Below are 72089 nucleotides of genomic sequence, written 5' to 3' on the forward strand. Positions count from 1 at the left end.
AGAATTCAATGGATTTAGTGATTTGGGGTAAAACTGATGCTTTGGTAAACTTGTTAGCATGTTCTTTATGCTATAGTTATCGGAATAACTGTTAATATGTTACGTTAACATACCAGACACTTACCACAGTTCTGTCTGTGCCTCATGTAGCTGAAGGTGTTAGCGTTAGCATACGTACACCTATTCACCATGTGCTCTAATCTGTTATTATTTTAAATTGCATTTCAAGATGAAATGTCTGTTCTTGGTCTTGGATTTTATCAAATATATTTCCCCAAAAATGTTTTTTCTTCTCTGTTATGCATTTTTTGGCCTGAGCGACTCATAGTCCAGAAAATACGGTAATTTAATTTTAAAACAACCTTTTCAATCGTTAAAATGTTTTCTTTGATCCTTTTTTGCTTTTACCCTCTATCGTTAGCCCTTTTCTTTGCACAATTGTCCCGCGGAGGCACGAACGACCAAAACGAGATCAGAACGAGATCAGAACGAGATCAGATTACTCGCGTCAGACCTAGCGGTTTACGTGACATTTCGATAATCAGATAACCCGTCGTACCTGGTGGTTGGCCGGCTTGTATTTGAGTCCCGGCTTGTTGAGAATGGTTTCAATTTGGTCTTTGTTGAAGTTTGAGATTCCTATAGCTTTGGCCAATCCAGCGTCCACAAGCTCCTCCATTTTCTGTAGAAAGAGTGCCGTAAATGTCATTATTGCTGCTGATGATGATGTTGCTGTCGCGTTGATAAAAATAAAATAACCACCGCTCCGTAATTACCTCCCAAGTGTCGAGGAAACTGCTGTCATCAGCGTGAACTTGTCCCGTCTCATCCACTGGAAAGAGTTCATCCCCGGGCTGTCGATGCAAAAGCACAATCTAATATTTGCACCGCTGCGAATGCTCAAACACTCAGAAAACCCCTAAGAAAGACTCATTAAAGTGCACATGACAGGTTCTCACGTTTTTTTCGAATTATGACCTTTTTTCGGTGGGATAATGGTAAATAAGTATCATGGTTTTGCATCGGTCAAGTGGCAGTTTGTGAAAGAAAATTTAAAAATAAAAGTGGCCATCAATAATCGACGTTCCAATTTCCATAATATAATAATTGATTTTCTTTTGGGACAATTTAAGCCATAATTTCACAAAACAAATGTGCTTTCAAGCGTTATTACTCGTCAAATCATAACTGTTATGCAATCTATAATATAGATTGCATAACAGTTATGGACTTTTGCCCTTGTTTACAGAACGGTTGCTAGGTAACAGTTGGAGATTACCTCTACAGACACATGTAGCTCGTCTGCAGCTCATGTCCAAACAGGAAGTAACATTATAAAGTCACCAAAACTGTTGAATTGAGGAAAAATATGCCAAAAAATAACAATCCTAAAATCTTATAATATAATAATATAATCATGTTCACTACGTTTTAGTGAAAAGTGTAGTCCAACCAGCCATTTGCACTTCAAGTACAATTTTATAGCACGTAATAATAACAACATGTACCCGACCCCAGGAACACCAGGAGCAATACTAGAGTATACACTGTCAAATATCAGTGGGACTAACTTTTAAAAACATTAACAGCCAAAGTTGCACCACCTTTTATGATTATATAGAGTAAAGTTCCCCAGTTTATGTCACCTTTATGCCGACTGGGAAGTGCATGAGGTAGAGGTCCACATAGTCCAGTTTTAAGTCACTGAGCGTCTTCTCGCAACCTTTTCTCACCAGTGACGGAAGATGGAAGGTGTTCCACAACTGTGAACAAGACACAAACACGTCGTTGAACGTTATCCCATCGTGATCAAAGAGTTAAAAAATATTTTAAAAATAGGTTTATTCATAGAGACAACATAGAGATACACACGCTGCGGCTCTGAAGTTACCTTACTGACAACAAACAGCTCCTCTCTCTTGACCAGTCCTTGCTGGATCATGGCGTGGATGCCTGCTCCTACTTCCTGCTCATTCTGGTACACGTAGGCCCCGTCGATGTGCCTGTAGCCGGCACCGATGGCCACTTGGACGGCCTCCTTCAGCTCCCCTGCTTCAGACTGGTCATGTACAATATAAGTGATTAGGATACATTATTGCATCCTTTTAAAGAAATAATCTCACAGTACAGTACATACACACGGATCACTGTAAATGTATTTGATGAAAGAATCATCTCCGACGTCACCAAATATGATCAAATATTGTCATACTGTGTCATTAGCCCCGAGCCTAGGATGCAAGCAGTGACATTGCTACCATATTATCCGGACTATAAGTTGCACCAGCCAAAAAATGCATAACAGAGAAGAAGAAAACATATAAGTCGCACTGGAGTATGAAATGTGGTTGCAAGTGTGAAAATAACAAATAATCACATATAAGTCGCTCCGTAGTATAAGTATATAAGTATAAATATAAGTATAAGTTGCACCACGGCCAAAACTATGAAAAAAGGTGCGACTTGTAGTCCGGAAAATACGGTACTTGGTCCTTCAAATTACAATTCACTGGAAGTTGGGTGTAACCGTATTGGGGGAAGGTTGAAAGGTGAAGGTAAAAGGTGGTTAACAACTGTTAATGACTGAGGTTCAGGAGCTGGACCACGCCTCCTCCTCCTCCTCCTCCTCCTCCTCCTCCTGCCTGACCACCTGTAACTACCCAGAAGCCCTTGTCATGCAGGCTTATCCCAGCATCTCTAGTTGTCTCTACTCTCTGAGACAACCAGAACCTCCCGCCACAAGAACAGTTTCTTTCCCTCTGGTGTTGAACTCATGAACACTTCTTAAACACTGTCACTTTAACTATCATTTAAATAGTTTTTCTTTGATACGTGCCTTTTTTGATATATTTTGCTGTATTATTGTTCATTGTTGTATGTTGCCCAGAATCACCAAAGCAAGTTCCTAGCCTGTGTATTTTGTTCACTGATAATGCTAATAAACCTTTTCTGATTCTAATTCTTAAGTAAGAGATGGAGCCTCCATCCTGAGTCTCTACCCAGCCAACTCTAATCCATCTATCATCATTATCACCAGTGGTCCCCAAACTACGGCCCGCGGCCCACATCCGGCCCGTTGGGCCTTTCAATCCGGCCCGGGTTAGTTTTCCGGGTCAAGCCCAAGCTTGTCCAAGTTATATATATATATATATATATATATATATTTTTTTTTTAAATTTATTTATTTTTTGCCGTGAGCTTTATTAGACAGTAGATGGAATGAGAAAGAAAGGAAGGGGAATGATGAGAGAGAAAGGAGGACATGCAGCAAATGTCGGAGTCGGGATTCAAACTCAAGATACTGTGGCTGGCCGTTCATTTTACCTTTCGCCTTTAATGTCCACATTTCCCCAAGAGATGGCACTGTTCCCTCTAAACTGTGCGTCTGCGCAGCTGCGCACTGCTCGCACTTAGTGCACTGCTCTCACTTAGTGCACTGCTCGCACATAGTGCACTGCCCGCACTTAGTGCACTGCTCGCACATAGTGCACTGCTCGCACATAGCGCACTGCTCGCACATAGTGCACTGCTCGCACATAGCGCACTGCTCGCACTTAGCGCACTGCTCGCACATAGCGCACTGCTCGCACTTAGTGCGCGCACACGAAAATCTATGGCGCACAGAAAATAAAATTCACCCACAAACGGCCTCTGGGGCCAATCAAGCAGGAAGCGCAAGTGTTTGACACACTGAAGAAGACTCTTGTGGACAGTAGAAGACAGAAGATAATTAATCATTATTTAATGCATTTGGAAAACAATTTGTACATTGAGCCTTGCATTTGTTGCTTTGTTACAAGTTACAGGTCAAATCTTGCGTGTAATTTATAGTAATTCATTAGTTCACACAAACACACTATATTTTCCTGGCCCGGCCCCTCGGCCAAATTTTGGAACCAATGTGGCCCTCGAGTCAAAAAGTTTGTGGACCACTGATTATCATCATCGTCATCACTGTCACTATCATCAATAAATATTCCCTCGTATTCCATTGCTGTGGTGTGGTCCAAGATTTGAAAGTCAGACGTTTTAAAAGCCCTGAAAAGGCTCTGAGCAAAAGATAATGTGCCATAAAAGGCTTAAACATCAGCCGCCTGCAATCAAACTCATGTCTTCACGTCTTTATTTATTCATAATACATATACAGTAGTTTCTGTTCAGCGTGCAGCTCAAAAACAATATGAAACCCTTGTTACTGTGGAGCACAGCTAAAGGGTTAATGGATTACACAGACTTTCTTTTATCCCAGAGAGTAGCAGATTTGTGAATAGAACTTTTTTGCTCAAAGTATTTTAAGTGAATGATTAGAATACCACATTTGGTGAGCTTGTAAGTCAAAGGCAATAGTCATTATCTGTTAAAAGCTCTGGTTTTGCTAATTATCCACGACTAAAACACCGTGACACCTGCATTAGATGATTGCTATTCTATGTTTGTTGTATCTGTCTCTGTCAAAGTGTCTCTCTGTGCGTTTGGTCAAAGGTAAAGCAAACGTCCTGACTTACCCTCCACGTGCCCAAGCCCACCAGAGGCATGTCTGCTCCATTATTGAGTTTTACTGCTGGGATCATCCTGGTAATGCCTTCTCCTCTTCTGGTTGAACGGGGAATAAGGAATCTTCTTGCTGCTCGTGCTCTTATTCAGTCAGACTGAGGGGCTGGAGCAAGTGCAGGGGGCGGTGTGTGTGCTGCGCCGTTACATAAGCCACGATTCCTCTCTGTTAATTATAAAACCAGACTGTGGAGCTCACGGTCACAGATACATATTGTTCAAATAAAAGTGTTTAGTGCAGGGGTGGGCAAACTATGGCCCGCGGGCCACTTGTGGCCCGTTTGTCTTTATAATCCGGCCCACCAAACATGCCAAGTAATATTTAAAAACAATAAAATTAATAATAATAATGATGCTTTTTCTTTTTTGCCCTCATGCATTTGTCTGCACTTGTATCCTTAATAAATATGACGTGAAATGAATAAAATAATAGATTCATTAGCCTATATTTGACAGAAAAGAGATATTTTATTTTTATTGATTTTTTTTTCTCACACCAATGATTGCAGGCCGGCCCTCCGCTACTTGCCTGGATTTGAATATGACCCTCAGAGGAAAATAATTGCCCTCCCATGGTTTAGTGAGTTCTCCTCCTGGTCACGATCATAATGTCATCTCCACGCGCTCTCTTCCTCTCTCCATTTCACACTTATTATAATCTATATCATTTTTCTATGAACAGAGGTTAAGTGTGTATGAGCAATGACAGACTTTCCACAAACTTATGTGTTTTAATTTCCATTGTTCTGTAATGTTTCATTCACGGTCATTAGCACCGGCTGACTTTCTACATCTATTGGTTTTCTTAGTAACACAACACACAACACTGGAATTTCTCCATTGTGTCTTTATCTTATCTTATCTTATGAACTAAACAAATATGAGGAATAAGGTTGTTGTTTTTTTTCCTTTTATAACCAATGGTATAAGACATTTTGATGGATCGTTGAAGTCATGAGCACATCACAGTGGACACACATCACTCGATCCGAAATATAGACAATACCATTTAATAATATTGATTTTTTTTAAACAGTAGTTGTAAAAACTGGGTAGACAATTGGCCACTCTAAAAAAATATACATACTTAAGGTTAATTACTTGATTACTTGATTGATTGATTGATTGATTGATTGATTGATTGATTTATTGATTGATTTATTGGTTGATTGATTCTAAAATCCCTATAGATTAAAATTGAGAAGATTTCCCTTTTACTGTTTACGACTGTCAGATTGCAGATTTATTCACCTAGTTTATGTGTTGTATTTATTTATTTATGTTTCCACTATAGCTTCAGGAAGTGGTGCCATTATTCAACCCCAAAGGCATGATTGTTGTCAGTTAAAAGGACTTTAAGACCACAAATTTAGGTGTCGATATTATAAATACATGTTTTTTAAATGTATTCATGGAACCATTCCATTTGTACTCATTAGTCTGTTCAAGACAAAATCTCTGCAAAAGGGATGAGCACACAGACTGGGTCGGTGCCAAAATATTGGAAACATTCATTTTACGTAGGACTTAAGCAAATTGCACTTGCAGTTGGTCCAGAACATCACCATTTCTTGCTGAAGACGCACTTTCAATCACTTGCTTTTAACGCAGCGTGAGTTGTGTGATCCTCTGTTGTCTTTTATTCATTTTTGTTTTGTTTTGATCAAGTTGATTTATGCCTTTTAGTATATTTTATTGTTGTATTTATTATTAAGTTTGTTGTCTATTGTATGGTTAAATTACTGTATTAAGTTGAGTTTATTTCTCGTGCAGCATTTTGGAAACTGCTCTCTTTTGTAAACGTGCCGTACAAACAATTCCTCCGATATCACGGTAACCAATATATTCTTTTGTTTTGAAATAAGATGTGGAAAGAGTAAAAGTAGTGTCTGGCTGTCTGATGACTGTGTTCAGATTACATTTTAACAATCTGTTTGAAATGTGCTAAAATGTGCCTATGAATGTGATGTTTGAGGTGCAAGAATCACACCGCAACCACAAATGAGCAGAAATATCACTATATATCCTTGTTTTACTCTTTTTTCAGGTCATTTTTTATAATGTTAATATAATAATAATCTTCTGATGAGCTCCTTCATCCCTCCATCACATGTTCTTGAGTTCTCTGGAGGCAGTTTTCTTTAAATCAGAGTTCCTCCGTTAGATCCACATGTTTAAATTGCTCCTCATAGTCTCTTTGGCCAAAGTTCTCTCTTCTCTCTTTTGGGAAAAACATTACTTGAAAACTCTACTTCAACCACTCCTTTTCACACTAAAGTCAGTATTTTATTTTAGTCACATTTGATGAATGTTTGATTAATGTAGAGCAGGCATGTCCAAACTAGGGCCCGGGGGCCAAAAGCGACCCTCAGAAGGGTACAAAGTAGCATATTGATGTTATACAACCTAATATTAATGTTCTAGATCTGATTAAAGGTGTGTAGGCTCATCGCAGTCACGTCAAATGCAAAATTTCGAATGATTCACTTTGTCATTCAACAAATTCGACATCGTCAAGTTGTTTGTGGCCCTCTGCCTTTTTTAAGTTTCAAAATGCGGCCCTTGGTGAAAAAAGTATGGACACCCCTGAGAAGAGGTACCTTATTTTCCGCACTATAAGGCGCACTGGATTATAAAGCGCACTGTCAATGAATGGTCTATTTTCCTTCAGTTTTCATATATAACCATAAGACTATAGTTATATATGACTAGGACTATAAGACGCATTAAGCGAAACAAAACGTCTACCACACAAAAACGCTTCGAGGTCAGTAAGCACAATCAGAATGTATCCATATATAAGCCGCATTGTCATTTTTTAAGATAAAATAAGATGATCCTTTATTTTTTGAGAACATTAAAGGCTTTTTAAGTGTGTCTTATAGTGCGGAGAATACGGTACATCATTTTGTTTATGCTTGAAATAAAACGACTAAACTAAACTAAAATCTGGATGTAAACTTGTCATTCGTTTTTGCTATAGGTTTTAGAACAGATCCAAAGAGTTGAAAGTCACAAGGGAGACTCTGTCGCTCTGTGGTAAAGTCTCGTGCTTTACTTTCCCCACAGCCGATTATCCAGAGAGATTAAACATTACATCAAACATCACAATTATGCCTGGCTTTTACTGACCTTGTGCTTTACTTTCCCTCACAAATTCTGACAGGCCTCCTCTGATAAATTTTGTGTGTAACTGTGAATTCAAGCCGAAATTAAACTTTTACGATCGTTACGAAGGTGTAATAGTAAAATATGCGCAATTTGGCTCATTATTGTTCCATTAATAAGCCTCTTGAGTACTTTTTCTATCAAACAATATTTAATTTCACTGTTCATTGCCTTTTCTTCTTCTTCTTCCACTTCCCCAGGGGGAGTGGGACAGGCACATCCATGACCTGTGGATCCAGATGCTCCTCGAGTCCCTGGAGAAGCGGTCTCTACTCCATATGAACGGTTCTTTATCTGCCTGGAAGAACTGGTTCTGTGGTTCTGAGGAACTCCTCTAGGTTTCTACTTTTTCCCAAGCAGGTTTGGTAGTTTTTCCTGGCTGAGAAGGAGGGTCTAGAGGAGCTTGGGACTTTTGTCTAAGGACACGAGATGCTGTGCCGCTATATCAGTGATTATATAGATTTACGGCCATAACATCGACACCTGAACATACAATATACACGTACATGCATTAAGAAGCACGTGCAGGTGTGCCAAAACTGTCCACAGACAGTAGAAGTGACTGCAGCAGAGGGCACTGTGGGTTTTGTTCAGGGACAAAATACCTGTTCCATAGATTTCATACTTGATGTTATATTAAGCATCTTAGACTTTTACAGGAAAAAGGGAAGTATTTGTGGTTTGATTGGCTACTTACAATTCCACGTAAGTTTTTTTTTTTTATGAAATATCAAAGCTCCAGGATGATTGGTTCACTCCTGGTGTGTTGCCCGCCCCACTCTTCTTCTACTGTCCATCCCATGGCCACATGGCATGAATATGAATATGGAGCTCATAATAAAGCTGGTTTGAGATGTTTGAGCTTGTAGTAGCTTGGATTTTAATGCTTTATGAAAACAAAGCAGTATTTGTGAGACTTCTAGGACAGTAAAACACAGTGTTTAAAGGTAAGCTTGTTAGGGTGTTAAGGTGTTTTAAAGGTTGTGTTACTGCTGTGATGATGCGTGACATATTTGGTGACAAGAACATGGCTGTAATACATTTACTGCACTTTGACGATCACATTGAACATTATGAACCCATCTTTAGTCCCAGTTTAAGGAGATGTTCAAACAGAAGAGAACGGAACAAAGACGTCTTGTCAGAGCGGACCCCCAGGCTGCAGCGTTGACACTGAGGAGAACTTTTACCAACTCAATTTAATTTATTCTGTAACGCCCCAAATCACATCTGCAGTTGCCTCGAAGGGCGACGGTGGAAAACGGATTAAACAATGTTCACTTGGCAATGTCCCAGCATCCTGTGTCCTCAGACAAATGTCCCAAGCTCCTCTGTCCTTAGACCCTCCTCCTTGACTAGGAACAACAACAAAACCTCTTTGGGGAAATAGTATAAACCTGGAGGCGTTCCACAGTGAAGGAGAGACGGACGTGATTCACCAACTACCACCTACAATTATATTTGGCCCCAGATTTAAGCCTGGACTTTTATGGGCTAACATATGGAAAAGCATGGTCTAAATCAGGGGTGGGCAATTATTTTCTTCCGAGGGCCATATTCGATTCCAGGCAAGTAGCGGAGGGCCGGCCTGCGATCATTGGTGTGAAAAGAAAAGAAAAAAATCACTTTTCTGTCAAATATGGGCTATTTGAATATATTATTTAATTCCTTTCACATCATATTTATTAAGGATTCAAGTGCAGACAGATACCTAAGGGCAACAAATATATATATATATATATATATATATATATATATATATATATATATATATATATATTTTATTTATTTTTTTAAATAAAAAAGGCATGTTTGAAGGGCCGAATTATAAAGACAAACGGGCCACATGTAGCCCGCGGGCCGCAGTTTGCCCACCCCTGGTCTAAATGATACTAAATAAAGGTTGTTCTATATAATTATTAACTCAAAAAAAGGACATAAACATTCATACATTTGCTTCGTAATAAAGAAATACTCAAACGTCAACAAAGGATAGAAAAAGGTACAGTACAGAGGGTCAGTAGGTCAGTAGGTCAGTAGGTCTCTCCATTACCACTGAACATTCAAACAGGTATTTCACTTCCAGTTCACTGTTCACAGGAGCTAGTCAAAGACCACACAGTTCTTACGAGACTCCAAGCTGTGTGACTACATTTTCAAGCCTGTTCCTTCACACATTTTGGAAGTAGACCTGCACTATATTCAAATAAGAAACAGATATTTACTCAAATCAGTCAAATCTTCAGCGTTGTCTTCTGATGGGCTCCTTCATCCTTTCATCACATGTTTTTGCGGTCTCTGATGGAAGTATTCTTTAAGTCGGAGTTCCTCCTTTTAGATTCACAAGTGCTCCTCATTATGTTTTGGCCAAAGTTCTCTTCTCTGCACTGCTGGAGGTTCTCATCGTTCCTGTGGGTTCCTCTGTAGAGCTTCATCAGGAGTGCTGCTCCAGGTTTCTTTCCAAAACAAAGTCAGTGTGTGATTAGACTGAACTTCAGAGCTACAGCAGATCCCACAGACTGAAGTTCTTCTCTCTTGTGACGAGTGAAGTCTCCTTTTGGACCCGGACTTGTTCAGCTCTTCCTCTGATGTGGACCAGAGCATCCACAGGTCACAGGTCACAGGTCACGAGAGCTCAGACTCGACTGGTTCCACTGGATCTATAGAAACTGCACTTTATGTTGTGCTGCTCGGACGTGGAGTGGCCCTCTAGAGTTTACTGTCCATCCGCAGTCTCATCCCCATGTCATGCTACACTGTAATTAAAAAAGAAGGGGGGAAAAGGAAACTACTTTAACTTTGCAGAATAATATTGGTAAAAATAGCTTGGACTTGGCAGAGATGTCGATGATGGATACGTTTCTTGTCCTGCAGACACTGGCAGGAAGTGATCTGAAAGACAAGTAAAAATATAAGACTAGATTCAACTGGAATGTTACAAAAATCAAATAATCCAAAATGTTGTGCACAGTGAGAAAACCTGTGTAATGACTTCAGGATCAGGGCGCCCTCTGGTGGTGCTTCACTGCAGTGTGGATGATCCCATGGAGAGTTCCTCACAACAGACACCTTATTCATTATTGAAGTTAAAAAGAGCCCTTTATTCATTAAAAATGTAACAGGGAGTGTCTTACCGGTCCATACGTCAGTAGACAAAGCCAAATCTGCACATAATATAATTCATTACAAAGAATCAACTGCTCCAGATAAAAAACAACCACCCAAATATGAGACACGTGTTTGGACATGTCCTCATCATGTCACGACGACGACCAATAAAACGCGAGCACAGAAACAAAAGAAACAACACAAACAACACAAACAACAGCGGCCTTCACGTCTCAAATTAGTGTTAATGACCGAGACAGGATCAGAGCATTCCCTGGTGTCCACTTCAGAGCATGACCTTTCTAATACTAAATCCATTCAAAATAATTCAGGTATAACAATAATTCAAAACCATATTTACTCTTGAAAATTACTAATTACAATACCCAGCCTTATTCAACCCTTAGTAAGTTTGTAAAATAAATGTGCATTTACATTATAGTGCTTTTCTTATAACTATTACACGGTTATATACGGTATTATGTGCACAATAATATGACAAAAACAATGCAATTAAGATAAGATATTCCTTTATTGTCCACACAGGGGGGAATTTAATTGTTGCAACGCAGGTAGATACAGAGGAAAAAGACAGATAACTTATTGGTGCAACATGAACATATTGCACCAATTTAATTATGTGGACAATTCACCCAGTATAATGCGAGATCAAATAAAAAAGGCATAAATTAAGTAAATATGCTATGTTGTATTATTAAATTGCATTGCCTCGGCGTCGCGGGATCTCCTCCAGGCCACGGTCATTTGTCAAACATCTTCACGCTTCACTCTTTCTCTCCCTCCATTTCACACTTGACACGCTTTTCTCTGCAATAAGCTTTTGAGACAGAAAATCAATATGATTTTTCTTTGAATGGAGGTCAAGTGAGCATGAGTGACGACAGGCTTTCCAAGAACTGTTTGTTCTGTAACATGTTTCACGTCATTAACACATGACAAACCGGCTGACTTTCTACATGTATTGGTTTTCTTAGTATGAACAAAACAAAAATGAGGTATATGTTGTTGTTTTTTTCTTTTATAACCAATAGTATAAGACGTGTTGATGGATCGTTGAAGTCATGAGCATGTCAGTGTTCACACATCGCTCAGTCTGAACTACAATTTAATTTACCGTAATTTAATTCAAACTGTAGTAGTAAAAGCTGGGTAGACTATCGGCCGCTCTAAAAATATATATATAGTCATAAAAGGTGAATTACTTAATGATTGATTGGTTAATGATTGGACACATCACATGAAATTGAGAAGATTAGAGTTTCCTTCACTGTTATAACGGACAGATTGCAGATTTGTTGACCTGGTTTATGGCTCATATCCCTGTAAATCCTGGGCCTAAAGTCTTAAGAAAGTGGTGCCATTTATCAACCCCAAAGGCACGATTGTTGTCAGTTAAAAGGACTGCTAGTCATGAGAATACTATGACTTTGGTTAGGTTCGTGCAGCCATAAATACTAATAATGATAAGGTTCAATGTTCGTGGTTTGTAGAAATGACTGTTGATTGAATTTATTGAAAGTGAATCCTTTGGTCTTGCCCTATTCAGTCCGCCATCTACTCAGTTTACATAGTATAAATGTTCAAAAAGATTCGATTAGAAAGACCAGAGACATATCTGGAGGGGGTACGATGGAACCGGGAATTCAATTAGCTTTTGTTTTTGGTCAAAGCTTGTTCCAACAGCAGATATTGCCACAACTCATCAATGACATCGTGCAAGTCTCTGGAGTGATGTCATGAGGCTTTAAATGGGACAAAAGATGCGGGAAACTCAAAATCTACTAGTAAACTGGACCCTTGAGCAGAACATGAGCACTAAAAATAAAGGTAAAAAGTCATTGTGTAATAGTCGTGTGACTCAGAACTGTTTGTAGATCTAACCTGTTTTAAGAAACATTCTCTTGCAAATCAGCCGGTTCATCTATGTATTGATTCTTCAGGCGGCATGTCAAGTATTCTTTAAATATATTGTTAGTAACTTCACATATTTGTACCGTATTTTCCGGAGTATAAGTCGCACCAGCCCAAAAATGCATAATAGAGAAGAAAAAAAACATAAGTTGCACTGGAGTATGAAATATGGTGTGAAAATAACAAATAATATCACATAAGTTGTTTCAGAGTGTAAGTATATATATATATATATATAATCCGGAAAATATGGTATGGTATTTTGCTTTGATATGGGTATAAATAACGTTGCAAAAGGATAAATTCAGCCATTAAAAAGCTTCAGAGATACCAGTTTATAAATACATGAAATACCTGAGAACATTATAATGATGGTTTACTTTTTTTTATTCTTATTCTCCAAACCACATTCATAACTCTCACACTCACACAAAGTGCAGCTCGTACAATGACATCAGACCAATGCCACTGCGATAGGCAACGTGAAACATGAACATATTGCACCGATTTAAAGTGAATAATAACTTTAAACATCTGGATCTACCACGCCGTTCAACAGAAACGACAAAAACATTTCAAGATATTTGATATTTGATGGCAGTCCCTAAATGACGAGGTAACAGAAATGACTCATGCAAGAGCTTTTGATGGACATTTGTAACATTTACAAATGAGCAACTATGCATGGGCAAGACACATTAAGCTGTATTAATAAATTAAAATGATCCAATTGCCTCTATTAATGTGATAACCTAAGTTGGGCCATTGTTGAGACAAATGTTAAAACATCCAAATATATGCTATAACTGCAAGTAAACATGAAAAGTTAAAAGGTGAAACATTACATTGAGGTATTCAAGTTCATCAATTATTACCGTGTTCTGTCATGTGTGTAAAGTTATTGCTTTAGTCCCATAAAAAGCCAAATCTTGTTCTTGAAGGCAGCATATTACAAACATTCTAAATATTTTCCTATCAAATCCACCACGTGATAAATTAGCTTTCAAATGGATTGAAGTTGAACCCGGCAGTCTGACGCGTGCCCTCCAGAGGGCGCCGTTGTCTGGGCTCGTGTAAACTCAGGAGCAGTCAGTGAAGGTGGTCACCATGTTGCCCCGGCGCTGGGTCACTGTCCGGCAGTGTCGTTTGCCACTCTCGCTCCCGGAAGAGTGCGCGTTAAAGGAGAACATCTTCTCCAAGTCCTCAAACACGTCGTCAAAGAGTCCGAACGAGCGCTTCTGCCGCTTCAGGGCCTCCTGATGGGCCTCCTGGTGGGCCTGGAAGTGGCTGTTGAAGTGCCTCCTTTGGTGAGCTTGGGAGTTGGAGTGCAAGTTGTGGTGAAATTGCTGATGACCAAATGGATCTGAGTCTTTGAACATGTCATCAAAGTTAAAGTTAAACGACTGGAAGTGCTGTTTGAAGTTATAGTTGTTCTGTCCTCCCCCGGCTCCTCCTCTGAAGTCCTGTCCTGGCGGTCCAAACTGATCGTACTCTCGTCTCCTCTTATCATCCGACAACGTCTCGTAAGCTGAAACGACAAGATCACAGTCATGAACGAGCTGCTTGCGACAGTCCGAGTGACACGGACGTTCAACTACAACAGCAGACTTTAAGTGGCCTAGAGGAAAAAAGGACACACAACAGATCCACAAGAGCAATAACTCAAATGCACATAGTTTGAGTGACAGGCGTGAAAGTCACCCTCATTTGCATATTACTACAAGCGTCACCCTTATTTGCATGTTACAACAGACGTGGGTAAAGACACGTAACACAGCAGCTTAAACAAACAAACAAACAAACCCACCTTCTGCGATGTCCCTGAACTTCGCCTCGGCGTCCGCGCCCCTGTTGCGGTCCGGGTGGTACTTCAGCGCCAGCTTGTGGAAGGCTTTCTTGATCTGGCGCTCGGTGGCCTCCTTGGGCACCCCCAGAATGTCGTAGAAGTCCCGCTTGGCCCAAATGAATTCTGAAACCAGCAGAATGTGAACCGCCAGGAGCAACACGGACTGCGCTGTGGCCATACCGGGAGCGGGAGGAGGCGGCGGCGGGAGGGACACTTTTGCAAACTGTGAAGGGCGAAAAATAACGGTTACTAACGACACGTCACCTTTAAAAACACGTTCAGTGACACAAAACCCGTCCGAATGTGTGAAATACAGATGAAATACTGCTATTGAAAAAATAGATGAATTCCGTGTGAAAGTGAAAGAGAACCTGACCCGCAGTGCCAGCTCATTCTCCTTTTAAGAGGCGCTGCTTTACGTTAAGTTACACGTTAGCCATGTTTGTCCAAATGTGATCTAAATAAAAGTAGAAAAAAGCAGGAATGGTTCGTACCTGGAGCAGAGGTGACAGAAAGCCGCGGGGAGGACGCTACGCTGCCAGCCGCCAAGTGTGCGCCAGCTGATCGCGACGCAAAGGCTTATAAGTTGTTGACGTCTCGCATTCCTGAGCCGTAGCACCACGACTCGACACGCCATTGGTCCGCGTTCTTCCGGGTACTGACTCGGAGCGCTCTGATTGGTGGGAACAGTGCGCGCGTGGAGCGTGGCTCCTTCACTGTGACCTCGGATTGTTTGAAACCGGTGTGAAGTCGCGCGGTTGAAACGCTGGGGATTGACGCTGAATGGTGGTTAAATTCTGAACATTATTTCAATTTATCAAGTGTTTGTTGTGGTTTTAGAAATTTTCTTGGAATGTAGTCTACCTGCTAAGGATCTGACCGACGTTTGAACCTAGTTTCTGGCCTACATTAGGTTATCGCCAAATTCACAGTAGTCAGTGAATGAGGCATGTATGTAGGTGAATTACATATAGAATTTTCGAGAATCAGCGTCAGAAAAGGTTTATTTCCATTGTCTTTGAACACAGTTTGCAAACATAGGAACTTGTCTCAGCGTTAGGAGCAACATAAAACATAATTAATAATTAAATAATAATAATAGCAACGTTTATAAAGTCAAATATGGCATGCATTAATTATATTAATTACTAATCAAATAAACTTGTCTCATTATGTGCACAGATATTTACCCAGAAATTTACAGATGGTCGGAAATAGTGCACAGTGCGTGAATAGTATTGGTTGAATGAGTGTGAGTTAAGTGTTAAGTGTTAAGTGTTTGCGAGTCCAGCGCCAGAAGGAAAGAAACTGTTCTTGTGGCGTGAGGGGCCCGGGGGGCTGTGACTTTCCTGAAGTCCACGATCATCTCCACCGTCTTCTGGTTGTTTCCGCTGCACCAGGACACAAGACGGTCCACCTCTTTCCTGTAGAGAAACTCATTCCTGTCCGAGATGAGCCCTCCGAGAGAGGTGTCGTCCGCAAACTTGAGAATCTGGAGTAAAACGTTTTTCTCGGTCCGATGCAGCGTGGGGGGCTTTAGGCTTGTAGTTGGTGACAAGCCGGAGCCCACACAGAGGTGGGGTTGTTGTCAGAGAACTGCTTCTTCACACGCGTATTGTACTGTGATCTAGCTCTTGACATCTCCCGGCTAAATCCATACTTCGCATCTTTGTAGTGCTCACTGTCACCAGCCCTGTGCTGCCTTAACTGCTTCACAAAGTGTATTCGGCTTACTTTCACTAAATCTTAGACTACATTCGAGAAAATATTTTTGCATCTGATCTGGCAACTGTAATAATTTAATTTAGTTTCCATCCAGCCCTATGCATTTCAAATCAAATCAGAACAGCAACTTCAACAATAACACCAATATTCTCTTTCAACTCCATGAATGCATGTTCTCAGCGCAACCTCCCGAAAAGAATTTGACGATGCCATAATCTATGTTAGGCAAAGGCCTTTGTAACGCTATGGGGAATATACAGTTTGCATCTGCAAGAATGATCTCACGGCTTAAAGTTCTTGTAACTGACAACACGTCTACAGATATGAACCATAAACAGTTAAACAATCTGCTATCTGAACAGCAAGTTCTACTAAAGATTTCTGACCTGTCAACAGCTCAATTTTAAATGACAGATTCAAGAATGTTGTGATGTCACGTGAATAACCTTTAAAGTAAGTTACTATGACCTAAAGATTAGTTTTAAAGGCCTATATATTTGCCACTCTTGCATCTTCCCCTGAAAGATAAGTCCTCTGAACAACATGCAATAGGACAGTGGTTCCTAAAGTGGGGGTTGCGAGATGATTATGACACTGTATTACAACTTTTTTTTTTTAAATGAAAACAGCATGTTTTAGTAATATAGTGTCAGATAACATAATACAGTACTAAAATGTATACAAATAAACAAAATATTAAAAGATTTACAACTTTAAATTCTTACAGACGTCCATTTAATTTTACTGTGGGGGTCCCCAGTCGGTTTTAGGGTAATTTTGGGGTCTGAAAAGAACCCCTAACACCAGTGAGCACAGAACCACTTACTGCTGTGACGTTCGAGGAGACATTATCATATTTTCCGCACTATAAGGCACACTTAAAAGCCTTTTCAATATTAAAAAAACAACTACAATGCGCCTTATAATCCAGTGCGCCTTATATATGGATTAATTCTGGTTGTGCTTACTGACCTCAAAGTGATTTTGTGTGGTACACGTTTTGTTTCGTTTAATGCGCCTTATAGTCCAGTGCGCCTTATATGTGAAAAATGATTGAAAATAGACCATTCATTGACAGTGCGCCTTATAACCCGGTACGCCTTATAGTGCGGAAAATACGGTAATTACATAATCATTCCCACAAATGTTCTATGTTTTGGAGATTCGACATTGATGACTTTCTGTCCATTTCCCAAACAAAAAGCAGTTTTTTTGAGACAGACTTTGAGAGTGTATTGCTAAAACAGTTTCTGGCCATTGAAGCGTACGAGGCCTGGTTTGTGCTTGACGTGAGACCAAATCAGAACACCAGCGAGGCGGCAGCGGCTCTGGTGGACACTGTTGTTTTTTGTGTAATTGTGTCCTAAGACAACACGCTGCCTTGTTAGTATGACTCTGTGTGACCGACTGTTGGTGGTGGGAGAGGTCAATGGTGCAGATTCTGACCCTGGGCCGCTACAATTGTTGCTGACCGCTCTAGACTTTTAACATCCTCGGTTGAGCGGTCAGATCCACTGGTCTATAGGTTGCTGGCAGAAAGACAATCAACCCGTCAACCCAGTGTCCAGCCGTCCACTGGTGTATGAATGTGTGTGTGAGTGTGTTTTTTGAAGTGCTTTGAGTACATTGAAGATAAAAAGCAATTGTATTTGAGGTATTAACTCACAAAGACTCACAAAAGTCTAACTACGGTACAGTAGGTGGCGGTAACACTTGGATACCAACCGCCATAAAACACCAAAGAAGAAGAAGAAGAACTTACAAATTAACCCCAAACTGACCGTTGCCAGGTTTGAATTACTTATAGACGTATCATTTGATTTATGTTTTGAAGATAATGCAATTGAAGGACAAAACATTAAATTATACACAAAATCTGGTATTTTAAATGATGGACAATCCACCACTTATCAAGACGGGCTATTTTTCCTAAAACACCTGAGCATTTGGAGCACAAATAATTGACTGGACTTTGTGAAGCAGAGACTGCCTAGATTGTCTTTGGTACATATAAAGTGGAGTAAAGCTGCTGTTGGAGGTACCGTATGAGCTGCATAGGCATTTGTTGGGTTTCGACAATTCCCTTTTTAAAGCTAAAGCGTTTAACATTAATATTTATGGAATATAGTGGATTTTAGAGACTTAATAAAGTTTTGTTTTTTTTAAAGTTGAATTTTAGGCCTATTTTGGAGAGAACAATCTGACCCTGATTTATCCCAGAATTGTCTATTTTGATAGTGTGTTGAAGTGGATTATATCTTTCTTTTTATGTTTTAAATGCCCAAGAGCTTGATAGTTCTTTTTTTTATCAGATGCTGGACAAAAAACAAAATCATATTTGAGTGTAAGGCTACGTTCACACTGCAGGGTATGAGGCCCAATTTGGATTTTTTAGTTTGAATCAGATTTTTCATGTGGTCGTTCAAAAATGTGGTTGCCGTCTGTGTCTGCTGTGAACAGAATGCAGCTTGATGTCACACTTAGCGGAAGTGAAAAGGGCAGGTTACCCGACCGCGTCCGCTGCTTTTATTGATGTCCTTCATTTCTTAAAATGTTGACAAAGGATTTTTATTTCTGCTGTCATTGCAGCCAGGAGTGCTTAATCCAGGGGTGTTTTTTCACACTTATACAGAGCAGAGTGCCACAAACAACCCGACAATGCCAAATGACAATGACAAAATTTTGCATTTGACATAGTTTTGATGAGCCTCCAAGCAATGCAAAATTAAAGGAATAATGGAGGATTTTTCAGCGATTTGAGAACCCCCATGCGGAAGCACACAACAGCCTCGCGGCTACACGTGCTTTTGTTTATTGGTGCATTATTCACTTCGCATCTCTCGTCTCCGTAGATTTCCGTTTCTTCTGAGCCGGCTCGAACTGTCTTTCTCCGTCTTAATTTTGTCCTGTGTCCAGGGAACTATATTATCGTTGATCCATGTGCTTAGACACAGGGAAACGTGCTGCTCTTCTGGGGACGAGCCGACGAGGCTGCAGCTGTGCAGTAGGTGCATCCTATGATTGACGTGAATGAACTACTCTGCTGTCCACGTCACGAGGAAATGAGACTCAGATTTGGCGCCAAAAAATCCTCCATAACACCTTTACTGTTCCATGTCTACATTAATATAAGGTTGGTATAACATCAAAACGCAAATTTTATAGAAATGGAAAATGGAAATAGAAAATGGTCTGAGGGCCGCATTTGGCCCCCAGACTGTCGTTTGGACATGCCTGGCTTAATCCCTCACTTGACCAACTTCTTCACAATCTACTCAAATACCGCCCGATTACGTTTTTTTTTTTAATTTTTGCCTGAATTGATTTGTCATCCTGTAAATATTGATTAATTCACAAACCTGTTCCTTTTTCCAATGTTTTTGGCTCTTTCGTCTGCCATTTTTCTCCACTTTCACTCTAACGCCTATTGATGACATTTAGGTCGGATGAACGGGACCTGAGCGTTCAGACTGAAGTCTCATTCTAAAAGTTCAGATACATATTGGATATATTTCCACATACGAAAGTGGCCTGGGTCGGATTTCAAAAAATCATATGTGTGCTGTTCACACTAAACAAATCGGATACAGGTCACATGTGGGCAAAAATCATATTTAACCTGCAGTTTAGAAACACAAATAGAAATCACATAATATTGTCCATATACAAATCATTTGCCACTTGTACTCACATGGTGTTTTGTTAGTTAAACTGTTATTTTTTACTCAAGTAGGAGTAAAAGTATGGTGTCCGAAAAGTACTTTTTTGTATTTGTTTTTTTTAAGTTACTGGAGTAAATGTACTTGAGTATATGGACTATATCTCTGGCTATGCTGCTTTATTGACCAGTGCTTTGTGGTTTTAAAGTTTTTTTCTACACCCTTTCATCTCTTTGCAACTCTCTCTAAAAGCCTAAAATGATCGTGTTCTTGGTTGTTCTTGGTTCTGCAGTGTTTGCTGGTAATTCTGCTTCTATCAACTGTAGGTTTAATTAATCTCCAAAACACAATTTATCTCCATGGGTTATTCCTCATAATAAGTCATGTTAACTAGTTTAGACAATTCTAAGTTAGTCTTATATAAATTAAATAAGGGGAAACATAAATTGTAATTATGCATATTGCCTTTAAAGATGCCTTTCATGACCTGTAATTTCTATTTTCTGTAATTTCATTTTGAGATCATACAAATTATGTGTATTATAGAAAATCATTAATTTCTTATTAAATACAAATGTCAAAAAGCTTGCAGCACAATTGCTTCTTGAGTAGCTGAAGAATGCAATCGACAATTAATTGAATCCCAAGAGCAATTATGATAATGATGTGTGCATGCTCTGCATAAGTAAATCATCATCTTATTTCCAATCTGTTAAGCATACGCCACAATGAATAAATCAATACATAAAACACTACATTAACTGACTATCTCCACTTCTGTGTTTGAAAAAACTGAAAGTAAAAAGGGCAATTGTAGAAGCTTTTATTCATATTTTAAAGATATTTTGGAATTGAACAAAAATAACACACCAAATGTATTATATACAGTACAATTACAACCCGTGTTTTTTAATGAAGATCAGTAACCTATTGCCACAATGTCATATCGACTTGTTGACTTTCTTGGATTAGACAGGATTTCTTGTTTAATTAAAATGTCAACGTAATATACAGTAGATGTGTTTCTGTTGGGATTGCTGCAAGACTCTAGTTTTGTCAGAGATGAGAAATATATATATATAAGATAAGATAAGATAAGATATTCCTTTATTGTCCCACATGGGGAAATTTCATTGGTGCAACGCAGGTAGATACAGAGGTAGATACAGAAGAACAGATCACTTATAGGAAGTCTGAAAAACACTTTCAGTAGAAGATCTCCTATAAATAAATAAAAACTCCCATAGACAAATAAATAAATAAATAAATACATAAATACCATTGCATGTGATCCCGACAGTAATTGCACATGAATATGTGTCACAACAGCATATAGATTGCACAAGAATTTAACAGTAATTGCACATGAATTGCACATGAATTCCAACAGCAATTGCACATATGACAGAATTGCACATCAGTATTAGGTTAGGTCAGTATTGCGAGTGTTCAGTACTAACAGTTTTTGTTATAAAGTCTGACAGCAGCAGGAAGGAAAGACCTACGGAACCTTTCCTTCACACAGCGAGGGTGGATCAGTCTCTCACTGAAGCTGCTCTCCAGAGCGGAGAGAGTGTCCTGCAGGGGGTGACACTCATGGTCCAGCATAGATGTGAATCTAGCCAGGACCCTCCTGTCCCCCACCTCCTGCACCGAGTCCAGAGCACAGCCCAGGACGGAGCTGGACTTCTTGATGACTCTGTCCAGCCTCTTCCTCTCCCTCTCTGTGATGCTGCTGCTCCAGCAGGCCACACCGCACAGGAGGGCTGATGCCACTACAGAGTCGTAGAAGGTCTTCAGGAGTGGCCCTGTCACTCCAAAAGACCTGAGTCTCCTCAGGAGGTAGAGCCGACTCTGGCTCTTCCTGTACAGTGCGTCTGTGTTATGAGTCCAGTCCAGTTTGTGGTTCAGATGAACACCCAGGTACTTGTATGAGTCCACTCTCTCAATGTCCCGTCCCTGGATGTTCACTGGTGAGGGGGCAGTGGGGTGGCGTCTGCGGAAATCCACCACCATCTCCTTGGTCTTCCCCGCGTTGATGAGGAGGTGGTTCTGCTGACACCAGTCCACACAGTCCTGCGCCAGTCCTCTGTACTCCCCGTCATCGTCGTCCCTGATGAGTCCGATGATGGCAGAGTCGTCAGAGAACTTCTGCAGGACACAGCTGTCCGTGTCATGTCTGAAGTCTGCAGTGTAAAGGGTGAAGAGAAAGGGCGCGAGGACAGTGCCCTGGGGCGCCCCCACACTGCAGGTCCGAGTGTCAGACACACAGTTCCTGGCTCTCACAAACTGGGGTCGGTCTGTGAGGTAGTCCAGGATCCACTCTGCCAGGTCATACTCCACACCAGCCGTCTCCAGCTTGTCCCTCAGGAGCAGCGGCTGGATGGTGTTGAAGGCGCTGGAAAGATCGAAGAACAGAATCCTCACAGAGCTGCCAGGCTTTTCCAGGTGAGAGAGAGAGCGGTGCAGCAGGGAGATGACGGCGTCCTCCACTCCGATGCCAGACCGATATGCAAACTGCAGCGGGTCCATGGCTGAGCTCACGGTGGAGCGGAGGTGGTCCAGGACCAGCCGCTCCAGTGTCTTCATCAGGTGGGACGTGAGAGCCACTGGCCTGAAGCTGTTGAGGTCTTTGGCGCGCGGTGTCTTGGGCACAGGTACCAGACAGGAGGTCTTCCAGACCTGTGGTACCACCCTCAGCTTCAGGCTCATGTTGAAGACATGCTCCACAACTCCACACAGTTCATCTGCGCAGGACTTAAGGAGCCTGGGGCTGATGCCATCAGGTCCTGCTGCCTTCCTCACTTTAATCCTCTCCAGCTCACTCCTCACCTGTGCTGCTGTGACAGTCAGTGGTTGGCAGGGGGACCGTGTGCTGGGGGGATGGGTGAGTCCAGGCGAAGTGGGGAGCTGATGGTCCGGGGCAGATAAGCGAAGAGGAACAGATGCAGGGCATTGTCCAGCTGTGGAAGAGGGAACATGCAGCTGTGCAGGGGGAGGGACGGGTGATCGATCAAACCTCAAGAAGTGAGCATTTAAATCATTCACCCACTGTAGATCCCCCTCTGTCTGGGCAGGGGGGATTTTGAAGCCCGAGATGGTTTTCAGGCTCCTCCACACTCCCTGAATGTTCTTTTGCTGCAGCTGCTCCTCCATCCTCCTCCTGTAGCCGGCCTCAGCCTGCCTGATCTTCCTCCTCAGCTCCTTCTGCACAGTCCTCAGCTCCTCCTTGTTCCCTGACCTGAAGGCTCTCTTCTTCTCCTTCAGCAGAGCCTTCAGTTCACGGTTAATCCATGGCTTATTGTTTGGAAAACACAGCACCGTCCGGGAGGGAACAATGTTCTCAAAACAGAAGTTGATGTAGTCCGTGATGCACTCTGTGATGGTGTTGATGTCCTCCCCATGTGGGTCATAAAGCTCAGTCCAGACAGTGGTGCTGAAGCAGTCCCTCAGAGCCTCCTCGCTCTCAGCAGACCACATCCTCACCTCACGGGACACCACAGGCTGCCTGCGCACGATGGGTTCATACACAGGCCTCAGATGTACAAGGTTGTGGTCCGAGCTGCCCAGGGGAGGGAGGGGGGAAGAGGAATAAGCCTCCTTGGTGTTGGCAAAAAACAAGTCCAATGTTCTATTCTCTCTGGTGGGGCAGGTAACATACTGGGTGTATGTTGGTAGAACAGAAGAGGGAGAAGCGTGGTTAAAGTCACCAGAGATGAGGAAGAGAGCCTGTGGATGCTGTGTTTGCAGCCTACAAGTGCAGGAGAGCAGTGCTTCACAAGCATTTTCAGCATTGGCAGACGGGGTCACATAGACTGCGATCAAAATCACATGTGAGAACTCCCGGGGCAGATAATATGGCCTCATGCCAATAGCCAATAGTTCAATATCCTTGTTACATAGCTACTCCCTCACTGTGCAGTGTTCGGGTTTGGACCAGCTCGTGTTCACATACACCGCCAGACCTCCACCTCTTTTCTTCAAGCATTCTCTCGTTCTGTCCGCCCGCAGCAGATGAAAATTGTCCAAACCTACAATATTCATGTGCAATTACTGTCGGGATCACATGCAATGGTATTTATGTATTTATTTATTTATTTATTTGTCTATGGGAGTTTTTCTTTATTTATAGGAGATCTTCTACTGAAAGTGTTTTTCAGACTTCCTATAAGTGATCTGTTCTTCTGTATCTACCTCTGTATCTACCTGCGTTGCACCAATGAAATTTCCCCATGTGGGACAATAAAGGAATATCTTATCTTATCTTATCTTATCTTATCTTATCTTATATATATATATATATATATATATATATATATATATATATATATATATATATATATAATATATATATATATAGTGTGTGTGTATGCACAAACTCCCCACTGATCACACTGCTTCAACACACACTTACGCACAATTATGTTTTGTCAATAAAATATAAATACACATATTTAAATAGTAGTCATAGTGAATTTGAAAATGTTTGAAATGTTGAAAATTTCCAAACTGTAATCCAGGTTTTCACCTTCAGATGTAGTAAATGTATATCCATGGATTTGTGCAGCTGTTGAGACTGGCCAGCAACATAATAATGACAAAAATTGGACCTGCAAAGAGAGAGAGAGATATTGATTTAAGGAAGAAATTGGCTCATTAAAGAACACTAAATATGTATGTTCAAACCTTCAGTTGGAGCGCTGCTTGGGCTCCATGCTGACCATAATTGGACAATAAAAAATGGACTCCAGCACACGGTGTATGCCATGATAATTACAAATGTCATTTTGACGGTTTTCAGCATGGCATTGGACATCCCCTTGTGACCTGCGCGCAGAGGTCGCGCTCGGAGCGCCTTTTTTTTCATGTTGAAGTAAATTGTTGTACATATTCTCATCTGAAAGAAGAGTAAGATGACAGCAGGCAATGCAAACACTGACAGTGTGATCCAGCTGATGTATATCTGCCACCCCCATGGCTCTATGAATGTGGCCCAGCAGTCAAACTGATTGTGTTCGACCTCCTGGAGTGAGAAGATGAAGAGCTGAGGCGCGCTAAACCCCAGCGAGATCAACCACGCGGCGCCTATAGAGAGATATCTCTTAAACGAGCCCTTAAAGAAAGACACCATGGGTTTGCACACGGCATGGTAGCGATCTACGGTCAAAGCCACTATCATGTAAGGAGAAGCAAACAGCCCAACCACCTGCAGGTATTTCACGGAACGGCACACAAAGTCAGTGCCTTTAAATCTGTGCGTAATCTCCAGAACTGTGGCAACACTTGGAAAAACGCAACAACCAAGTCCGCAAAACACAAATGCAAGAGAAATTGTTGAGTTTTCGTGCCCTTTTTCCTCTTCTTCCAAAGTGTGAACAAAAAGAAGAAATTACTACAAGCAGCTAAAAGAAAGACCAAACCCAAAACTCCAGCTCGGATGAGCGCGAACCGTTCGTACTCCATTGTGTTGTCATCCGCACCTGGCGCCTTTTCAGAGCTGGTTTCCATTTGCTGAAAAGGTCACTGCAACAATATTTCAAGACTTAACACCTGTCTCTAAAAACTGAAAAAGTAAAGTAGTGAAAACTTCCAGTGGTTCAGTGTGCGGGAGACTAAAGATGTTACTAACATACATCTTGCCATTGGCACATTTCATGCACATCAAGAGACAAGGTTCCCCCTCTAGTAGGCTATTGGTTATGACGCACTTGTGGGTTTGTTTTTGGGGCGTTGCTTTTGCACTTACAATCGTCATGAAAGCTTTGACATTATAAACATTGATCCAATTATAGGCAAAAAGGTACAGGCTACTCTTCCAGCATGCATTCCTGCTGTGTCCTATTGACAGCAAAATAAATAAAATGACTCTAAAGCAATCAAGCATAACACCTCCTCATGTTAAAGTGTAAGACTGTTTCTTCCTCTCCCCATAAAAATAATGTCTATACCGTCTACTGTTCATGTCACGCCCACTAATTATAGGCCACTGCACACGCTTTGCACAGAAGCTTTCAACTTTCAAAGCAGTAGTTAATCGTTTTCTCTGGACTGAAGGCGACACTTCTTGTCTTCTCAAGACAATACAGCCCGTGCACTGTGGCTCTCAGGTCAGTGCAGTTATATAATTATAAGGTAGCATAAATAAAGCCTACATATTTATTTTACAATTATTATTAGTATTATTTTGTCTTACGCTAGCTGTTTTTATTTCATTTTATCTTTATTTTTCCTTATTAAAAAAATGAGAGGTTCTGTCTATAGGAGTTTTGTTTATAAGAGTTTTTGTTTATAAGAGTTCTTCTATTAAGAGTGTCTTTTCCTCTATATCTACCTGCGTTGCAACAACGAAATTTCCCACAGGTGTCGACAATAAAGGAATATCTTATTTTATCATATGTTTCATAATGTATGAAAAGTGCGTATAAAAAACAACCTTTTCAGAAACTGCCTAGGGCTTGTTTTTAATTACCACACATTCTACAAAGATATTCTACACAAAATAATAATCTGTTTTATTTTCTAGGTTATTTATGGTTTACAAAAGAGGCCAGTCAGAGTCAATTAACGCCTCCAAAGAGGGTGCGAACGTTGTTTTTTCACCCTGCATAAAAAGCGGCTCGATACAGTTGCTCTCCATGGTGCTGAACCTCCTCCCGTTTAACTTGACACAGGATTGAAAAAGGCTGCGGTGTGTTTCTGAGTTAGTGTAGTACTCCACGTCCTAAGATTTACACATGTACTTTATATTCACACACAGTTCATTCACAATCGTCTGGACTGGAGCAGAACAACACCAAGACCCTTCAGCCCCACCTCGCGGTCATCTTGTGGTACAGGACACAAACGGGAATAGCGTCACTTCCGGTTATGTTCCGCGTTTGTTTACAGCCTCATCCAGACTTTTGAACCGCTGACAACTGAATGAAACACTGTTATAAAGGTAACATAGATTTACTCTCATCGAGCCTGTTTGCTTAGCATCTATTTACAACGATCACGTTCCCATGCTACGCACTTTAGCCGGCTGTTTTCTGATAAGCTAGCCGACAAAAACACTGACAGTGACTGAAGGCTGGACGCATTTATTTAAATATGAGGCACATTTTGGAACAAAAACAAGTCGATGTAGTTGTTTGGTGTTGTACAGGCTTCACTGCAACTGCAATTCGTGAAGTAATGTGCTTATTTTCCCATTTGTTATTGTCATAGATCGTCTGGCTAGCCTAGTATGTGCTTATGACCTACTTTTGAGTTGTTGTTGTTGTTGTTGTTGTTGTTGATGATGACGTATGACTATAACAAGTTGGACAAACACCAAACAACTACATCGACTTGTTTTTGGTGCAAACGTTATGAAAACCATGACTTTGTTGACATGGCGTTGTGTTGTTTCACTGTGATCGCACGTCGAGCCTAATGCTAACGTCACTCTTCGTACGAGGGCGCGCTGTCCGCTTCTCCTTCTCCGGTGTCCGTCCCGGTCCAAAGGTCGTGCACGGTTTGGCGCAACAATATCTTGCTCTCGATCACGTCCCGCAGCCACTTCTCCCTGAAGAGCCCTCCGCCGCCGCGCCCGCCCGCCCGGTGCACCAGCCGGTTGGACTCCACCACGTAGCGCACGTCCACCGGCTGTGCGTCGGGCTCGGCCGCGCTGCTCATGGTGAAGTAGACGCTGGCCGTGCCCACCACCGGACTCCGCGCGGTCGGCGTGCTGAAGCGGGCCCGGTAGTGGTGCACGGTGAGGCTCTGGTCGTGAGTGACGCCCTGGTAGTTGACGCTGACGCGCTGCTCTCGAGTGACCCCCAGGTAGTGCAGACTGTAGAGCCAGGAGGACGGGAGCCGCCACGTGTGGATGAACTCGCGGATTTGCCTCTGTCCCTCCTCCACCGTGAAACGCTTGCTCTGGAGCCACGCGGGCTTTGCACTCGGCTCCCGGTTCGACGCCGCGGCGTCGTCGGGGTCCGTTAAGGCTTTCACGAGATAGGCCGACTCCGGTGCTAAGTCTTCAGAGTTTAAAGTGCGGTTTTGCATGTTGTTGTTGTTGTTGTTGTTGTTGTGGCTGTTGCTGTAGTTGTGGTTGCTGTTGTTCTGGCTGTTGCTGTAGTGTTGTTGTTGTTGTTGTTGTTGTGTTGCTTTTAATTGCGGTTGGCAGCCAATTGAAAAGGTGCATTTACTGCCACCATCTGTAGTTGTACGTTTTCTGTAGTTTTACGTCTTCAAAGTATATTTAACGCTAAACCTTTTTTATTATTATTATTTTTTTAATTGGTTGTTGTTGTTCCTTTTTGCTTTTAATTGCGGTTGGCAGCCAATTGAAAAGGTGCATTTACAGCCACCTTCTGTAGTTGTACTTCTTCTGTAGCTGTACGTCCTCTGTAGTTGTTCTTCTTCTGTAGCTGTACGTCCTCTGTAGTTGTTCTTCTTCTGTAGCTGTACGTCCTCTGTAGTTGTTCTTCTTCTGTAGCTGTACGTCTTCAAAGTATGTTTAACCCTATACCTTTAAAAAAAAAAAGAAAAAAAAAAGTTCTTGTTGTTGTTGTTGTTTTATGGCAGTTGGCATCCAATTGTTGCATTACCGCCAGACTTTATTCCTCAGACTTTTCGTAGTCCTCAGACTCTGTCGTAGTCCATAAAAGTACTCCTTCCATTGCTTTGGTGTTACAAAGCCCATGAGGTCATGATATGTCTTCTTCTTCTATGGCAGTTGGTATCCAAGTGTTAAAAAGTTGTTGTTGTTGTTTTATGGCGGTTGGCATCCGAGTGTTGCATTACCGCCAGACTTTATTCCTCAGACGTTTCGTAGTCCTCGTTGCTTTTAGTGGCAGCTGGAAGCCAATTAAAGGAGAAAGAGAACGAGATAGACAATTCTACCAGCTTCAAAGCAAATAGAGCTTCTGTTTGGCTGTGTGCTGTTGCTATGGCAACCTGTGGGAGATGGGAAGGGCTCTCTGTTGGTGCTCTTCAGGCGTGTCAGGATGAGTTTAAGTGCCTCTGACAGCTTGGATCACTCCTGGAACTAAAATGCAGTGAAGATAAATATAAATCTTGAATTTTGCTATTAAAAAATAAAAAATATTAAAATTTTATCACAGTCTTCCTGATTGCAATTTGATGATATCACACAAGGAATTTCTTTTTTTTCTTTGACAAATAAAAATGAATTCATAATTTAACGTACCACAGGTATAACACACCAAATAAAGTCAAATGCTGTAGTAAATATAGATTATTATTTGTTGGGCTACAAAATTATTGTTTCTAGGGCTACGTCCTGACAATAAAATCAAACATTAGAAATAACTCATTTTCCGAGTAGCCTAATTTGTGTGTTTGATTGTTATTATGGGAGTTGCAACTGAAAAAAGTTAATTAGACTAAAGGACTCTGGCCCAAATTGAGCATGCATTGCCTAGAACGTTCCATCGTACGGCATTAAACTTGTCTATCTCCTTGGAGACAAGCAGGCGATGCCACAAGCGAGTGTGAGGCGAGTCTCCTCACAGAATATGAACAAATACACCTCAAAATGAATGCAAGAAAGATGAGTTTAATGCCATACAGTGGAACATTCCGGGCAAAGGGATAACTTCTTCATAGAGCCATGCAGCTTGGGGAGAGTTCTCATCTTAAAAGTGCACATTTAAGATACAAAGATGTAAAATGACTTCAGATACTGAATTCATGTATTTGTTCTATTTTCATTTTCTAGAAACAACCCAAGAAATGGCTGTAGATTTCTGTAGCTAACGGAGCCTGGCCCAGCAGAATGAGGGACCACCTTCTACAACAACGTCCCAAGTCCTGCTGAAGAACCACGTTTTCCTTTTACCACTACTGCCCCCTTTTGCCCAGAGAAACGCATGTCGCGAATCAGGACCACTATCGACAGCGTCACGAAGGCGGTGGGGAGCGCAGACTTCATTTCCAGATTTTCCCGGTTCAAGCCTGGAAGTTTAGGCGCGGACAGCCCTCACGTTGAAAAGGTTTTAGTCGGTGCAGAAACCGTAACTAAATCAAATGCCGTTGAAGTAGGCACTCCGTCGAGACCGGAGACCAAAATGAAGGACGAGGAGGGCGAGAAAGATGGGGTTTGCCTCGAAGAGCAAAAGCAAAACATCTCAGAAAAAGCTTCAGCGTCAGGTGCGAGTGCGTCTGTGCCAAGTTCCTCTGCGAACGTGGCCAAACAGATTTTCCACCCGACCGGATTTTCGAGTAACATGGACGAGACGTACAAGACGCTTGCGACCCATATCGATAGTTATTTCGGGAGCAACGCGGAGGCGGAGCAGGGCGACGGACCGGGACAAAAAAATGCGTCCGAAAAGCCGGTTGTTCACGTCGCGCTGCAGCCGACAAAGGAGGCGAAACTTGTTATGTCACCGGTGGCGGAAAGCAAAAGCGTCGAAATCGGTGCGACCGCGCGGCTCCCCGAAAGTCCAAGTTCAGCCGAAGCCGCCGCGACTCCGCCTCCGTCCGCCCCGGTCCTGGCGGCGCCGTCCAAGAAGGGCTTCACTCGCTATCTGTCCTACCCGAGGCCGAGCGTCCAGGCTTTCGTGGGCAGCTACATAACGCCCCTGGTCCCCAAATTCAGGAGCGAAAGTAAAGTCGCGGCGGCGGAGAAAGAGGCGGCCATTGTGTCCGCCGAACAGAAACGAGGAGAGAAGATCGAAAGTGAAGAGAAGGAAGAGAAGGCCAAGCAACTCCTCAAAAGTCAAAGAGAGAAGGTACTCCATACTCCTTCTTCAGTTGTGGCTTCTTTTATACCGTCGAATTAAGGGCGAGCGATATCGACACAAAAGAATATTGATAGTTACGATAGTCAATTATTGTCTGTACTTTGTCAATCAAACAGAAACGTGTTAAAACGTGGCTTCAGGGTCATTCGTTAAGCTTTAAAGTGCCTCTGACAGATCGGACGACTCATTGAACTAAAATGCAGTTGAGATAAACAAATTTAGAATTTTGCTAAAAGTTATAACAATTGTATCATAGAATAGCAATTTTTTTAGGTTTATAATTTCACTTTCTGTTTGTAATTGATGACATCACACTAGGAAATAACCCAGCAAACACTGGGCAAAAACTCATCTAATGTCGCAATTTATTTAATTTGACAAATAAAAATAGACAAGAGCACATTTTCAAAAAAAGTTGTTTCTTTATGTAAATTCTGCATAAACTTAGCTAGAATGAGTGTCCCTAGTATGATGTCACTTCCGTCATTTTCTACAGATTTTTCAATGTTTTCTCCACAAATACCTGCTTGATTAGTGTAATACTATAATTTAGATGTACAACAGGTACAAATACACAAAAAAAGTCAAAATTAGAACAAAATAAAAAAAAAACGGTATCACTTTATCACCTTATACCTCTTAAAGTTTACACCACTTTTTATTTCTGTATAATCTACGTTTAAAAGTTAAATATCTTCAAAAACATAAACATATTTTCCACACCTATTCTTCAAAACACCTTTTTTTTTTTTTAAACCACATGATGGTAGAAACTGATCAAGATACTAAGAAACTAAACATTAATACACACTCTAATTGTCTCGTGGACTGTCCATCATCTGTGAAAATGTAATTATTTGCCCGGAACGTTTCACACCATGGCATCTTTTTATTAATTTACAGGGATGTTTTTGGTTTGTAGGAGTCATTTGCTTGTCTCCATCGAGATCGCTCAATTTTATCCCATTTTGTGAAACATTTCAAGCAAAATGAAAACATCTCCATGGCAAAAAAAATATTCTTTCAGACCCTAAAAACGTACATACGGCCCCTTTAATCCTTTAAAAATACTTTGTTTGAGTAAATGAAGATGCAGGCTATGATCTACTCCTAACCTCTATGTCAAAACTGCATTTAGATTGTATGTTTTTCTCTCATTTTGGTTGTTTTTCCTCCAGATAATAGCGAGGATGAGCGTGGACAACAGGACCAGAGCGCTGGTGAAGGGTTTACACCGAGTCACTGATATCAAACCTCTGACCACGCGAGTCGAGGAGCTCAGCTTTCATCTCCTCGAGTTCCCAGAGACTCGAGGCGTCGCTGTCAAGGTGGGCGTGTTTTTTTTTATATTGCATACATCTGATATAAGGAATGCTGTTGGGCTGTTTAATCAGTGTCTCCATCGCTCTGTCTTAGGGATGTCACCATTTAAAATTTTAATGTGACGATTATTGTGAGAATAAACATCGCAATTATTTACATCACGATCAAAACATGTTACGTTAGACATTCTGCAGCAGTCTATCGTTTTGTAGTCACCAATGTGGTTCGGGGGAAAAAATACAGACAACCGTCGTCTCTTTGGTCTGAGGGAAGAACAACACCACTGACCATTTATTGCGCATGCTTATTACAACACAACAACACATTCACTGATCACGCAGGTAACACATGGCTTTGCTCCATCTGCAAGTATGCTCAACACTTCCACTCAAAGACATGTGTATAGTTCTCATATAGTAAACAAAAATATATAACCCCAAAATAAAACATTTGTCATACTGGCAAAGTTCTAAACACTTCAAAACAACTTTAAAATAAAACATTTGGTATATTAGCAATGTTCAACATTACTTCCCAAACAAATATCCCTTAAAACTCTCAAACTTAGCTTTTGTCAAAGGCTTGGTAAGGACATCAGCTACCATGTTTGCAGTAGGGCAATATTCTATACATATTTTACCTTCTGTGTGTGCAGACCGTACAAAATGGTACTTTATGTCTATATGTTTGCTTCTCTGTCTGCAAACTGGGTTCTTTGATAAAGCTATCGCCCCCTGGTTGTCCTCAAATATCTTGACTGGTGTATGCTGGTTACAACTATCTATTCCTCCAAGTAGTTGTACAAGATACATACTTTCTTGAGTAGTGGCTGCTAGCGCCATATACTCAGCTTCGCATGTGGATAATGCCACCGTTTGCTGTTTTCTGCTTTTCCATGATATAACCGGACCATTCTCAGTTAAGCTGAAACAGTATCCAGTTGTGCTCCTCCTGTCATCCATATCGGCTGCCCAATCAGCATCACTGTATCCCTCCAGCTGTAATGGGCTTTCCTCACATTTCTGGTAGTGTAGTTCTTGATCCATAGTACCCTTTAAGTACCTCAGTATGTGTTTCACTGTAGCCCAATGCTGTTGCTTTGGTTCTGCTAGGTATTGAGATAGTTTACTAACAGGCCAGCTCAGGTCAGGTCTTGTACATGTCATAATGTATATCAAGCTACCTACTATCTCTCTGTATCCTGTTGAATCAATAACTTCACCCTCACTGTCAAAGTTTAACTTTTGCTCACATGGGGTGGATCTCGGTTTGCATTCGGACATTCCCAAATTTCGCTAATATCTTCTCTATGTGTCTCTTTTGGATCATTTTGATTTCTCCATCACTCTGTCTGAAATCTATACCCAGGAAGTATTTAAGTGGACCCATATCCTTCATCTTAAATCTTCTCTTCAACATTTCCTTCACATCACTGAGTAAGCGCTGCTATGATTAAATCATCCACCCATACTAACAAAATCACTTTCTCATTCTCAGATTTTCTGCTGTAGACACAATGATCAGCATAATTTTGTACAAAACCGTTCTCTGTAAGGTGATCATGTAGTAACATATTCCAGTTACGCCCGGACTGTTTTAAACCATACAATGACTTGTTGAGTTTACACACTAAGTGTTCCCCTGTCTTTGATTTGATTTCAAAACCTTCCGGCTGTTCCATATATACCTCACAGTCCATTGGAGCATGGAGGTAAGCAGTCTTCACATCCATTTTCGTGTAAAATAAGATCCTCCTGTACAGCCACCTGCATTAATGCTCGTACAGAGGTCATGTTGGCTGTTGGTGAAAAAGTCTCTTTATAGTCAATTCCTTCCACTTGACCATAGCCCTTTGCAACATATCTGGCTTTACAAGTCTCAGATCCATCTGGGCTCTCTTTCCCTGCATATACCCACCGACCTCCCACTGCTTGCTTGCCTCTTGGCAGTGGGGTCAGAGTGAAAGTTTCATTCTCTGTCAAAGAGTTCATCTCCTCTTTCATCGCATCAGCCCACATTTTTGACTTTTTAGAGTCCATTGCCTCTCTAAGTGTTTTAGGAACATCATAAGCTACTCTGTAGAAATAATCTACATTCTCACTTTCGTCATTGTTAGACTCAACTTTACACTGGTACTCCTTAAAGTATTCTGGAGCCTTTCTCTGTCTTGTAGGGTATCTCCTTTCTCCCTCTTCTTTCTGAGTACTATCTGTCTGGGTCGGACCTGTCTCAGCAGCCTCTTAAATACTGGACTCTTTACTCTCTTCAGGCTGTCTCTGACCCTGGTTGACTCTCTTCTGAGGTGTATTTACATAACTCTCAATGTCTTCCCCCATGTCACAATCTGTCTGGGTCTGGCTATCTGTGCCACCTTTGGTGGCCACTCTTCTCGTGCCTTATCCCATTACTCCTAAGTAGACATTGAAACTCTTGTCCGGTAAACTCTGTGCCGTTATCTGACCTTATGCACTTTACCTTTCCATATGGGGCTACATCCGCTATGAATTTTTCTGTAGCTTTTGTCGTGTCACTTTTTGTTTTAATAAAGTATGGAAATATCATCCCACTGCAATCATCAGTAAATGCTATTGCATATCTGTACCCATCTTTATCTGCTGGTTCTATAGGACCGCATAGGTCTGTGTGTACAAGCTCTAACACAGCTGTGGCTTTAGAGTCTGCCTGTCGGTTTCTGCTTTGTGTGAATTTGCCCTGTGTGCATATTTCACATTTTTGGTTGGATTTGTCATGTTTCCCTTTTATAGACATTCCTTCAACCACCTTTTCTAATTTTGCAACATCATCAAAATTGCAATGACCAAGTATCCTATGCCACGTTTGAATGTCATGACACCCATATACTTCATCAACATTTTCATCTTCTACTGTGCTAAGGTAATACAGCCTACCATACACGTCCATTTTGAATTTGGTACCATCCTTGTGGACCAGCCAGTCATTACCGTCCTTAAAGTGGACCTCAGCTCCGTTGGCCGTCACTGCTTTAACTGAAAAGATGTCCTGTGGAAACGATGGGATGTAGAGTGCCTGTTTGAGAATCGTTTTCACTCTTCGTCCCTCGCTGTCCAACAAGTAGATTTCAGCATCTCCCTTCATTTTCGCCATCCCGCTCACCTTGGATCCGTCGGCAAGCTCGATCATGTTGTCCTCAGGTCTGAAGCTCTTGTCAACTGTTTTGAACTTTGTGGCGTCATTGATCATGTGTGTTGTGGCGCCCCAGTCGACCATGAGACCTTGTTTCCTCTTTGTGTAGGGCAGTCACTCATCTTGAAGAAACAAAAAGATGTAGGCTCTGCCTCCGTCTCGCCATCAACTTTCTTCACATAATCACCGCCTCGTCCTCGATATTGTCCCCTTCCGCGCTGTGTTGTGTCCCATTTTTGTTCCTCTTTTCTCAACTGGTATCCGTCCGGACATGTCCTGGCCATGTGTCCCTTTTTACCGCACGTGTAACATTCAACATCAGCCAGGACCATTTTCTACCCTCTTCCTCTTCCTCGTGACCTTGTTGCCCAACTAGTCTTCATCATGTTGTCTTCATCAGCATTCACGTCACTCTTCCCATATTTTTCAGTACTCATAACTTCGCAGTTTTGTTTTAAACTCGCTGAACGTTACAGTGTCATTTGTCTGGGTGATGTGCACGATGAATGGCTTGTATGAATCAGGTAGCCCTTTAACTACCATCGCTATCTGAAGCCCATCACTAATGTGCTCTTCTGCTCTTCTCAATGACGTGAATATAGTCTCTGCTCGAATAATATAGTCAGTTACCGTTTCATTGCTGGTCTTATGAAGCGAGGAAAGTTCACAATATAAACTCACAACGCGAGGTTTGTCCTTTCCAGCGTAGTGTTCGCGGAGAATATTCAGCGCTTTTCTTCCATCTCTTTTCGCGTCTCTCATTACCAATGACAAGCTCTTGTTGTCCAGACATTGCACTAGCTCTGCATATGCCTCGCCGTTCTTCGTCTCATCTTCTGCCCAAGCATCTTCGTCCCTCCTCATCTATCTCCGGGTCTTTCGAGATAACTCCTCTGAGGCCGCGTAACTCCATATGCGCGAGGAACCTCGTTTCCCACAGCTCGTAACTTTTCTCTTCGCCGTCGAATAAAAGTCTGAACCACTTTTGGCCTACTTGACTGGGCCCATAACCTGTTACGTTAGACATTCTGCTGCAGTCTATCGTTTTGTAGTCACCAATGTGGTTCGGGGGAAAAAATACAGACAACCGTCGTCTCTTTGGTCTGAGGGAAGAACAACACCACTTACCATTTATTACCACTAGACCATTTATTGCGCATGCTCATTACAACACAACAACACATTCACTGATCACGCAGGTAACACATGGCTTTGCTCCATCTGCAAGTATGCTCAACAAAACAACAATAAAATCAAACTTTTTGAATGATCAATTTGACATAAATGGCATGATAAAAAAGCACTTTACCATTAGGTTTACTTCTTTGAGGAAAGGCTGAACAGGGGACTTAATTTTGCTTTTAAAATTGTTCATTTATTCTAATTTGTAACTAAAAAAGACCTACCGTATTTTCCGGACTATAAGTCGCTCCGAAGTATATAAGTATAAATATAAGCATAAGTCGCACCCCGGCCAAAACTATGAAAAAAGTATAGTCCGGAAAATACGGTAATTTAATTTGAATATTGTCACTTTTCAACAAATTTGATAAAAATAATGTCATGGAATTAGACAAACACCGATGCTATTCCGTAACACATCGAGAACACAATTCAACTTAGAATATGAAACAACACAGAAATATCAGATATTTGTGTGGCAAGCTTGGGAGAAAACGCGGGGACTGTGTCAGCCAAGCCGTTGTAAGGAGCCTGGCTGACCCTCCTGCGTCTCACCCCGTTTTTTTCCCATGCTGGTTGGTTTTATTAGATATTCTGGAATAGGCGGGTCACATTTCTCATTGGTCAGCTTCACATCAAGGCACTTGGTATTTTTCCGTAGAGATCAAGCCTTGGGTAAACATTACCCAAATTCCTCTGGGCTGTCACCCCCCCTCGGGTAAACATCCTTTGGCCCATCTTTACGACCCCTTCACAAATGCAGTTTGTCACACACCCGTTCTTCTCTTAGACTAATGATGCAGATAAAATATCACTATTATGCAGATAAAATACATCACAGAAATATAATCATATATTCACATTTTATCACAAATAAATAAACAAAAAAACTTCTTAAGATTATATTGTGACATAAATAATCACAATTGTCTATTTAACCTATAATAATTTTGGCATCTTTCAGCGATGCTCAATTCAACATGGAGTGACTCAAAAGCTGGTAAAACTCGTCATGCAGGTTCTTTGTAAAAACAGAAATCCACGTTTGGACAATGAATCACACAGTTTGTTTCTTTATTATTCCATCTTCTTCACATATTGTCAAGAAGGGATAGAGTTAAAAAAAAATTGCACTAAAATAGACTGGACTTTTGAAAACACTTGCTAGACAAAGGGTAAAATGCAAGCCTTTGAGATTGTTTTATATATTGTGTTTTTGTTCACATATTTATCTGCAGAACATGGTAAATCTAGAGATTATTGATGCTTTACACGTGTCATTATTTGGTTCTGAACTGAGCTTCTTTCAGTCCTGACGCAGGCCTCGTTTGGTGCTGTTCTAGTCCTCGTTTTAGTCCCAATTTTGACAAGTGAAGAAGTCCTTACTTATTTCCACAGACTGTAATCAATATGTAAAGGTTTAGAGGCTTGACATGGAGTGAATACAAAGATAAATTCTCCCTCGAATATGTCTTTGTGTCGGAAATGTGACAAAACAACAGAATTTGGCCATTTTTACCTTTTCATTGATTGTTTTGTATTGATTTTCCGTCCGTGTGATGTATTAAAGTGGTGGTTGTTTCAGGCGAGCGTGCTGCCCACCCTGCTGCGACTGCGCCAGGCCAAGGACCTCCCCCTGCAGTCGGCGGTGAGGGAGGCTCTGGCTGTGGTCGGCTACACTGACCCCGTGAAAGGTCGAGGCATCCGAGTGCTGTCCATCGACGGAGGGGGCACCAGGTACAGTGACTACAGTGACTACAGTGACTACAGTGACTACAGTGACTACAGTTACTACAGTTACTACAGCAACATCAGCTACGGTCGGGTTTAGGGGCGGGACATAGTGACAAATGTATGTCTGCAGATGAAGAATATCACTCTATATCCTTGTTTAGGAGATTACGCTAGATGTTTCTGTTCATTTTGTTAATCTGCTTTTTGCTGTTATTTTTTTGAGTTTTAAATAATATAATGGACACAATATTCTAATTTTGCATATTTTCTAAGTCACACTGTCAAATTTGAATATAGAAACTAATATTATTGTCATACTTGCGCTGCCCACTCTTGATTGAATTATCTCTATCTACATCACAAACTCTGACATCACAGATCAGACGAGCATTCTGCTTTCTTATTGGATAATACACTTGCTTCTACACGATGGGAAATTGTTTTGTAGTTAAAGGCAACGTTGCAATACAATTAAAACGGACTGCAAATGTAAAATAAACAGCCAATTAAAATATCAGCTGATTGTTTTAATATGTAGATTCCTTACTTTAATCTGCGGTGTTATTTTTATATTTATTATGCCTCACAATTGGCATTAGCGTTAGCATTGAGACACAAACACAGATGTGTCCTACGGTGAAGTATTCATGTCATTATAACGTTTTTAATATGTTGTTAGTGTTTTTATTTATTTTTTTAACCAGGAGGTCTTACTGAGATTCAGAATCTCTTTTGTAAGAGACTTGGTCAAGTCAGCAGCAACACAATCATCACAGTACAGAAACTAAATATTACACTGAAAAAAAACAACTCTCAAAACATAAACAATCCTCTGTCACCACACTTTCTATAACTGAAGTATCAAGAGACACCACAGATTCCAATTTTCCAATACAAGCACCATTCGCTGCACACTGCCATGAGATACATTTCTACAGGAAGTTGTGACGCTAAGAGAGAGCTAGCCGAGCTTTTTGTTTACGTTATATCGGGGAGCACAAAAAAATATTGTTTTTAAAATATGAAATAAAACTCCTTTAATTCTGACATACCTAATTTCTATATAAGTAAAACTACAAATTAACACCTACATTGTCTGCATCCCCAGAGGTCTCCTGGCGCTACAGACTCTCACTAAACTCGAGACTCTCACTGGTAAAAGAGTCCATGAGCTGTTTGACTACATCTGCGGCGTCAGCACCGGTACAAACTCCATGTTCTGTCACTTCAGTATTAGTACAATAGTCTCTTGTGTTGACACCTCCCGTTTCTTCTTCTCTGTAGGTGCCATTCTGGCATTCATGTTGGGCATTTTTCAGATCCCCATGGACGAGTGCGAGCAGATGTACAGGAAGCTGGGCTCAGATGTTTTCAACCAGAACGTCATTGTTGGGACGGTCAAAATGGGCTGGAGCCACGGTTTCTATGACAGCGAAATGTGGGAGAGCATACTCAAGTGAGTTCCCAACACTTTTCCGATTGTGTGTTTTTTTGGTCTGTGTTATTTGTTTGTTTTTTCAACATTGGTCCGATCCTTTTTCATCGTTGGTCCATTCTGTTTTCGTCGTTGGTCCGTTCTGTTTTCATCGTTGGTTTGTTCCGTTTTCATCGTTGGTCGGTTTAGTTTTCTTCATTGGTCCGTTCCGTTTTCATCGTTGGTCCGTTCTGTTTTCATCATTGGTTTGTTCCGTTTTCATCGTTGGTTTGTTCCGTTTTCATCGTTGGTGCGTTCCGTTGTCATCGTTGGTCCGTTCCGTTTTCATCGTTGGTCCGTTCCATTGTCATCGTTGGTCCGTTCCGTTTTCATCGTTGGTCCGTTCCATTGTCAACGTTGGTCCGTTCCATTTTCATCGTTTGTCCGTTCCGTTTTCCTTGTTAGTTTGTTCTGTTGTCATCGTTGGTCAGTTCCGTTTTCATCGTTGGTCTTTTCTGTTTTCATAATCGGTCGGTTCTTTTATGTTCACAGGGAAAGAATGGGCGAAGGAAGCATGATTGAGAGCGCTAGGGATCCGCACTGTCCAAAAGTAAGTAATGTGGTACTTACAGCATTACTTGTTAGTATTTCTACTGTGCAGTACAGTTTTTGCAGTACATTCATTGAATTCAAGAGTATTTTCATAGCACACATTCACGACCATTCACACAGCAGAGCACACTACAAAGCGTCTAAACTGCATAATTCAAATGGATGGATAAATGGATAAACACGTAAGTAAGAGATACGTTTCCATGGTGACAGGATGCTTTTGATAAAGAACATGACGTTACCAAGCGATTACAACCTTTTGCGACTTGCCTATTGCGTCCGTTCGGATTGTGGATACATTATGCCGCTCTAGTAGAATTAAGCGCAAGAATGAATTGCAAAAAAAATGGTTGAAGTCCATTAGAGAACGTTTTTAGAATGATGAAACGTTTTAATTCGAAGAATGAAATAAAATACTAAAATATCAACTTTAAAAGCACAATACACTCAAGTATTCTCTTTCCTTGGTAAAAGAAGGTTGTATATAAAATGAAGTCTAGTCGTGCAATACTTGACTGACTTAATCATGTGCAATACCGTCATATTCATGTGCAATTACTGTCATACTCACAAGCAATTAAGGCCAAATTCATGTGCATATAACTGATGTAAATAAGAGTGTTTACTTACCATTAGTATTAGTATTATTTAGTCTTATGCTAGCTATTTTTACTTTACTTTATTATTATTATTATTATTTTATTTTTATCTTTTTATTTAATGTAATTTGTTTTTTTCCCTCCATTCCCTATTAAGATATGAGAGGAGTTTTGTTAATAAGAGTTTTTTTTGTTTTGTTTATAAGAGTTCTTCTATTAAGAGTGTTTTTTTTATATCACTTCCTATAAGTTATCTGTCCTTTTCCTCTGTATCTTCTGCGTTGTAACACCGAAATTTCCCCATGTGTGGACAATAAAGGATTATCTTATTTTAGTCACATATTGCACTAACCTTTGTCTCCACTAGGTGTCAGCGGTCAGCACCATTGTGAACAGGGGCCTGCCACTGAAAGCCCATGTGTTCAGGAACTACCGGCTCATGCCAGGAGTGAGATCGCACTACCTTGGTGACTGCAAACACAAAATGTGGCAGGCCATCAGGGCCTCGTCCGCCGCCCCGGGATACTTCCAGGAATTTGTCCTGGGAAAAGACCTCCATCAGGTATGACGGGCACGTCAGAAAACAGCTTTATATAGTTCAGCTAATATTTGTGTCTGCGTTTTTTAGCGGCCAGAGCAATCGGGACAAAATATCACGTTCTGTTTTGATTATTTGCTGTACGTGAAATGGCTTTTATTTCTACTTATATTTCCAATTATAATGGGATATCCAGAGTGATGAAAACGTATGCTGTTGTGTTGTCATAGCATTTAACAAAGCGAACTAGTCTATGTTTTGAATGATGTAAAAGTGCACAAGACCAGCACGGTTCCAGAAGTAAATTCCCCATTCATTTTCCCATTCATTTTCCCGTAGACTGATCTGAAATAAAACTTATATTAAACGTTACATATGATGACGCCTATACATAGAGACAAAACATTTACATATTTAAACAAAACATACACAACAATAGGATTTAACCTGAAAATTTCCTTCATTAAAACCCTACCTGTTGTGCATAGAAATTATAGTTTTACACCAATCGAGCAGGTATTTGTGGAGAAAATGTGGAAAAATCTGTAGGAAATGACAGTAAGTGACATCACACCAAGTACATGGAGGAGGTGAAATTTTATGCAGAATTTACACAAAGAAACAACTTTTTTGACCCTATAAACATTAATTCAACAAAATAAAGTCGTAGTTTTGTATTTGTCAAATAAAAGAATTATGAGGTTTGGCCCAGTGTTTGATGGGCAATTTCCTAGTGTGATGTCATCAATTCTAAACAGGAAGTAAAATTAAAAGACGCACTTTAAGCCTTTAATTTTCTCAAAAAACGTATCCAGTGCACCTTAAAATCCAGCACGCCTCATAAATGGATTAATTCTGGTCGTGCTTACTGACCTCGATGCTTTTTACGACGGTCCCTCATCTGCCTGAAGAGTGGCTCCAGCTCCAGTCTCCCTCGTGTCCGTCTGTCCGTCTGTGAGAGTGGATCTCTCCTTCACTGGAACTCCTCCAGGTTTCTACGCTTTTTTCCCAAAGAGGTTTTTTTTTGTAGTTTTTCCTGGCCGAGAAGGAGAGTCTAAGGACAGAGGACCCTGGGACATCGTCCCTCACCACCACAGACATTGTCTGACTTCATCGCCACCACAGACATTGTCTGACTCCCTCGCCACCACAGACATTGTTGATTCATTTCTCCCTGTGGCCCTCGGAGGCAACTGTTGTTGTGATTTTGGGCCTTACAAAAATAAATTGATTTGATTTGATTTTTTGTGTGCTACACGTTTTGTTTCGCTTAAAGGCGTAATGGACGATTTTTCGCCAATTTGAGAACTCAAGCGGACGGACAAAAAAGCAAAGTGCGTTTGTTTATAAGCGCGACGGATCGCATCACATCTCTCGTCTCTAGATTTCCGTCTCTTCTGAGTCAGCTCAAACTGTCTTTTTATGTCTTAATTTTGTCCCGTTCACTGAGGGAACTATATTATGATAGATCAATGCACTTAGACACAGGGAAACGTGCTGCTCTCCTGGGGACGAGCCGACGCGGCTGCAGGTGAGCGGTAGGTGCGTTTTATGATTTATACGTGGCAGGACTAATCGGCAGTCCACGCCACGAGGAAATAAGACTCAGATTTGGGCCAAAAAAATCATATATTTCACGCCTTATTGTCCAGTGCGGCGTTATATTTATAAAAAATGATCGAAAAATAGGCGGTTATTACTGTTTACTGTAAATTAGCTCTAAATGCATGAACTACTACTTATTGTCCTTATATTCAGTTTCATCAGTGGTAAATAACTGCTAAAACTGAACTGCGTCGTTAATGTTAACCGGTGTGTATTAACGCCACAACCCCTCTTTTTATAAATAACTTATTACACAGATTTATGAGAAAACACAATTGCACCAGTCATCTACGTTAATTTAAATCGCTCAAATGTCAGTCACAATGTTCTTTGTAAATGAGCATGACTGTGCCCATTTCTGCATTAGAATTCTCCTCTTGTCTGTCTGTTGTGGCTCGGGCTAATGGCGTTAAGGCGCTAACGTGTTAAGTGCGCGCCCTTGTTATTGAGACAGAGGAAACGTAATGGTTTATTGAGTGAAAATCTGCCCATCAAAGTCAGTTTTCAGACCAATATTGTGTTTTTCCATTCGCGCACACTGTTCAGACGGCTCTGCGGAGACTGGTCACTCAGATGTACCTTATTATTACACGAAGAAAAAGATTATTAGGCCAGATATCTTTAGCTGGTCCTCGCGGGGTACAATTTAGCTCGCGGCTTTAGCCTAATAAGTTTAAATTCCGATAACCTACTTAGAAGAAATTAGCTTTGTCCCCTCTAACAATGAGTTCTCCCTCGCCATTTCCCATCACGCAGCCCTGACACGCAGCAGATCGATGTGTTTGTGATGCTGTTTGTTTCTTATTGTTCACACCGCTGCACGTTTTGACAAGAAATATGGTAATATGCAAAAAAATACAAGCTAACTTTAATGTGGCAAAGACAAAAATGGAAGTGAAAATGTTACAGATTGACAGTTCTGCAGTTAAATGATCTGTTGTGGATGAAAACGCCAAAAATCACATCTTTTAATTGGCTTAATGGTTGTTATAAATGTACAGTGGCGCTTAGAGAATTGCAAAGTTCAAACCTCGTCTGAGCTGTGCGTTTGTGTGCGGACTCGGCCTATTCCAGTCCCAAAATGTGGATTAACTGTTAGTTTGTTGCACCAGGATAAATAAAAAATGAGCAGGAATTTAGAAAAAAAGTACTTTAGCTTGTTTAAAGGTGCACTATGTCACTTTCCTGAACGTTTTTTGGATGCGTTTGTGCTTTATCTGAACTAGTATAGACCAATATAAGACCACAAGGTTTTGCCAAAGACGATACTATTATTATTTGTGTCGGAAATGACAGTTTATTGTCTTAAAATTGTTATCAAGTGTCGAGCCTATTCCTTAGTATCCAGATTGAGTTTTAAATATGAGTAACGTGACGACACGAAATGTGAATAATACTGACTCAAACGCTTTAACTGAAGAGGAATGACACCGCTGACCTATAGTTAGCACGATAAGAGCCACAGCGCCGGATATATTACGTCAATTTTACTGTTGTATTACATTTTTCCTATGCTGTGATCATATATACAGTATGTTACGTCAAATGATATTATTGTCTCTCTTTATGCTTTTGAGTATGTGTGTTGTTCCTTCCGGTCACCTTGGAGATGAGCTTTAATGGACATTTTGCAGCGGTCGCACTCAACCTCGAGTTTTCAGCGCTGGCAGCGACGTTTCCCGGGAGAGTTACGCCGTTAGAGCAAAACTAAAATACCTGTATAATTAAACAGATTAAACTAGAACGGAATACATTCGACATCTTTTCTACTTTGCCTGCTTTGTGCAGGGAAGAAAAATAAGTCCTATCGTAAAGGCTTAGAGGTAAAAGCTGGGTAACTAACCTGCTTTTGTAGTGTTTTTTAAATCCACCTCTGGGTAAAATGTGAAGAATTGGTATTTTTCGATAATTTTCTAATGACAACTGGCACTGTTTCGTATTCATGTTTGTAGCCGTTGTTTGAGCACAAAGTTACCACCCACCACTTGGTCCTGGAAGTACATTTCTCATAACATTTATCCATTTCCATGTCAGGTTTTATGGAAAATTTAACAGACTTTGGACAAAATTTGACTTTTTTGGGGGGTTTCCTTTGCCATTGTTTTTTTCTTCTTTATCTCTTTATGATTTGGATGTTTTTTTTAATTGATATATGATCTCTCTCTGGTCTTGTTTTCCCTTCACTGTTTTTGTTTTTTATGTGTTCTTACATTCCAATAAAACAAAAACATTTAAATATAATAAAAAATCCATAAGAGTTCTGGGAGGGGAAATTATTTAAAAGTTGAAAGAGTTTTTAATGTGTTTTTGGGAATGAAAACCGCTGCAATCAGGACAGCAGTTACCAAACAGCTCCGCAAATTCTTCATATTAAAAAAATTCAAAAAGTCTGTGAAAATGAATGGAAAATGTACTTCTGGAGCTGCTTTAAAGTGGGCGTGTCTGATGAGCTCTGTTGAATTAAGTGCAGTTTTAAAGTGACAGTCGCGCTTTATCTTCAGAATGGGAAAGTCCTCAAAATGGCGACTATGAACAGGACTATGAAACCCATGAATATAACTCTACGGGGGAGGAAAAACGCTGAACTTTATGCCCGTTTTTGTTTGACGTGGACAGGAGATATTGTTATAACGGCGTCATATATTTCTCGCTCTAGGACGGGGGCCTTTTAATAAACAACCCCACCGCCCTGGCGATCCACGAGTGTAAAAACCTGTGGCCCAACACGCCTGTGCAGTGTGTCTTGTCCCTGGGAACGGGACGATACGAGGAGGGAGTGAGGAACAGCGCCACCTACACCAGCCTCAAGACCAAGTTATCGCACGTCATCAGCAGCGCGACTGATACAGAAGGTGAGATCCGTGTCACTGGAGTGAAAAATAAATACTTTTTGTTGTTTTGTTCTTTTGTTGATCTGAAAAAATCCACGTTATTACGATTGACACCGTCGCACAATAAGGTGAAGAGAACTAGAATAAAGAAAACGTTTGAATTTAGACTAAGCTGCACTGGCTTTGTCCCAAAAGGCAATTACAGTATTTTCCATAGTATAAGTCGCACCAGCCAAAAATGCATAATAGAGAAGAAAAACACATAAAAGTCGCATTGTTTGGGGAAATTTGTTTAATAAAGTGTCTGGTATGTTAACGCTAACACCTTCAGCTACATGACGCACAGACAGAACTGTGGCAAGTGTCTGGTATGTTAACGTAACATATTAACAATTATTCAGATAACTATAGCATAAAGAACATGTTTACAAAAGCATCAGTATTACCCCAAATCACTAAATCCATTGAATTCTTCTTCCTCTGTGTCACTTCTAAACAACTCCACAAACTCCGGAGGTAGAGGAAGTGCAGATTCTTCTTCTGCGTCGCTTAGAGCCTAGAGCGCCCTCTTGTGGTTGCCAGGGTGAAAATAACAAATAATATCACATATAAGTCGCTCTGGAGTATAAGTCGCACCCCGGCCTAAACTATGAAAAAAGGTCTGACTTATAGCCCGGAAAATACGGTAACAAATTATAAACTTATACTAGATTGTCCGAATAGGTTAATTAGGTCTTTATTTCTATAGCTTTAGGCTTAAGCGTCACGTGGTGTCTGGTAAGCTGATTTGAAAATATTTTGGCGGCGTCTTCCTTCCCTAATAATAATAATAATAATAATAACTTTTATTTATATAGCGCTTTTCAGTGACCCAAAGACGCTAAGCAGTAGGACGACAGCGCCATCCGCAGTCCAACTTCTTCCGAACTTTATCGCAGGTTTGAGATGGTCCGTGCTCCCCATCATCCCGATTTTCAGTCTGGCGGAAAAAACTAAGCGAAACCACGGAAAAAGCCACTAACAAACACGACATCGGCACAATTACATCAGTTGTTAGTACCCAAGGTCGGAATAATAGATCATGAAGAGCACAAATGCAACGTCATATACAAAATGTGTGTCGTCAACAAAACCTGCATGGTGGAAACGGGAAGAGCAATTGACGCTCAAAAACATCGAAAGGAATGACTCACACGAGCCGTTAAAAGCCGACAAGCGAGCTCAAGTCTGCCTTTTCCTGACCACAGTAAAGCCCCAGAACCACCCTATAGTTTAGAACAACATTAAGGCCATTGATACAGCGAGTAAAAAAGAACTGTAAATTGTGATTAGGAAAAACGCCACAATCTGTTTTAAATCAACTATTGAAACAAGAAAATAAAACTTCTATTTGTCTTCGACCGCTACATCCGCTTGTTCACCTCTACTCTGCAATTAACCAATTCAAGCGTCCGTGCAATTTATCTCGTTTAAAAACACAGCACCAACAATGTAAACGCTATACATGCATATCTTTGTGTGTTTCCAGAGGTACACACCATGCTGGACGCCCTCCTTCCTCCGGACACCTATTTCCGGTTCAACCCGTACATGAGCGAGGACATCCCGCTGAACGAAAGCCGGCTAGAAAAGCTAAACTTTCTGAAAAGCGAGGCGGAGACTTACCTGCAGCGCAACGAGGCCAAACTCAAGAAGGCGGCGGCGGCTCTGGGCCAGGAGAAGGGTCCCATCCAGAGAGTGGCGGAGTGGGCCAGGCTCAAGGCGGACATGTACGAGGGGCTGCCGTTTGTGTCCAAGCTGTGAGGAGTCGGCACCTCAGAAGTACGGTAGTGTGTAGAGATGAGGACAGGTCACGACCTTGTTTACCCTGTTGACGGATATAAACATAGGAAAATAGTTTTATAACAGATAAAGGAATTCAGGGTGTGTGTGAATGTGATGTGAACGATGCTGGCCACCTTTAAGCTTGCTCTGGTCACAGAAGGGATATTTTCCTTCATTTTTCCATTAGACTTTTCCAAAAAATGCAAATATTAAAAGTGCTGTATCTGATTTTTACCTGCGCAAAACAATGAAAAACAATGGGTGACGTGACGTCACCGCACGTCGCAGCATGATAATGTACGGCCTCGTGTTGCAACCGTCTGTACGCGATTCCTTGAAACTGAAAACATTCCAACATTCCAGTTCCTTTACGGCCTGCACACTCGAATGTCACTCACAGAGCGTGTTTGGGATGCTCTGGAGCGTCCGGACGGCTTCTTCCAGTTCCTTTACGGCCTGCACACTCGCGTGTCACCCACTGAACATGTTCGGGATGCTCCGGACGGCTTCTTCCAGTTCCTGCCGATATCCAGACAGAGAAGTGTGTCTTTAGTGTGCACACTGTTGAGAAAGTTCAGCTCAAAAGTGTTTATACTTTTGTTCAGTATGTAACATTTTATAAAAGTCTTATGGCTTTGTGTTGCCATGATACACTTCGAGCAGGCTTCAACGTGGGCGGCGCCGCTGAGTCTCATTTGATAGTTGATCGTTTAAAGATGCGCTGTGTCACTTTTCTGGTGAGTTGGCAGAGCTTTCATCAGAAAGTTACATAATGCAACTTAAAATGCAACACTTTTTGAACCGGGTTTGGCTTTGGTTGAATCACAGAAAATGTAGTATAATGTATTATAGTAGAAATGCCCCGTTTGGTCTACTATAGCTGTAAAAAAAAAAGAAAAGAAGATCGCATGTTTATTAGATATTTAAATCAAGATTAGGCTACCCGAAATAAATTGTCTGTTTGCTGTAACCCGAGTCAACATTTTTCATCTGGGTCGATCGGTAGGCAAAAAAAAAGATCCAAATTTTGTCATTTTTTGACTCGGAGTGACCACCAGGGGTCAGGCTTCCACAGTCAACTTCTCTGTCAACCCGATCGAGAGACTAAAGCTCACGATTTTAAGATATTTCAATCAACCTTTTGTACGTCGTTATCCTTTATTTTGGTAGCTAAGGCGAGCGGGGGGAATATGCAGGGGACACGGGCGCCGCCATGTCGCCGCCAGCAGTGTTTTTTCAACAAAATGCTGATTTTTTTCCGTCGGTTAGTTTCAAAACGGGTCGGTCGGGTTACGGCAAACAGACATATTATTTTGCCTAGCCTTAGCAGTTTAATTGTAGATCCGTGTCAAGATGTGCTTGAGAAAGATTTGAATTGACTGAATAATGAAAGTATTTGGTGTCGGCTGGACCACGAAAACCTTTTATCATGGCAGAGCTCACACGTATTATTACCGAAAGTGATTTATTTAAAAAGAAATTACAAAATTGAATCGTTTAAGAGACACGTTTAGCCAGAGTAATTATTTTGAAAAATGTATAGAATTGTGTGTCAGAATGTGCCTCATAAATCATATATTGCACATTTTAATTGACTAATGGTAATAAAGAGGTTTAGATTGGACCATAGCAGTATTGCCAGTGGTGGGTCAGTTAATATAAGGTCCAACTCCTCATTTCAACTTGAATAGTTCTAGTTATTATACTTGACTGTCCAGTGACAATATGGCTGCCTATTTTTAAGCACTTTTAAAATGTTCTTAATGTGTAAGAAAATAACTGATTAATTTGTTTGCGCTTATGATTATGATTATGACCCATGGAGTGGTCTAAATGGTTCACAGCATGTTTCTTTCCTGGTCTGTGATTCGCAGAACATTGTGGCCTAGTTTGCACTTCTCCAGTCTGAGTCCATTCAACATCTGTGGTGGGGAAAAACACTCAATAAAACACTTTTACCTCATCCCATCGTTTATCATCATTTGTTTGTAGACTTGATTCAAACTGAAGTCTACTGATGTAGCTTTGAATTTGTATTCTTGAATCAAGCAATTTTGAAATTGAGACTTATCCATGGGTTTGTCACCAGTAGATTAGACTACTCTAACGGCCTGCTCACTGGCCTCTCCAATTGAGCTGTAAAAAAAAAAAAACGAGCTGCGTTCTGTAGTACATCCAGAACGCTGCTGCTCGGGTCCTGACTAGAACCAGGAAGTACCATCACATTAGTCCTGTTCTCAGGTCCATTTTTTGTAATTAAGAATAAATCAACATTCACTTCTAACAGTCAGACACTTTAGACATTATTTTTCTTAGTGTCTAAAGTGCCTGACAAAGAGAAATCCAAAAGTCTATAAATACATGCAATTACAGTGCATTAAAAACATTGTCACATGACCTCCCACCCAAGTATATAACATGACAGTTGTTCACAGTAAAATCTATATTTCATTTGGACATGGTTTCCTGGTTTATGAAATGGAAAATAAAATAAACAGTTCCTTAAACGTTTCTGGTGCGGGTCCACCTCCTGCTTTTTCTCCCATGTCGATGATATTGCTTTAAGTAGTATGAGATTTCAGTTACACGTGTTTTATTGCTCAATAATACCTTGAAAATTATTGAGCGAGCTTGCCACTCCACAGAACTGACCTGGTATCGTTACCTGGTCTCAAGGGGGCGCTAACAGAGACCGCGCCTTTTCTGTAAGTGCCCCCTCCCACTGGAACTCTCTCCCCCTTGACATTAGACGGATTCATTGCCTTTTGTCTCCATGGAGATAGGTAAATTTAATGCCATGCTTTGGAATATTTGCACACAGACCCCTGCAGAGCGCACACAGACCCCTGCAGAGCACACACAGACTCTTGCAGAGCACACACAGACCCTTGCAGAGTGCACACAGACCCCTGCAGAGCGCACACAGACCCCTGCAGAGCGCACACAGACCCTTGCAGAGCACACACAGACCCTTGCAGAGCGCACACAGACCCCTGCAGAGCACACACAGACCCATGCAGAGCACACACAGACCCTTGCAGAGCACACACAGACCCCTGCAGAGCACAAACAGACCCTTGCAGAGCGCACACAGACCCCTGCAGAGCGCACACAGACCCATGCAGAGCGCACACAGACCCCTGCAGAACGTACACAGACCCCTGCAGAGCGCACACAGACCCCTACAGAGCGCACACAGACCCTTGCAGAGCACACACAGACCCTTGGAGAGCGCACACAGACCCTTGCAGAGCGCACACAGACCCATGCAGAGCGCACACAGACCCTTGCAGAGCGCACACTGACCCTTGCAGAGCGCACACAGACCCCTGCAGAGCGCACACAGACCCCTGCAGAGCGCACACAGACCCCTGCAGAGCGCACACAGACCCCTGCAGAGCGCACACAGACCCCTGCAGAGCGCACACTGACCCCTGCAGAGCCTACACAGACACCTGCAGAGCACACACAGAGCACACAGACCCCTGCAGAGCGCACACAGACCCCTGCAGAGCGCACACAGACCCCTGCAGAGCGCACAATGACCCCTGCAGAGCCTACACAGACCCCTGCAGAGTGCACACAGAGCACACACAGACCCCTGCAGAGCGCACACAGACCCCTGCAGAGCGCACACAGACCCCTGCAGAGCGCACACTGACCCCTGCAGAGCCTACACAGACACCTGCAGAGCACACACAGAGCACACACAGACCCCTGCAGAGCGCACACAGACCCCTGCAGAGCGCACAATGACCCCTGCAGAGCCTACACAGACCCCTGCAGAGCGCACACAGACCCCTGCAGAGCGCACACTGACCCCTGCAGAGCCTACACAGACACCTGCAGAGCACACACAGAGCACACACAGACCCCTGCAGAGCGCACACAGACCCCTGCAGAGCGCACAATGACCCCTGCAGAGCCTACACAGACCCCTGCAGAGTGCACACAGAGCACACACAGACTCCTGCAGAGCACACACAGACCCCTGCAGAGCACACAGACCCCTGCAGAGCACATACAAGAGCATTGTCCTGGCCTCAGAGGAATGCAGGGTCTGTAAATGATCAATCTCTTCTCTCAGTCGCATTGATCTTCTGCCATTGTTTTGATCCCATTGATGATTCTTTCAGATCACATTTCGTTCATTCCTTAAACCTCGGCCGCATCACCCCAAACAACTGAAACGCCCTGATACAATGGAGTGGATACCAAAGGGTTAAATGTTAGAGTTATGGGACAGCGGCTTTTGACCTCATAACTGAGGGCAAAAAGGCAGTTCATCTGTTGATTTAGAATTACTTTTAGATTTACTATTAAACATATATTTTTTTAATTCAAATTTATTTATTTTTTAATGATTAATGCTATTTAGTTTTTCCCTAAACAAATCTCCCAAGCCACTGCCTTAAGATTGAATAAAACTAATTATTTACATTGAACATCATGGAAAGGTGTTAAAATGAATTAAAGAGATAAGTTATAATTTAACATACTATTTACAGTTTTTGATTGCATTCCAATACAAAATTTTGTTTGCATTTATAAGCCTATTTAAATTCTTTTGTTTTGTCATTTCATGTGCCGCTCTCGCTTCTCATCCTCCTGGTTCTGGTTCTTGCATCTTTCTGAGCGTTTATCCTAATTTGTCTTTCTTACAGAATAAATCTAATATTTAGCCTCAAAAACAGTTAACTCCTTTAAAGGATATCCTCGTAAACAAGTCTGCTTTTGCCTCAAAATTCTACAAACAATAGCCCGTAATGACAACATGAAAGAAGGATGTTTGACTCTTGAAACAAAAAAAGCACTTCAAGTCTTTTTGCGTATATAATGTAAGTTTGTCACACCTACTTTTGGGCAGTTTCTCCCATTCTTCTTTGCCGAACCTCCAAACCCCAATAAGTCACTTCACAGCCTTTTTACAGATCTCAATTTAATTCAAGTTGTTGGGGTCTTTGTCTTTTTGTTGGAAGATGAACCACGCACAGATCTTGGACTTGGACCGTAGGATTTGGACTCTCGGACTTGGACTCTGAGACTCTGAGACTGGACTCTCAGATTTGGACTCTCAGATTTGGACTCTCGGACTCTCGGACTTGGACTCTAGGACTTGGACTCTGAGACTTGGACTCTGAGACTTGGACTCTCAGATTTGGACTCTCGGACTTGGACTCTAGGACTTGGACTCTGAGACTTGGACTCTGAGACTTGGACTCTCAGATTTGGACTCTCGGACTTGGACTCTAGGACTTGGACTCTGAGACTTGGACTCTCACATTTGGACTCTCAGATTTGGACTCTCAGACTCTCGGACTTGGACTCTAGGACTTGGACTCTGAGACTTGGACTCTTAGACTTGGACTCATAGCCTCAGATTCTCTGGGCTTTTGCATGAATAATACACTATATCTTTACAGTTGATGCTGGAAATGCCTCGTCTCCAACAGCCGGCAGAGAAAGGTTTTCTTTACTTTACCAAACCTTCAGAACAAATGCCGTGGTCACGACCCTCGCACTTCCTGTCCATATTCATCTTGTTGCAATTTCCCTGGAGGTCAAAGTGCAAAGTCAAGCGAGGCCTGCCTGGACGTGTTTATACTAAATTATGGGATATTTAACAGCATGGCTTCTCGTATCGGTGTGAAATGACTTGTTTTGGTAGAAGCTGACTGTCTCTTCTCCTCGGGGCAAAGCAGGGTTGCATCGTCTGGTTTGATGGTGTTCCTAGGCAACAGTCCCCTCCCTCGAGCACAATATTTTTGAAGAATCTACGCCCACGTCTCCCCAAAATGTCCATCATCCACAGAAACGGGTAATGCAATCAGCCTATATGTTTTATTGGACTTAACACAAATACTGCATTTATTTTCTTTAACTTGAAAATTGTCCTATTTTTATTAGTTTGAATTATTCATTGTAATTGTTTTTGTTTTTGGTCAGTTTAATATTTATCTTGAATTGTGTAGTCTAAAGTTTCACTGTCTCAGCATTTTCTTTGAGTTTCAGGTGAGTTTATAAGCAGCAGAATAGAGACAATTGATTTTATCCTTAGAAATGTATCGTTAAATCAAGAAAAAGAATAGTAGAAAGTAATTTGATATTTTTTTTCCAATGCAATTCTAAATATTTCATGAATTGCTGTTTATTACAGACAGAAGAGCTGAGTGCAAAATCCAAACAATGGTCCAAATTCCACATATATACACCTTCTCAGCTTCATGAGCAGATGTTTTAGTCCTGGACTGGTTTATTTCTGAATTTCTGGTTCATTTTTCAGTTAACCCGGGTTTTGTCCAGGTCTAATTTCAACTTTAGGTTTTGTCATGTATGATACCGCTCAGGTTCTGGCTTTGCCCTGGTTTTAAAATGAATATGTCCTGTTTTTTTTATAGTTTATTGCAGTTTTTCTTTTTTCACTATTTGAAAAATAAATACATAAATCCCCAAAAAGTCAAAATTTTTACTAAACAGGCACTTAATCCAGAGCTAAACCAGGACCAGAACAAGCCGAGGATGTGTTCACACTTACACATCTCACATCAAGACTAAACCTGGAACTAAACTTGGCCTGAGTAGAACTAAACCAAGACTAGAACAGGACTAAACCAGGATAAACGTGAACAAGACATGGACTTAACCTCAAATATAACAACACATGCTGTAAACGTGCATCAGAGCGACACATAAATTCTGACTTTACCTTAGACACTCCACAAAGCGTGATGTAAAGTTTTCACACACGACTAGGACATTCAGAAAGGACATTCCTACAGTTTTAGAGGGAAATGTATTGGAAATGTGTTGAAAGAGCCTGGGACGGGGGGGGGGGGTATTTCGCACTCAGTAGTAGTATGTGCAGCATCCTGGTGGAAAAAACACGTGTCTGTCGTCACGTCTGCTCAGTGAAGAGACTCTGCAGCCGTGTGCACAGGGCGGGCTGTGACGGGCACCAACAAGAGGCTTAAATCATCTGTAACACTGTCAGCGTGTATATGAAAGCAGGCCAGAACAATGTGGGTTATGATAAGAACAAACACCGTAGATAGGATCAGTTAAAATATAAAAACATGCTGGTCTTTCCCAAAATACAGGCTACAGTTCATGGTAAATTCAGATAAAACATTTTGTACGCATCACATTTGGCTTAGTGGGTTTATTGATGTATTTTTCAACAGATTTTTTCCTTTTCTTTCAGTTTTAGTGTGAAATGGGGAAATGAGGGTGAACCCGAAACACAGAGGTGGCACTTTGTTTAACTTCGTCTCACTTTTTTATGATGTTGACACTGTTGTTATGTCACTTTTTGTTTTGTTTTTTAGGTTTTTCCGTCCAATAGGTTTTCTTTGTTGGTTTTAGTTGTTGTGAAATGGGTGGAGAGAGCCAGAGCAACCACACGCGCATGTGCAACGCTCTTAACCACTGCACCATCAGCCACGCACAGTCGTAAACATTATTAAATTGATTATCTTCATTTATTTGCTTCGATGTAAAATGTGAAAAGGTGACATAATAAATCATAATTTTTTGTGTGTGTGGAGTGTGTTTTAGGCGGTCAGATGTAAATGACTAATGACTAACAGAACTGTAAAAGTGATATATAAAATAAGTAAGATTATTGTTATTACATCTAAGTGAATCATAAAACCTTGTCCTACAGTATAAAGACATCTGCAGGATTTAGAGTATTCCCCACAGGCTCATAGTATGCACTGGAAGTAACATAACGTGACAGGACTGTGAATGCCCCATAGGCCATGGTGACTGTTCCAACACTTTCCATACATTTAAATCCCTTTATCTCACTTAAAACCCGACCATGCGTCTCAGTCCAACACACATGACAACTTGTGGTGGGTGCTGTGGAACAAAATGTCTCTCTATTTGTTTTTATTTAAATTTTTTTTAAACTGTACCTGAATGTGGTGGGTGAGATTCGCGTATCAGATGAAGCAGTGACACACTCCAGCATAATTTTCTTGTGTGTGCTAATGCAAGGAGCAGCTACTTCAAACATGAAAATACTGCGTGGCACAATCATCTTCATCAAAACTTTTATTTAGAATTTTTTTCAGCAACATTTCAGCAAATAGACGTCATTTTATCATTTCTTTCTTTCTGTCTTTGGACCACAGTGTGTACAAATGAACTAAATAATAACCACAAGTTGCAGAAATATCACCATACACTCAATAATAAAAAGAAATCTTATTTATTTTATCTATTTTATTTATTTTATTTATTTCTTGTATTGTATTGTATTTTATTTATTTTATTTATTTTATTTATTTTATGTATTTTATGTATTTTATTTATTTTATTTATTTTATTTATTTTATTTATTTTATTTATTTTATTTATTTTATTTTATTATCATTATCTTTTTTTAAATTTATTTTGTATTCACTTTTTCAGAAGGTGCTCTATGTAATTTTCCTGATGGAGGGTTCGCCATCTGCTTGGAAATATTCCACACTATTGCAAAAAGAAACGGGTAACGTCACCAAGCAAAGTTACAAGTCAGATCTGTGCAGAGGCGACCACGCTCACAGTACACAAGAATTCATGTTTTCAAGGTATTTTTTTTAGCAATAAATACAATATCCAAGCGGAGAAGTTGCACACTGCATCGTTATGGATTGATATTCTAAACGTGCACATCTCCAAACCACAATTGCAGTAGAATAACACACGTTTCTGCTTCTGCACGCGACACATTTGTAGCTGTGAGTTCTCTCTGTGGACGGGGAATGTGCTGGTTCCACTTCAGCAGGTGTGAGGTGGTCCGTGTGTGTCATCAGGAGGGTGGTCTGCTCAAACATCCATGTGTTTGAGTCAATGACAAAGCTCCTAAAGTGTGAGAGACACGTTCGGCCTGACCTAGATTAGATATGAGCGATAGAGTGAGATAAGAGGAAGAGTTCACATGCAGGGGGCGGGGCTACATTATCTTGGGGGCAAATAATGATAGATGGGGGAAGATAAGAAAGTGTTTTTGAAGGAGAAGTCCGGACTGGATTTTTAGTATAATTTCGGATGGTTCTTTAGCACAAAAGTGTATTTAAAAGCTGTGAGCGAGCTCCACAAACAGGACTCTAACTTAGCCTGGAGGATGGTCACTAAACCTGCTTGTTTCCATGGAAATGCTGTTCCTTTCGCTGAATTATTACACATGAAGGCATAAAATGTGTGAGTTTCCATGGAGAAGGTTCATTAGTATGGTTTTAACTTTCTATTTCCATGGAATTATGACTTTCCACCTCCAGAAAGTTACATATTGAGAAATATTCTGCTTTTTCTGGATATCTAGTAATAAACTACAACATGTGTCGATCAGGATTCATGACATTTAGTTGATTGTAATGGAAAATGTCCATTGACTTCAAACCTGCAGAACTGAAAGCCTTTTCATAGTGGCATGTCACTGTAACAAGCAGCGCATTTTCATTTTCAGTTTCAATCGTTGAACATGTTCTGAGGACTCAAGTGTCAAAATGCAGGATGATGCAGAAGCACTCTTGCCTCACAGTAAGATGGTTCAGGGTCTTTCTGTGTCTGCATGTTCCTCCCAGTGTCCTCTGAGTTCCCCCCTTCAACCAAATGCAATGGGAAGGAACTTTCCCAGACCAAAAGTAAATTCAAATTCTTAATAGAGACATGTATGAGTGGAATCAGATTCAATTCATACATTTCAATTCATATTCATGTACAATTACTGTCATACTCATATGCAATAATGTCATATTCATGTGCAATACTCATACGCAATAATGTCATATTCATGTGCAATACTCATATGCAATAATGTCATATTCATGTTCAATACTCATATGCAATAATGTCATATTCATGTGCAATACTCATATGCAATAATGTCATATTCATGTTCAATACTCATACGCAATAATGTCATATTCATGTGCAATTACTGTCATACTCAAACGCAATAATGTCATATTCATGTGCAATACTCATACGCAATAATGTCATATTCATGTGCAATACTCATACGCAATAATGTCATATTCATGTGCAATACTCATATGAAATAATGTCATATTTATGTTCAATACTCGTATGCAATAATGTCATATTCATGTGCAATACTCATATGCAATAATGTCATATTCATGTTCAATACTCATACGCAATAATGTCATATTCCTGTGCAATACTCAGACGCAATAATGTCATATTCCTGTGCAATACTCAGACGCAATAATGTCATATTCCTGTGCAATACTCAGACGCAATAATGTCATATTCATGTGCAATACTCAGACGCAATAATGTCATATTCATGTGCAATACTCAGATGCAATAATGTCATATTCATGTGCAATATAACTGCTGAAAGTAAGTGTTTACTTTACCACTATTATTATTATTATTATTATTAGGCCCGAGCGCCACAAGCTGGCGAGAGGCCTATTAATCTCGTAAGGCCGTGCGAAGCACGGCTGCGAAAGTGCGCACGTAGTGCGCACGAAATCGAGCGCGAAGCGCTCGCCCACTTCCAAACACTCACTAACGCACTCCTTCACTCATGCACGCCCCGTGCATACTAATTAGTAGTAGGAAAATGGAACATTACCGTTGTAAACGGGCGAAGCCCGTGCAAAAGTGCGCACTAAACGAGCACTTTACATTGAGATGACGACCGCGAAGCGGTCGTCATCCCCATATAAAGCACTCATTTGCGCTAAGTAGCTCACGAATACGTTCCCCATCTCTTGCATGTTCCGTGCATATAAGCATGTAATGCAAAAATTGAACATTATTACTGTATAGAGGGCCAAAAACACAAAGTGGGCGGAGCCAACTCAAAATTAACGAAAGTACCCGTCAGTGACCAGGGACCCACACCATGAGGTAGGAAAGCGCGAGCGCTTTCCGAAAATGTATAGTTTATGATATTTGAAAAATGGGAAACATTGTTTTCGCATCGGAATATTATTAGGCCCGAGCCCCAGCAGGGCGGAGGGCCTATTAGTGAATGGGCGTAGCCCATTCACTAATAGTTGACAACAGAAGCGCGAAGCGCTGCATTCCTCCAAAAACCCTCCTGGCATCGTCCCGTACGCGAGAATCCATGCCGCAGGCATGGGCCATGCTTGTATCTGCTCAAATCAATGGAAGTCTATGGGGAGTGGGCGGGGCATCCCGACGGAATAGGGAGTGACGAGCGCTTACGCGCTCGTAATGATGATTCCACCCCATGGCGGCATCGGGAAGGCTTAGAGCTTTCAAACGATGTATAATTTGTTGTTATAGTGGAAACGGCTATATTGTTTTTGCTAAAAATATTATTATTAGGCCCGAGCCCCAGCAGGGGGAGGGCCTATTGCTCCCGCAACGCTGCCGAAGGCAGCGTTGCAACTGTCTGACCAAACATGCGGGCGCAGCCCGCATGTTTGGTACCCCGTCGCCCCTGGCAAGTACAGTGAACTAGCCCATGCCGAAGGCATGGATCATGCATACTTACTCCTGCTATGACAGAAATAGTCAACAATTAGTGAATGGGCGTAGCCCATTCACTAATTGTTGACAACAGCAGCGCGAAGCGCTGCATTCCTCCAAAAACCCTCCTGGCATCGTCCCGTATGCGAGAATCCATGCCGCAGGCATGGGCCATGCTTGTATCTGCTCAAATCAATGGAAGTCTATGGGGAGTGGGCGGGGCATCCCGACGGAATAGGGAGTGACGAGCGCGTAAGCGCTCGTAATGATAATTCCACCCCATGGCGGCATCGGGAAGGCTTAGAGCTTTCAAACGATGTATCATTTGTTGTTATAGTAAAAACGGCTATATTGTTTTTGCTAAAAATATTATTATTATTAGGCCCGAGCCCCAGCAGGGGGAGGGCCTATTGCTCCCGCAACGCTGCCGAAGGCAGCGTTGCAACTGTCTGACCAAACATGCGGGCGCAGCCCGCATGTTTGGTACCCCGTCGCCCCTGGCAAGTACAGTGAACTAGCCCATGCCGAAGGCATGGATCATGCATACTTACTCCTGCTATGACAGAAATAGTCAACAATTAGTGAATGGGCGTAGCCCATTCACTAATTGTTGACAACAGCAGCGCGAAGCGCTGCATTCCTCCAAAAACCCTCCTGGCATCGTCCCGTATGCGAGAATCCATGCCGCAGGCATGGGCCATGCTTGTATCTGCTCAAATCAATGGAAGTCTATGGGGAGTGGGCGGGGCATCCCGACGGAATAGGGAGTGACGAGCGCGTAAGCGCTCGTAATGATAATTCCACCCCATGGCGGCATCGGGAAGGCTTAGAGCTTTCAAACGATGTATCATTTGTTGTTATAGTAAAAACGGCTATATTGTTTTTGCTAAAAATATTATTATTATTTTTCTTGTTCTTCTTCAGCGCTTTGATCTCTAATTTGACCCCCTGAACATGCTCAAAAACTCACCAAACTTTGCCCAAAATTCAGAATCGGTGAAAAATTTTATTTTTTCTGGGCCATTTTTTTTTTCGTTAAAAAATGGCGCGACAGCGCCACCGACAAAAGTCAAAATACATTGCGCCTATGGGAGACGCCCCGAGGTCAACTTTGGCGTAAAGCTACGAAATTCGGGACACGCATTCCTCTCGTGAGGATAAACAAAAAAAAACATTGTGGCCACGCCCCCAAACTTACCCTATGGCCGCCATCTTCCTTTGAAAATGAAAACAAGCTGAGTTAGCCATTTTGTTTACGTCAAACTTTGACGAACTCCTCCTAGGGCGTTTTGCCCACCGACTTCAAAATCGGCGTACGTCCTCTGGACAAGTGGGGCATCTAAAGTTATTCAATTTTTTGAGATACCTTTTACGGTCTGTGTGCGGCGCAGCCGCAAAGTTGGACAACTTATTTTGGAATATTGCAGGTCTAAAAATTGCTCCCATTTGATCAAAACCAGTCCTATTAGGACCAAATTTGAATCAGTTGTTAAACTTTCTAGTTTGGACCAGTTTAGGCTGACAAAATTGAAATGGCAGTGATAGCGCCCCCTACAGAGTGACTTTTAAATTAACATTGAAGGTCAAAAATTAGTTTTACCAAAATTGTCTAAACTTTACCCAAAATTCTATTTTGCCGTCCCGATCACAAAAGCCAATCACAAAAATGCCTAAATTTTTACGCCGTAGTCGTAGCGATGACAGAAACCTCCCATGTTATCCCTATGGGAAAACCACAAAATCTCTCAAATTACCACATTTTTATGTTTTACACTTTAACGAAGTCCTCCTAGTGCGTTTTGCCCACCAACCTCAAAATCGGTGTACGTCCTCTAGACAAGTGGTGTATCTAAAGTTATCCAAATTTTAAGGATAACTTTTACGGTCTTTGTGCGACGGAGCCGCAAACGTTTCCCAGAATTCTGACTATTTGGCCTTCAGAGTGGCCTATAAACAATAGTTTTTCCAAATGACATGATATTTTGAACAAAATTCTAATTTGCCATCCTGATCATAAAAGTATGAGAGCCAAAGTCATATTTTGTACGGCGTAACCGTAGCGTTGACAGAAACATCCCATGTTATCCTTATGGGAAAATCGTAGAATCGCTCAAATCACCACATTTTTACGCTTCACACTTTAACAAACTCCTCCTAGGGCGATTGTCCGATCAAGTTCATATTTGGAGAATATCATCTACACAAGCGGGGCATCAAAACTTACCCATATTTTGATTCTAAGTGCTACGGTCTCTGTGTGGCGGACCCGCAAATATATGTCAGAAATGGGAAAACAGCGAAATCTCTAAAATCACCACATTTTTACGCTTCACACTTTAACGAACTCCTCCTAGGCCGATTGCCCGATCAAGCTCATATTTGGGGAAAATCATCTACACAAACGGGGCATCAAAAGTTATCCATATTTTGATTCTAAGTGGTACGGTCTCTGTGCCGTGGAGCTGCAAAAATACTGTCACAAATGGGAAAAACGCCAAATCCTTGAAATGTTCACATTTACGCTTCACACTTTAACAAACTCCTCCGTGGGCAATAGCTCGATCAAGCTTTACTTTGGGAAAAATCATCTACACAAGCGGTGCACCAAAAGTTATCCATATTTTTATTCCAAGTGCTACGGTCTCTGTGCGGCGGCGCAGCAAATTTGACTGACACTTGTGTTCATTTGCACTGGATTGGCCATGTCCAATGTGTCGCCGTCTGTCAAGTTCTTTTTTTATTCAACACACAATAAGGGCGCCATCTTTATCAAGTCAAAAGCGCAGAGTCGGAAGGCCGGCGGCCCGCGAGGGCCGTTGGATGCCGCTTGCGGCTTTAATTTTTATTATTTTTCTTGTTCTTCTGCTTTTTGAGCTCTAATTTGACCCCCTGAACATGCTCAAAAACTCACCAAACTTTGCCCAAAATTCAGAATCGGCGAAAAATTAGATTTTTTCAGGGCCATTTTTTTTTTCGTCAAAAAATGGCGCGACAGCGCCACCGACAAAAGTCAAAATATATTGCGCCTATGGGAGACGCCCAGAGGTCAACTTTGTCGTAAAGCTACGAAATTCGGGACACGCATTCCTCTCGTGAGGACAAAAAAAAAAATCATTGTGACCACGCCCCCAGACTTACCCTATGGCCGCCATCTTCCTTTGAAAATGAAAACACGCTGTGTTAGCCATTTTGTTCACGTCAAACTTTGACGAACTCCTCCTAGGGCGTTTTGCCCACCGACTTCAAAATCAGCGTACGTCCTCTGGACAAGTGGGGCATCTAAAGTTATCCAATTTTTTGAGATACCTTTTACGTTCTGTGTGCGGCGCAGCCGCAAAGTTGGACAACTTATTTTGGAATATTGCAGATCTAAAAATTGCTCCCATTTGATCAAAACGAGTCCGATTAGGACCAAATTTGAATCAGTTGTTAAACTTTCCGGTTTGGACCAGTTTATGATGACAAAATTGAAATGGGCGCGATAGCGCCCCCTACAGAGTGACCTTGAAATTAACATTGAAGGTCAAGAATTAGTTTTACCAAAATGTTCTAAACTTTACCCAAAATTCTATTTTGGCGTCCCGATCAAAAAAGCCAATCAGACAAATGCCTTATTTTTTACGGCGTAGTCGTAGCGATGACAGAAACCTCCCATGTTATCCCTATGGGAAAACCGCAAAATCTCTCAAATATCCACATTTTTATGTTTCACACTTTAATGAACTCCTCCTAGTGCGTTTTGCCCACGAACCTCAAAATCGGTGTACGTCCTCTAGACAAGTGGGGCATCTAAATTTATCCAAATTTTAAGGATAACTTTTACGGTCTCTGTGCGACGGAGCCGGCAACGTTTCCCAGAATTCTGACTATTTGGCCTTCAGAGTGGCCTATAAACAATAGAGTTTTTTCCAAATGACATGATATTTTGAACAAAATTCTAATTTGCCATCCTGATCATAAAAGTATGAGAGCCAAAGTCATATTTTGTACGGCGTAACCGAAGCATTGACAGAAACATCCCATGTTATCCTTATGGGAAAATTGTAGAATCGCTCAAATCACCACATTTTTACGCTTCACACTTTAACAAACTCCTCCTAGGGCGATTGCCCGATCAAGCCCATATTTGGGGAAAATCATCTTCACAAACGGGGCATCAAAAGTTAGTCATATTTTGATTTTAAGTGGTACGGTCTCTTTGCCGTGGAGCTGCAAATATACTGTCACAAATGGGAAAAACGCCAAATCCTTGAAATGTTCACATTTACGCTTCACACTTTAACAAACTCCTCCGTGGGCAATAGCTCGATCAAGCTTTACTTTGGGAAATATCATCTACACAGGCGGGGCATCAAAAGTTATCCATATTTTTATTCCAAGTGCTACGGTCTCTGTGCGGCGGAGCAGCAAATTTGACTGACACTTGTGTTCATTTGCACTGGATTGGCCATGTCCAATGTGTCGCCGTCTGTCAAGTTCTTTTTTAATTCAACACACAATAAGGGCGCCATCTTTATCAAGTCGAAAGCGCAGAGTCGGAAGGCCGGCGGCCCGCGAGGGCCGTTGGATGTCGCTTGCGGCTTTAATTCTTTCTTCTTCTTCTTCTTCTTCTTCTTCTTCTCGGGACCAACCCCCCTATTTTTCACCCAGTGAACATTGACGAAAAGTCACAAAAATGTTCACACCTCTAAAAATCGTGCCTCTCTACATTCTGGCTATTTCCCTTTTCTAAAATAAAAAAAATTGGCGCGTCAGCGCCCCCAAATGTACCAAAAATGCATTGAGAGATGGGAAATGACCCAAAAAAAATCTGATCGTAGAATCATGAAATTTGGCGCAGAGGTAGATGGTGACAAGAGAAGTAAAAAATATTATTACGGCAACGCCGTCCGCCCAACCAAATGTCGGCCATATTGCTTCAAAAATGGCTAAACATGACTTCGGAGTTTTTCCAAACGTCGTACTTTTACGAACTCCTCCCAGGGCGTTGGCCCTAAAAAGCTGAAATTTGGTGAAAATGCTACTGAGGAGTGGGACATCAAAAGTTATCCAAATTACATTGATACCTCTCACGGTCTCGGTGCGGCGAAGCCGCAAACTGTAGCTAGAATTTCAGAAATCTCCCATATTTAAAATTTCTGCCGTTTGCGCAGATAAAGTCCGAATTGCGTCAAATTAGAATCAGTTGTTAAACTCTTTGCCCTAAACCTACTTGAAGTGAAATAAATTCATTTGGCGCCACAGCGCCCCCTACAGATTTTATATGGAGGTTAAATGTTTAGTTTTGCGAAATTATATGAAATTTGACACACAACTCAATTTTAGCATCCCCATCAAAAAAGTCAATGAGACCCATGTCATAATTGTTATGGCGTTGCCGTAACGATGACCGAAACCTTTCATGTTATTCCAATGGGGAAATCGCCAGAACATGTTTACACTTTAGACTTTCACAAACTCCTCCCAGGGCGTCAGCCCTATTAACCTGAAATTTGGTGAGACTCATCTTCAGGACCATCAAAAGTTATCCACATTTTCATTCAAAGAGTCACGGTGTCTGTGCGGCAAAGCTGCACATTTTGCCAAGAATTCAAAATAAAATAGCTTTTTGATGGTAAAACAAAGGGGAGAAGATGTGACAGCGTCACAGATTCAGCAGTAGGCGTAACAAAAGGACAATTGGGGCGCGTTAGCGCCCCCTCCTCTTGCGGCGTGGCGGCGGTGTGGCGGCGGCGTGGGGAGGGCCGATCATTGCCGCTTGCGGCTATATTTTTTTTAATTTTCTCTCTCCATTCCTTATTAAGAATATGAGAGGTTCTATCAATAGGAGTTTTGTTTATAAGAGTTTTTCTATTAAGAGTGTTTATTTTTTTTAAGCTTTCTATAAGTTATCTGTTCTCTTACTTCTGTATCTACTCGCGTTGCAACATCAAAATGACATCTGGTCAGTGGTGGTAAGAGCATGGTTTGAACAACTACGAATGAAAACAATAAAAAATGTAATATGTTAAGTTAATATAGATGTGATTGATGTGGACATTATATTGTAAGATCACTTTATTTCCATGGTCATTGTCATATTATTTAACTGTATGTAACTAATGATGATGATGATTATTATTTAAAAAATATTATTCGTCATTAAGCCTACAATACCCAAATTATCTGTAAAAAAAAAACACTCTACTGCTCCAACATATTTAACCCTTATAATATTGTGTCACTGTAACAGACTGAACAGACCATCATCATCTGAAAAGAGTGTGGTCTCACTCTGAAGCGTCTCCTCCGTCTCATAGGTGCGGCACGTGCGAGGGGCGGGGCCTGGTGACAGCGCTGGATAATTTAGCAGATGTAATCAAATTAAGGTCAGTCCAATCGGTCAATGAGTCGATAGAGCTCCCGGTTTGTACATGTTTATGGCCATTTCTCTATGCACATTTCATATTGATCGCACCAGCCCACCCAAGTGAAGAAGAAGAAGAAGAATATTTTGGCTCTGCATGTTTGGCAGATACAGGTAACAGTCATATTGTCACTCACCCCCAAAACGATGCCACGTGAATTATATGAAAAAAGATTTATAAATAATACATGATTTGGTAACAAGTAAACAATTGTCCGAAAGCACTTTTTCTATACAGCAAAGAGCAATCACTTAGAATCACTTTTTCCTCACAAAAAAATCCACACTTTTTACGTGTTCTGGCTTTTCTATTTTGACCTTTCCCGTTCCAAACCCACTCAAGTGCGTAATGTGCGACAAAAAAACTGAAATCAAAAGACGTTTTTTTGTTGTTGCAGTTAGTTATCATTCAACAATTTCCCCGTCTTTCATTCGCACTCGCTTGCCAGGAGTGCGCTCTCGTTCGCGCGGAGAGGATCTGCGTGTTGTTCGTGTCTGCGGCGCTGGGGGGCGCTGTTTCCCGCTCTGCGTTACTGCTGCTGCTGAGGAGGAGGAAGAGGAGGACGGACGGACGGAGCTGCGCCGTGCGTGAGGACTTCTGCTGCAGCGGCGGAGGGACGCACTCACCCGGGCACTGTCCCCAAACCAGATCCACCACCACCACCACCACCGCCGCGGCTGCACCTCCTCATCCACGGCATCTCCACCTTCACGCGCCGCACCGGAGCCGCAGACGCGCACGGTGAGTTTGACCGCTGCTTTCCCCGCGTTTTGCACACTACATGTTTTGTCTGTCGCGTTGTTATTATGTTTCCTTCTGAGGATAATAATACTGCAGTGTGTGGATGTGTCCCGAGCAGCACCGACGCTCCCCCGCCGCCGCTCGGTCACGTTACGCGCAGGGCCAGGTGCGCACGCTTCAACCGGACGCGCCTGGTTACGCTCGGTTTGTCGGCGTTTTTGTGCGGATTCGGCGTCAAAGAGCGCGCGAGCCGCATCTTTTTTTTATTTGATAGGAGAGAGAGGCAAAACGGTGCACGGTGTCGGTCTGTTCTGTTGCGCGCGGGGAGATGCTCGGAGGCGGCGGCGGCGGCGGCGGGGATGATGATGCTGCTGCTGCTGATGCTCATTGTCGTGAACACACCGGCCGGCGCAGTCAGGCCCGCGGCGCCCGAGCGGATTATGTGATGTCTGCGGGAGATGCTCCGGCAGCCGCACGACTCTCCCCGGTGTCGGCGGCGGGGAATCGAGCAAAGGGAACGGGGACAAACACGCGCATCACAGCCCGTTGATATATAACAGCCATTGAATTATAACGGCCCATTGAAATGAAACCGGGCAGATGTCTCTTGTACCAACATGGCACCACCGCCACTGCCAGCCTCCTTTGCTTTATTATTGATCAGCACATTTCTTTCAGCCCCGCATTGTGCATTCGTGGCATTTTGCTCCACAGAGAAGCTCCATGGCTCCATTGCTTTCCTTCTCATGTCGATTCGGGCTTGATTTGTCAGAATTTTGAAGCGTTTCGGTGAGAGATTAGAGGAGAAATGTTGTTATTCGCTGTAAGAAGCGTTTGTATTGTATGTGTGGCGACATTTCCACAAACTGACTTTCAAACAGTTGTCAGCAGGAGTCACGTTCGGTGGTGGCAGACGTGAATTTGCACCAGAGAAAAGTGTTGTGTGCACTCTTATGACTAATTATTATTACTTATTACTGGTGAGATCAGCTGTTTATGTGGGCTCTGTGTGGTTCAGTGTGGCATGTGCTGCTTTGTGCCCGCCACAACTCGAGCTGTTTTCTCCTTCTTTTTATTGATGTATTTGTTTCTAAAATGAATTACTATCGGGCGCAACAAGTGAATCGATTATTGAGATAATTGTTAATGAGTTTAATCATTGAATAGTCGTCATCTGGGCAATAAACAGACTCCAAAACATAGACACATATGTGAAGAGAAGATGTTTTATGACTCGTGCAGAACATAAAGTGCATCAAAATGACACAGGACACATGTACTTTTAGCGTTTTCGATTACAATTTAAAAAAAAAATCTATCAGGAAGACTTCAAAGGGCCTGTTTAACTTCATCGGGTCAAATTGAGTAAAAATTACATATTTACAGGTGTTTCGCAGCCGATACAAGTAATCGATGAATTGAAAGAATAATCGGTAGACTATATCGGTGAGCGGAATAATCTGTATTAATATAGTTGATATTTCCCCAAATGTGTATCTTTTGTGATATTTTAAGTGTGAGTATAACCCTCATTTGTACTCCACAGTCGGCTTGAGGCAGTATTGACATTTTGGGTCACGATTATCCCAGTCAAAATTGCAATTAACGATGATATCTCAGTATATACATTATTTGGAAGTTCCGTATTTAATTAACTGTTATAAAATTGTCTTTGTCATACATGAAAACAACAACAATCTGGACGTGGAGCTTTTTCCTGCAGTAACTGGTGGTAAAATGGTAATTATCTTTGTCAGAAATATTCGCAATTAAATACACAAGATGTCCTGCGAGCGATTATAGCAGCATGTTTTATCGCGATACACAATATTACTGTTTATTGTGATTTTCAGTAACATTTACCACTAAATGTAAACGTTGGAGTTGTTGTAGCATCTTTAGCGTGCGGGTAGTAGTAGTAGCGGGTAGTAAAAGTAGAGTTTAAAGTAGCCTGGCAATTAGGGTTGTGCAATTAATCGTATTTTGATCTGGATAAAGATTCAGTCATTTCTAATTGTCAATAATGGTCTTTTTAATCTAGAGGTTTACGTTAAATCCTGTCAGTGAAAGCGAGTTATTTTGGAGCAGAGTTCAGACATTGTAAGAAGGAATTTAACTGCATTTTTTTGCTTTTAAATGGCAATTATTAAAAATCATGTTTTTTTATTGTTCAGGAATTTATATTGTCATTTTTATTGTTTTATGCTGAACATTTTTGTAATTATTGATATGTTGCACAGCCCCACTAGATATGTACTTTCCCTCATCTTTAAGTGTTTAATTTATAACAAAGTACTATTATTTTGAAAAAACCACACGCGTCAACATATTATGTATAGAAATGTAGTTTTGAACATGTGCAAAATTTGAATATTGAGTATACTGTTTGTAGTAAAAAATGCCACATAAAAAGAAAATTAAAGATACAAATGAGGGTATAAGGTGATATTTCTGCACTTAAATTTATTTGATTTCACAGATATTTCACATTTTCACGTTTACCGTATTTTCCGGACTATAAGTCGCACCTTTTTTCATAGTTTTGGCCGGAGAGCGACTTATATGTGATATTATTTGTTATTTTCACACCACATTTCATACTCCAGTGCAACTTATATGTTTTTTTCTTTTCTATTATGCATTTTTTGGCTGGTGCGACTTATACTCCGGAAAATATGGTAATAATAAAACCTGCAGCAAGTTAACCGATTAATCACAACTAACCGATTTTTAAAAAGAATCGTCAACTAATTTAATAAAAGAAAAATCATGAACTTCCAAACACAGGATCTAAAATATAAATATAAATATAAAATTAGTTGCTGCTTAAATATAATCTGAATATTATTTTTGTCCCTTCTTCAACGTCTTTCTACTTTGAAGAGAGAGAGAAAAACAAAACCCCAGACCAATCAAAACGTGTGTGTATATGAAAATACAACAACAACAACAACAACAACAACAACAACAACAACAACAACAACAACAACAACAACAACAACAACAACGGCAGGGAGAGAGGGAGGGAAAAAAAGAAAGGAAAACCCCCCAAAACAAAATGTGTACATTATTTGAGATTACTGTTTTAAACGTTCTACTTTTTGACATATAAATATTAGGATGGTGTTCTTTAAATGCTTTGAAAAAAATAAATAAAATAAACGTGTAAAAAAAAAAAAAAAAAAAAAAAAAAAGTAATATTATGTTTGACACGACTCCCTGTCTGTTTTTTTAAGCACTTTTCCAATTTTAGCTGCAATTTGATGGATGATTTACGGTACTCGTCGTCACCGCGAGCGGCTCAGCCCTTCTCGAAAGCGATGTCAGGAGACATGACTTCAGCCCCTGTCTGTCAGAACACAATCATTATTCACACACACGCACCGCACGCACGCACGCACGCACGCACACACACACACACACACACACACACACACACACACACACACACACACACACACACACACACACACACACACACACACACACACACACACACACACACACACACACACACACACACACACACACACACACACACACACACACACAGTCAATGTCATCCTTTACTGCTGCTGCATGTAACTCCGGGTCATTAGATAGACTCAGGTGAGGGGGATTATGGGAGGTTTAGGGGCTTTCTCTGTCTGCCACACGTCCTGTTAAACCATGACACAATTTGACACCAGGAAAAACACCAAATCTAATTCAAAACTAGGACGCAGTGTCGAGAGTTCGAATCCCGACTCTGACAGTTTGCTGCATGTCCTCCCCTCGCTCTCATCCCCATTTCACGCTGTCCTTTTCTGTCTAATAAAGCCTGCGTACAAAAAAACAAAAAAAATCTAGTACTGCATGATTTTTTTGGGGGGTGTAAGAATTTTTATGATTTTTCTGTTTGCGATTGATGCTTTCAAATCAGGATTCACATTTAAGAGAAAAGTGAAATAAGACGTGCTAAACTAATATTTCAGAATATGTTTGTCCAAGTCTAAACTGCAGTGTGAGTTTCTTTTTTTCTTTTACATAATTGTAGCCGGGGTTTTAATTAGAAGTGGGAAATATCTTGAATGTACTTTTGAGGATACGCACAATATGATTGTATTGAGTGTGTTGTTTACAGTACAATATGATATAATAAACAGTTTGAACTTTCTGCATACTTTCAAATAAGAGCATGTGGTGATATTGCTGCTCTTTTTGTGATTGTTTTTACGGACAATTCACATTTATCTCATAATCAAACCTCAACTAATACATTTAAATACACAATATAATGTAGGATTGACATAATATCACCTGACTTTGGTTATCGGGGGGAAAAAAATATTGAAAAATCATACTTTGACTGTGATTATGATTATGTGCAGCTCCAGTACTAGTAAAAAGGAACAGATTATGAAAACATTGTAAAAGTGTAATGATTGTGTGATATTCTGCTTTAAAAATAAATAAATAGTGTGAAAGTTATAATGCAAGCTTCAATGCAAATTATTCAGGATTTATTAGGACAAAAACAGATTTATAAGACTATTTAAGTTTTATTTAACAAACAAACTTAAATTCTTATCTAGAGTTGGGATAGTTTTAGTCAGATTTATTGCGACAAAAAATAGTTATTTTTGACCTTTTTTGGCTGGATTTAATTACAATATGATGTAAAAATGATTAAAGGAACATGTCCCTCATAGTCAAGATTATGTTTTATTATAAATTATAATAACGTTAGAAATGGTTAATATTTGATGCTGCACTTGCTCAAATTAGTGTCACATTTTATGATTAAACATTATGATAATCCCCTTAAAGTGCCTCTGACAGGTCGGACGACTCAATGATCTAAAATGCAGTTAAGATAAAGAGGTAAAAATTATAAAAATATGATCACAGAATAGCACATTTTTCAGGTTTATAATTTCATTTCCTGTTTGTTATTGATGACTTCACACTAGGAAATTACCCAGCAAACACTGAGCAAAAACACATCTAATGTCACAATTTTTGTATTTGACAAATATAAATACATGAGAGCGACTTTATTTTGTTGAATTAATTTTTAGAGCAAAAAGTAATTGTTTCTTTGTGTAAATTATGCATGAACATGAATGAGTCCCTGGTGTGATGTCACTTCCTGTCATTTCCTACAGATTTTTCTATATTTTCTCCACAAATACCTACTCGATTGGTGTAAAACTATAATTTATAAGTACATGGGCACTTTAATCCTTGAACCTCTTCAGACACAAAGAAGTGACTTAAACGTCTCCCTAGAAATGACATTTCCGGGCGCTCTTGGTAATGACTTTATGATTGCTGCAGTCTGGCTTTTTGTCCCGACTGATTTCCCGAACTCTGGCTCACGTCCACAACGCGGTGGACAAATGAACGCAATTAGCGTCGCGGGCTGTTCCGGTTAATAGCTTTCCTCGTGCGATTGGTTGGGGGGGTGAAAGTGGGAGGGGCTTTAAACATGCTCGTATCCCAGCTGGACGTGTTCACGACTGTTTTTATTAAGAACCACATCCAAAACCGATAATGATGAATGATGGTGGAAGAACAATGTTGTGCCTCTAGATTTTTCTCTTTTGAAGTGGATGTTTTTTGGAGTTTTTCTTCATTTTTTAGGCAGTTGTTTTGCTCAAAGTGCGAATAGAACCAAACAAAAAGGGCTCGAAATAATTGCACATTTGGATTTGAATAGATTTTTCTTGGCAGGAAATGCAGGGAATCGTCAGACAATCAGTCGTAGCAGTGCACGGGTAGATTATCACATTCAAAGGATAAAATATGTTAGAAAATCAATAATAATAAGGTTGGTTGTTGTGATTTTACCTGGACAAAGACCATACTGAAGAAGATAGTTGCATTTACTGCTTGAATACTTTATAAAGCTGCCCACAAAGCGTAGATGTTATGATCAAATTAA

The 72089-nt window shown here is 41.1% G+C and overlaps 4 protein-coding genes across 4 annotated transcripts in view; 1 reads left to right on the forward strand and 3 right to left on the reverse strand.

Moving 5' to 3' along the window:
* LOC140368016 (aldo-keto reductase family 1 member B1-like) overlaps nucleotides 1-4590 on the reverse strand; it is an 8622-nt gene extending 4032 nt beyond the window's left edge. Inside the window, exons 1-5 of the mRNA XM_072454858.1 lie at nucleotides 4506-4590; nucleotides 1892-2059; nucleotides 1647-1763; nucleotides 777-854; nucleotides 560-682 (exon numbers count right to left, since the gene is read on the reverse strand). Of these exons, the coding sequence (XP_072310959.1) occupies nucleotides 560-682; nucleotides 777-854; nucleotides 1647-1763; nucleotides 1892-2059; nucleotides 4506-4571 (552 nt within the window). The 5' untranslated portion in view covers nucleotides 4572-4590. The remainder of the gene's footprint in view (nucleotides 1-559; nucleotides 683-776; nucleotides 855-1646; nucleotides 1764-1891; nucleotides 2060-4505) is intronic.
* Nucleotides 4591-13139: 8549 nt separating this feature from the next.
* Nucleotides 13140-15174, reverse strand: LOC140367234 (dnaJ homolog subfamily B member 9-like). Its single transcript, XM_072453595.1, has 3 exons — nucleotides 15100-15174; nucleotides 14567-14828; nucleotides 13140-14287 (listed from the first exon to the last, which is right to left on the reverse strand). Exons 2-3 carry the CDS (start codon nucleotides 14781-14783, stop codon nucleotides 13839-13841), a joined length of 666 nt encoding a protein of 221 aa, XP_072309696.1. The 5' UTR covers nucleotides 14784-14828; nucleotides 15100-15174; the 3' UTR covers nucleotides 13140-13838.
* A 9185-nt stretch (nucleotides 15175-24359) lies between these two features.
* Nucleotides 24360-25558, reverse strand: avpr2l (arginine vasopressin receptor 2, like). Its single transcript, XM_072454861.1, is given in 3 exon segments — nucleotides 24360-24599; nucleotides 24676-25257; nucleotides 25260-25558. Coding segments are annotated over 3 exon segments (900 nt in total). The 5' UTR covers nucleotides 25498-25558; the 3' UTR covers nucleotides 24360-24519.
* A 1353-nt stretch (nucleotides 25559-26911) lies between these two features.
* pnpla8 (patatin-like phospholipase domain containing 8) lies at nucleotides 26912-47801 on the forward strand. Its single transcript, XM_072454859.1, has 10 exons — nucleotides 26912-26929; nucleotides 29699-30713; nucleotides 31904-32053; nucleotides 37981-38132; nucleotides 39238-39332; nucleotides 39414-39585; nucleotides 40096-40153; nucleotides 41122-41316; nucleotides 45554-45749; nucleotides 47257-47801. The coding sequence occupies exons 2-10, from the start codon at nucleotides 29850-29852 to the stop codon at nucleotides 47529-47531; spliced, it is 2157 nt and encodes a 718-aa protein (XP_072310960.1). The 5' UTR covers nucleotides 26912-26929; nucleotides 29699-29849; the 3' UTR covers nucleotides 47532-47801.
* The last annotated feature ends 24288 nt before the right edge of the window (nucleotides 47802-72089 follow it).

This window comes from Eucyclogobius newberryi, unplaced genomic scaffold, assembly GCF_026437365.1.
Source record: "Eucyclogobius newberryi isolate DKJ021-1_F unplaced genomic scaffold, fEucNew1.0.hap1 SCAF_2, whole genome shotgun sequence".
Lineage (NCBI taxonomy): Eukaryota > Metazoa > Chordata > Actinopteri > Gobiiformes > Gobiidae > Eucyclogobius > Eucyclogobius newberryi.

Coding starts and splice junctions, on each gene's coding strand:
- LOC140367234 (XM_072453595.1), bottom strand. CDS start 14,783: ATGGCCACAGCGCAGTCCGTGTTGCTCCTGGCGGTTCACATTCTGCTG. Junction 14,288..14,566: donor GTTCAGGGACATCGCAGAAG/GTGGGTTTGTTT, acceptor TTGTCGTTTCAG/CTTACGAGACGTTGTCGGAT.
- pnpla8 (XM_072454859.1), top strand. CDS start 29,850: ATGTCGCGAATCAGGACCACTATCGACAGCGTCACGAAGGCGGTGGGG. Junction 39,333..39,413: donor CATCTGCGGCGTCAGCACCG/GTACAAACTCCA, acceptor TCTTCTCTGTAG/GTGCCATTCTGGCATTCATG. Junction 45,750..47,256: donor CAGCGCGACTGATACAGAAG/GTGAGATCCGTG, acceptor GTGTGTTTCCAG/AGGTACACACCATGCTGGAC.